The sequence below is a fragment of the Mercenaria mercenaria genome, chromosome 16 (genome assembly GCF_021730395.1).
Source record: "Mercenaria mercenaria strain notata chromosome 16, MADL_Memer_1, whole genome shotgun sequence".
NCBI lineage: Eukaryota > Metazoa > Mollusca > Bivalvia > Venerida > Veneridae > Mercenaria > Mercenaria mercenaria.
In genome coordinates, this window is record NC_069376.1 from 18,056,029 (window position 1) to 18,123,497 (window position 67,469).

The 67,469-nt window shown below is 35.9% G+C and overlaps 3 protein-coding genes across 3 annotated transcripts; 2 read left to right on the plus strand and 1 right to left on the minus strand.

Moving 5' to 3' along the window:
- Window positions 1–23,976: 23,976 nt before the first annotated feature.
- LOC128549505 (uncharacterized protein ZK673.1-like) lies at window positions 23,977–32,325 on the plus strand. The gene is made up of 5 exons (XM_053526238.1): window positions 23,977–24,241; window positions 27,726–27,851; window positions 28,537–28,584; window positions 29,575–29,688; window positions 30,705–32,325. Exons 1-5 carry the CDS (start codon window positions 24,169–24,171, stop codon window positions 30,827–30,829), a joined length of 486 nt encoding a protein of 161 aa, XP_053382213.1. The 5' UTR covers window positions 23,977–24,168; the 3' UTR covers window positions 30,830–32,325.
- Window positions 32,326–35,411: 3,086 nt separating this feature from the next.
- LOC128549506 (uncharacterized) lies at window positions 35,412–38,738 on the minus strand. Its single transcript, XM_053526240.1, has 3 exons — window positions 38,587–38,738; window positions 36,212–36,379; window positions 35,412–35,578 (listed from the first exon to the last, which is right to left on the minus strand). Exons 1-3 carry the CDS (start codon window positions 38,633–38,635, stop codon window positions 35,469–35,471), a joined length of 327 nt encoding a protein of 108 aa, XP_053382215.1. The 5' UTR covers window positions 38,636–38,738; the 3' UTR covers window positions 35,412–35,468.
- A 7,635-nt stretch (window positions 38,739–46,373) lies between these two features.
- On the plus strand, window positions 46,374–56,272 carry LOC123539619 (perlucin-like protein). Its single transcript, XM_053526235.1, has 6 exons — window positions 46,374–46,488; window positions 47,251–47,390; window positions 48,113–48,209; window positions 48,936–49,041; window positions 54,449–54,574; window positions 56,151–56,272. Exons 1-6 carry the CDS (start codon window positions 46,398–46,400, stop codon window positions 56,191–56,193), a joined length of 603 nt encoding a protein of 200 aa, XP_053382210.1. The 5' UTR covers window positions 46,374–46,397; the 3' UTR covers window positions 56,194–56,272.
- The last annotated feature ends 11,197 nt before the right edge of the window (window positions 56,273–67,469 follow it).

The following is a 67,469-nucleotide window of genomic DNA, read 5'->3' on the forward strand; positions in this document are numbered from 1 at the left end:
AACTTGACAGCATATTTAACGACAAAAAAAGATATTTTCTGGAGAAAGAATAGTTCATCGGGGGCTTTTGCCAATGTAGGTTACCTCATGCTTTGTACATGTATTTTGCTAACCACAAATAAAATGACTTGTTAAAATCCTAAGTAGTGTATGGATGATAGGTGATTGTTTCCTTTAAGGTCGAATAATTTTCATCAAGTGAATTAACACTGACTGAAATATATTTTCGAGTTGCGCAGCAACAAATGACAAACCATCACACAACCTGGTTTCATTTTCAAAGTACTGTTGATATAAGGTGTAAAAACTGTGTCTAAAAATGAAGTTTAATGAGTGTATCGTTTTTCTTCATTTTAAATCAGTTACCAAGAGCCTACGGGTTCATCCACCTCTCGGTGACCAAGTGGTTTGTAAATTTCATTTTGAATTATTGATAGAAAAGGTGCTGTTTTGAATAAAGTCGAAATATAGTATATTCTTATGATAAAAAGTGTATATTAGTCATTTTAATACAATAGTAATACTAAGCTGATAGTTTAATCTTATAAATTAAATATTCTGAATTTGTTAAGGACCAACCTTTTACAAAACAATAGCCTAAATGAAAACTCATATTCGACTGTAACATCAAAATCCTTCAAGAGTTCTACAAATTTGGAAAGTGATGTCATTGTATTCGAATGCGATTCCAGTTCGTGTATAAAATGGGATGAAGTTTCTTTGTGACAATGTGATACAGTTCATGGAAATATATTGGCGTATTACCTAGTGCTAGAAATAAGCTTTGCTAAGTATCATCCTTTCTTGGAAAGAAACATTCCGAATATTTAGCAAGATTTGTTTTATACCTGGACGATCTAACACAACTGTTCTCAGAAATGACGGGGATTAATATGTACTTGTAGCTATGGCCTGGTCGACTGTCATGAACATTGATATAATCGCATTACCCGCATAAAATACATGGACTCCTTATTAGTCAATTGCGTCATTTTCTCAGAAGCACGCAAATGATTTCTTGTATCTGAAATTTCAAATATTGTTTTTAAAAAAGAAATACTGTTCACATTTATCACGTATAGTTGTCAATGGAATAAAAGAAACGTTATGAATAATAAATCATTTTTGTCCCATTTGTCTTGTAATAATACTGCAATATCTGCATACTTGTGTCGATTATTCCGATGAAATAACCACTCCGACATTATACAATCATGTGTTGTCACATTATCTGATATGGTAGTGACTTTAAGAAGTCTTACCGATATTTATAACAATCTGCATAGCGTTCATTTATCAAACTGACAATACAGTGAAGTCTTAGTGTAATTCCTAATTGTTATACTTCCATCCGGTCAAGCAGTTATATCAAAGATTTTCATTTGTCTGTTTCTTCGGGAAGTTCTCCTTGTGTGTCGTAAATTGGTATGCTAGATTTCCACAACCAGTACTGAGACGATTCTCCAATCTGTTCCTGTATGTGTTTGTTTTCCCCCATCGTTTCCTATTTGTTTTACTTTCTTTGTGGATCCGTTATATGCAACATCGTACATGCTCCATCTGCAAGGACTTTGCTTTAGGATGCTGCATTCTTAGAGTATAGCTATCCTTCTTATATATTTGTTCCTTTTCTTATGCTACCTAAAGCATCCTGAACGTTAATAAGAATGTAGTTACAGGTCATGACATGAGCGTGAAATGAAACAGAAGGAAGGAACAATAACTGTAATTCAGATTAAATTGTAATTTTGATGAAAAACAATAAATGTACTATCATGTTATTTTGTTTTTCAGGAAAGTGTGATGCACAAATACAACTGTTCTCCTAAGCTGATGTTGAGTTGATTAGAATAATGTATTCCTATAGGTATTATTTTGTTGACAGGTAAACAAAGAGCCACGTCTATTATTCATTTCTATAATCGGCGATCCATTTTTATGAGAATATTGTTTCCTTTCAAGTACACACTACTCTTCAAGATTCCGCCGATTTTGAACACAAAACTGGTTTTGCTAATTCCATCAAATACAGGAAAATTATGTAAATTAGACAGTTACAGCTTTTTATAAAATAACAGGAAATGGTTGCGTTTATTGTCAAGAAACAGCATCTTAATGTGATCAGCACTCTATTGAACTGGGCAATAAATAATCACTAATCAGATAAATGATGTCTTTAGATGAGAAATACAGCCAATTAAGGGAAATTAAAGGGAAATAAAACAACTTGCAAATTGCCGAGTGGTTATGGTCGCTGACTTCAAATCACTAGGCCCTCGCGAGGGGCATTGAATTCTTTATGTGAGGAAGCAATCCAGCTGGCTTACGGAAGGTCGGTGGTACTACACAGGTGCCAGCCCTTGATGAAATAATGCCTCCACCATCAAAGCTGGTTGCAAAATCGCCATATAACCTATAATTGTGTCGTTGCGACGTCAAATCCAACAGAAACAAAAACAACATAATATATAGTGACCACTCTACGTGAGCTAAACCTTGCATGCTATGTGCCAAAGGCACCATGACCCATCATTTAAACATGTTACTGTTACTTTTTAACATACTGGTATCTTAACTTGAGACCAGAGCAGGTTTTTCTAGACGCCTTGTTCAGGGTAACATTCAATATTCATGACGGTAGTGTCTGCTGAATATTGAATGAATGTGCATATGGCGATGTTCTTAGGGTATTTCTTCCAAAACAATCCCTTTTAGGAATACATGTACATGTATTGAAACCATATGTGAAGACAGCTTCCCAGACCCCTACCTCAAAGGTCACTGTCACACTTAGGGGTCAAAGGTCATTTAATAACTGGTCCGTGCGATAACTTTAACAAGCATCGAACCATCTTACTTTTATTTAGCACAAATATTTGCCTCAATGTAACAGAGTGTCACGCGCAAACCCCAGGTCAGACGTAGGGGTCAAAGATCATATAAGATCTAAGGCCATAACTTTGACATGCATTGATCAATCATTTTTATTTGCCAAAACTAGCCGTTGGGAAAAACCAAGACCACTTTTCTGCAGTACAACATGAATAATACTTCAAATTTATGGTGTATTTTGACATATCTTTACCTGGTAAGGATTTTGTTGAGTAATTCAGGCACCACATTGTTGCCCTTTGGCCAACATTCTAGTTACATATAGAGGTCTTATAATACTTAAAGATATATATCATGAATAGCAATTAAGAGGAGTTTTTTTAGTATAGATGGAACACCTAAAGTGGCAAATAATGGATACTCGCATAGTGAGGTCTGGGTCTACTTTCTGGTTAAAATGAATAGATGTAATTCATAGTTGGATATTTGTGATGATTTTAAATATATTAAGATGACAGACAGGTAATAAGTAGTATATGTTTAAAATAAATGAATACTTGAAATAGGTTCCCCTGTGCCTTAAAGACAACAAATTTTAAAAACTAACCTGAGGCATGAGAGTCAGTCAGAACGAAAACTATCATCCATCCACATAGACTGAGCTCAACATGGTGATGAAACGGTTTACAATACTTCCTCACTACGCTATAGGTCAGACATTGCAGATTTCTCGCTAGTGAGTTATTCGGTTTATTTTTGTCTCAAAATCTAGAGTCCTGAAATTGATTTCTAAATGTGTTTAAGTTTTCATTCACTCTGCTTTCTACTAACATTTAACAAAAGTTATTTTTATTTATCTTTTGTCGCCCTTGTGCAAACGTATTTTAGAGAATTTTCGATTGGAACATCCTTTTCCTTCATAACCAATGCGTCGCGCAATACATTTATTTGTATTTACATTTCGGTAGCGCTTTTTGATAAATGCAGACGGAAATAGCCCACGCTCTGGTAGCAGGTGGAAGTGTCAAACCATAGATGCAAATGGTCCATGTAAGAACTACTGAGAGTAAAGGTCTCAACACTGAAGGCTACTTTTCCTCCAAAATGATGTTCAATGCGGAGTTTGTTGTCATTAACCTCGCTATATCCTGTAAAGAAAAAGCTGGATTCAAAACGACAATAAGGTTTAAGATGGGGAAATAAGCAACAAACAATGTCTAGACGTACCGAAGAAAGAACGATAGAAAACTCGCTATATGGAAATTTTGTTAAATCTAAATTGACACAAGACGATGATAAGCGTCAGGATCTGTTTTATTTTTTGTCATCTTGTGGTCTTTTATTACCTACCATCAAAGATGAGAGGAGACGTAGTGATATATCGTCATAATTGAACAAATAACCGTAAGATCTCATCAGACACATTTCGATTATGCTAGATATTCAACGCCTTTTCAAATACGTAAAAAAGAGTAATTCAGGCACCACATTGTTGCCCTTTGGCCAACATTCTAGTTACATATAGAGGTCTAATAATACTTAAAGATATATATCATGAATAGCAATTAAGAGGAGTTTTTTTAGTATAGATGGAACACTATCGTCATAATTGAACAAATAACCGTAAGATCTCATCAGACACATTTCGATTATGCTAGATATTCAACGCCTTTTCAAATACGTAAAAAAGAGTTATAGTTCTTGAACATTCATGGCCTTCTTTCAATTTGGCTTGGTTTTTAGCTCGACTATACGAAGTATGGAGAGCAACCTTACTCGACCTGTCGTCGGCGTCGGGGTCGGCATCGGCGACCTTCCGCGTCCACACCTTGATTAAAGATTTTATACACTTTCTCTTTATCTCTATCATTACTGGGTGGATTAGTTTCAAATTGAAAATAGTTGTTCCGCATCATCACCCACATCATTTGGCACAAAGGCCATAACTTTGCACCAATATATCATGAGTTATCCCCATTTTTACGTAAAATGTCAGGTTAAAGTTTTGGTGGTGCACTTTCACTCTGTCTCGGTTATTGCTAAATGGGTTAAATTCAAACTTAAAAAAGTTGTTCTACATCATAACCCACTTCATATGGCACAGGTCAATAACCCATGCAAAATTTTTGATGAATTTTGCCCCCCTTATACTTGGATTTTTAGGTTAATTTTGTTGCATTTTCACTATATCTCTGTTATTACAGAAATGATTTGATTCAAACTTAAAACAGTTGTTCCACAATATCACACACATCATATGACACAAGAGCTATAACTCTTGTATTAATATTTTATAAATTATCCCCCTTTTTCTTTTTCAGGTCAATTTTCGGTGCACTTTCACTGTAACAGTTATTACTAAATGGATTTGATTCAAACTTAAAACAGTTGTTCCGCATCGTCACCCAAATCATTTGACACAAGGGCCATGACATTTTGGGCACGGCCAGGCTTACATGTAGCGAGTCGTAATATTGCACTTCCTTATTGTGCAGAATCAGAGTGGCCACTTCATAAATTGTGTGCATGTTTTGTGCTTTTAATTAATCACAAAATCAGGACTCTCATACAAGAATACAGAAAGCTATCAAAACGAAAGTTGTACCCCATCAATTAAAAATAACACGCCCAAATCATCAATTTTGCACTGTTTGGACAGCCTGCAATGACCTCGTTGCAGGAACAATGTCCAGTGTTTTGCGTTTCTCAATTTAATAGGCCCTACTGAACTACAGGATAATAATGGAATGGGGGCCTAGTCATCTCGTTTTTTTTATTCACAAAATAACAAAAATGTACCCGAGTGTCAATCAGCAAACATGGAACTCTTCAATGATTTGAATTTCCCGCACCGAAGATGACTCATCGATTCATACAAAGCTAGCAGCAGTTAGTTTTACAACTGACATCATAATTTTACATGTATCAGCTGTTTAAATTTTCTAAAGAATTAACAATCATTATCTCTCACTGTAATTTACAAACATCCAAAATCACGAAATTCTAATTATCACAAGTATTGACGGGGGTCAAAATTCGAATTGTACCCTGCTGCCTTAAACGTAGATAAATGACTAAATAATAATTTGTTTTCGACCAAAAGCTGGATTAAAACTGCACAGAAAACGAGTTTGTTGACGTGCAAATCGGCTTTGTATGATTGAGTGTTGCTAAGATGGTATATCAATTCTGTTTCTTTGTTGTTTGGTTTAAACAGTATTTATTGATGTTACAATTTTACAAATATCAACATAGAGGATTGAGTAGGAAGCTATAAGCTTTTTTAGAGACTCTCTCCCTCTATTTTGGTCGTTTGTTTCCTCTGAAGGCGGAAACATAAAACTTATTATAGGAAACCAGCAAACAGATGACACCTGATTATTTCTTTGACATGCCGGTAATAATTTACAGTGATTTGACTATAAATCTTAGTTTTTTTACCGGACTATTTCCTTGTTCGCGTTGTATCGATTAAACACAGCATAGTTAAAGGAGAAATATGTTGATTTAAGATCAGTGTTTAGGTAGTTCTGCACGTTTGGATCGACGTTTTTTCTACAAGAGAATGTAGAATTTGATTAAACCCTGACTTTTCAAAACTTCTGAATATACTTAGAAAATATAGCAAATAAAAAAGATCGTATGCTTGATTTTTTGCTAGACTGATTTGAATAATTTCGACCTCACGCATGTTTCATAATTGGAATCTATGGGAAAATCATAGCTTTCTTAACATTTTTGCAAATAGGAATTTTTGAAGATATTAATGTTGTAAATAAACATATGGCCTATAAATTTGTGAAATAAAATGTATAGGTCCGTATACTTATTTCTGAGATATTTGACCATAATTAAAGTGAACCGCACATTTCCTGCTAATTTCAAAACATTATTTTGAATTAGTTAGCGTGTCAGATGTTATAATACTATATTTCAACTTTAGAAAGATAGTAGCAGTGCCAGTGTAATACATTTACTCACAGGTTGTCATTTATTCATAAAATGATTTTCATTTCCGTACGCCGAATCCAGGCTTTATTCTACGTTTACCGGATAAATGACGTTACGCCATCACTTCCGGTTCAAACGTGCAGAACTACCTTAATCACTTGTTTTGCAGAGATTATTTTTAAAAGTCTGACCACTTTTGAAAAAATATGAAGCAGTTTTAATCAGTTGAGGACATGGCTGCACAGAGGGTGTTTACTAGTATTATCGTTGAGCCTGCTAAATTTCTAAAATGGACTGGTCCATCTTTCAGTTTGGGCAATACCATTTATTATTCAAATGGTTGTTCACTGAAAATATACTGACTGAATAGCGAACAGTGCAGACCAATCAGGCTGATCTTGGTCCACTCTTGTCGCAAAGGCAGAATCACTTTCGGCCAGAAGGCTAAAGGTTAAAATGCCAGTGACATCACTGCAATGCTTTTTAATTATTTAATACACATTTGCAAAGTATAGCTCACTTATTAAAATCCTTCAAGTTCTGTTTCATATAAAAGCGGGAATTGAAAGTCTTATATACGTATCTTGATCTTTATTGAATAAAGTTTTTATGAATGTTCTATCAAGGTAACGATAAAAATGAAAAGAAAATAGGGGTTTGAATTTATCCTTGTGAATTGTAAGACAGTGGTGGTCTGCTACCCTAAAAATGACGCCTTTTCACTCTGCTCAGCAAAGTTAACCTCTACTTTCAGTTTGGATATGTAAAATTTGTCATCATTGGGTATAGACATAAAAATGGTCTCACTCAATGCAGAATGAATTCTATCTGTGAATAGGTTTGATTAAACCCGTTATACAAGAAAATGCGCAAAAATAAAAACTCGGATCTATTTACTTTAGACTTCTTTCGATTTTCTTATTTTTTGATCGGATTACAGACCTTATTCTAATACAGGTATACTTGGGTAAGCATTATTTTTTTTAATATGATAGCCTCTTTCGTTGTAGCGGCAATAGATATAAAATCATTAATATTGTGTTTTATAATGTAATTACTAAAATGTTGATACATGTATGGTAATATGTTGTTTTTTCAGAGCCCACATGGGTACCCCCCCCCCCCACCCACCGACCCCTACTTTCGGGGTAGCATCTGCCTGCCAGCCTTACAATGTTTATCAAACGAAATATAATTATGAAATAAATAGAATCCGTATAATACAAACATTTACAGTAGTTCACATAGTTACGACAAGCAAATTGTTAACACACAGCAGTCATAGTAATCTAAATATTTAAACATAAAGACCTTTACTATACGATCTGTAAGGTATTGAAAGCGACAAGTGCCAAGGTTGAGAAGCAGAGATAACTTTATGTTATTTTGAATCAGTATCATTACTTATTTACGCCCCTTGCCTTAACACAAAATCCGTAACTACATTGCATTTCTGAAATTCAATACCTCGTATTAAAATCTGATCTTTAAAAGCAGAACTTAAATTTCTGTTAAAAGTTTTAACAGATTGTTTTACATTATAATGTGTCATATTATATCAATATTTCCGTATAGCCCATTCTGTTACAAATATTATCTACTTATTAAAGTGAGCTTAAGAGAGTTAAGTTTTGAATAAACGGCTTGAAATTTCTGTACCAATACATTCCAAATATCTTTTGCAAAATCACATTCCCACATCAAATGTGCTAATGTTTCTCGGTATCCCACAACAAATGTGCTAATGTTTCTCGGTATCGTTTACATATAATACATTTCCCATCTGATAAATTCATTTATAAGAGTTATAGTCTATGTTCCGTGCAAAATAGCCCTAGTATGTACAAATTTTTACTGAAACTGTTTTGTCTTTCTAAGGAAACAGAACCAAACTGTTTCCCAAAGGTAAAGTGCCATTGGGTGCCTTTTCAGTTTTTGTTCCGGTTTGACTTTAAATTATTTTCTGTTCAATATCCCGAATGGACGGATCCAAAACTGTCAATCATTAATGTTTACATAAAACAGAATGTCCAACCGGGATTGACAAATACGGTTGACCTGGTTTACACAACAGACAACGTGCGTTTTGTTTTTTTATACCGCTTGTGAGCACTTGACCTTTGTATGAATAGAATAACAATAGAAGGAGGAGTTAGATGAAATTTATCGACAAAATCTGGAACTGTCTATATCTGGTTTAGTTTTAGGTTTTCAAATTTCAGGTTTTCGTGAAATATCATTTAATTGCAGTTCGTATAGGTAAATTGATAATTTATCTGCATTGAAATCCGTGGCTCATAAAATTATATGTAGGTCTCCTCTCCTGTTAGTAGCTCTGACATTGTGCGATCATTTAAATTTGAGGTCCTTTTCAGCGTTTTAGTACATTTGACACTATAGGCCTTTTGCTCCTCAGGTACCATGTGAGGCACATATCGGGCACTAATATTTCTTAAGTCCTGGACTTTCTCTTTTGCTTCGCGCGAAATCAAAGTTGTGTCCGTGTAGCTTTTTTCTCTCATTCCAACGACACTTTTAACATCAAAATGCATGTTTGCACCGATGATCAACATCTGGTATCTAACATACTGGAAGGTCCAAGTGCCCATTTAGATTTCGACTTATTGCCCTGTAAACTTATAATATAATATTCATAAGAAATATTCAGTATTTGATTTCTAATTTCGTAAAGGTATCACTTGTGTATTCAAGCGTTCAGTTAAAAGCTCCAGTCTTTCTATGGGCCGTCTTTGTGAATTATGCCTTACCCTTAGCCTGCTGGCGGCAGATGATTCTGCCTTTGCGACCAGTGCAGACCAAGATCAGCCTGCACATCCGTGCAGTCTGATCATGGTCTGCACTGTTCGCTATTCAGTCAGTAAATTTTCAGTGCAAACCCCTTTGAATAATAAATGGTATGGTCCAAATTGAAAGATGGACCAGTCCATTATAGAAATACAGCAGGGTAAGGGTTAAAAGAGGTTGTTTACCAATAAGACAAATTCCTCCATATTTACAAGATTACAAAAATTTATAAACGGCCATGATTTTGAGAGCGTTATACTCATGAGGCCGTAGTTTTCTTTCTCATTTGCTTAGCGACGATTCAAAGGTGTCTCCTTCTTGCTTGCCCTATTCTCTTTCCACCGACACTTTTTACATTAATATGCACATTTGCATTCGAAGTCCATGACATGTTAAAAAAAGCGAATTTTGGCCCGGGTACGTTTCCTGAATGGAAAAGATTGGTGTTTATGTATGTATTTGTATTCAATTGCTTAATTATTGTATTGATAGAAATGAGCCCTGCCATGAGAAAACCAACATAGTGGGTTTGCGACCAGCATAGATCCAGACCAGCCTGCGCATCCGCGCAGTCTGGTCAGGATCCATGCTGTTCGCTAACAGTTTCTCTAATTGCAATAGGATCTGAAAGCGAACAGCATGGATCCTGACCAGACTGCGCGGATGCGCAGGCTGGTCTGGATCCATGCTGGTCGCAAACCCACTATGTTGGTTTTCTCATGGCACGGCTCAAAAAAGGATTTCTACGAATGAGTTACTGTTGTGTCACATAAATAAATGCTTGAATTGATTTCTCGAGCTCCTTAAAGTCGGAACGTTGAAAAATAATTCTCGGAATGCAGTCGGAAAGGAAACATTCATCCATTCATCTAGATTAAGCTCATGTAACCGGTAATGAGACACTTTTCTTAGCACTTTTGTTTTCCTTGATGTCAATGTCTCATGCTATCTTATTATTCATACGTTAAAGCTCAGTTCATTCTGGTCAGTGTCGATGGGTGTGCAATATGGGCCATTTTTACTTCAAAATTTAGGATCCTGAAACCGATACTTTACTCGATTTTATCTAACCAATTAATTGAAATTAACATACGTTCAAAATATAAGTGTATGTGTTACATCAGCTGATATTTTTCAAATTTTGATTTATTTTATAATTTTCCTCACAATAGTGTCAACGCACTTTGTGTAATTTTCAAATTTTCAATACTTTGACTTCATGGTATTTAATATAAGTTGCCAAAAGTCTCGTTCTTGCATTTTCAACTTCTATAAATAATTCTGACCTCTCTGTTGTATGTATGTGAAATAGGCCTTATAATAATTTGTAATCCTCAAGGTCAAAATCCAATCTGTCTGTGGACCGTCTTTGTGAATTATGCCTTATAAGAGTTCATTTGCTTAGTTACAATTCAAAGATGATTGCAGCTCTGTAGTTGCACATTCAGTTATTTTTATATATACAGTCTAGTGCTAAAAGTATTGGGTAAAATGGCAACCATCTTGTATTTGAAAATCAGTTAGATGGGTTTACTACATGTAATTCATTTGCTTACAAACAAATATTGACCTTGTCCTCACTGATGTAAATAGGTAAAAGCATTTCCTAGAATATGACATCATCAATAGCATTGAATAAAATTTATCATTTGTTGCCTAACATGGGTAAAAAAGGAGAGGAACTTAAACCTGATAAGAAAAATGTTATTGTAGATCTATATGAAAAGAGATTTAAACCAAGTAAGATTTGTAAAACATTGGATATACCATACAGCACTGTGTTAAATGTTTTGAAAAAGTTTAAAGCAACTGGTTCTGTAGAAAACAAATCCAGAATTGGCAGGCTTAAAATTGTGACAGACAAAGCTTACGGGCTGTTAGAGCGGATTGTGAAAAAGAACAGAAGGGACCGTTTGAGTGATGTAACATCTAAATTTAACGAAGACATGGAAAGAAATGTATCTAAACGTAATGTGAAGTATCATTTGAGCAAGCATGGTTTCAAAAGGAGAATCAACAGGAAAAAGGTTGTGATCAAGGTGGAGAACCGAAAGAAAAGACTTTCTTGGTGTTTACAAAAGAGAAGTCTTTAAGATGGGCTGTATTTGGAAAGTGGGATAATATTATATTTTCTGATGAGAGTCAGGTTGTAATTGGTAAGAATAACAGAGTGTATATTTGGAGAAAGAAGGAAGAAGGCTATAGACCAGACTTGATTCCATCAATGGCAAACAGAAAGTTCTATGTTATGGTGTCGGGGTGCATTTGCTGGTCTGGTGTTGGGACTCTGACAAAAGTCAATGGAAATATCAATTCTGAAAAGTACATTAACATTCTTGAAGACAGTATATGGCCAGTAGTTGCAAGACATTTCCCAAACTGTTCCTATTTATTTCAAGATGACAATGCCCCAATCCACCATTCAAGGGTTGCCCAACATTATATAGCAAGAAACAATATAAAAGCTATGTCCTGGCCAGCACAGTCACCCAATCTTAACATGATTGAAAATGTGTGGCGATATATCAAACAAAAAATATGTGAAGACAATGTTCATTCTAATGAAGAGTTGTACAACAATATACAATATTTTTGCCATTTGGTCAGCCATTCCGGTTCATTCAGAATCGCTATGACAGCATTCCAAGACGAATTTTGAATGTTATCAAGTTATAGGGGGGGCATTTAACAAAGTATTGAGGTAAGATTTTGACTAATATTAATTTGTTTTGTGTTTTATATAGCACAGAAACATGAAATGTTTACCCTATGCAAACTACAAAAGATCCAAGATGGCCGCCATTTTAACCATACTTTTTACACTAGACTATATTTAGCCAAGTTAAATACATTTGATGAAGATTTATCTACATTTTGGAGTTAATATTAAATGATAACATGTTTCAGTGAAAATGCATATGACATACCTTTAAGTTGATGAAAGTTATGGTAAGGAATGAACTTGCAATTTTAATTCACACTTCCTTTCTAAACTCGGACATATGAAGACGTGCCTGTTTAGCAAACATAAGGAGCTAACATAAATAGTTCTAACCTATACATATTAAGTTCCACAGACATCTGTACGACATTTCTCTAATATAATTTGCATTCTTTAGTTTGCAATGGCATTATTCCCTGTTTTGAAAGTTTAGCAACTAATGCCATGGCATCTTTATCCAATATTTTGTGTGATTTTAACAGAAGTAAGTGCCACAGTTCACGCAGTAATGAATTACCTCGTTGTTCCTTCCATCCTAAACACAAGATGTACAGGAAAGTTCAAGAATTATGTCTGAAGAGCCAACTAAAGACCTTGACATTTCCACATCAGTCGCCATATTTTACGCAGTTATATAAGAAACCGAAACAGGAAGTATATTACAATGTACTAGATCAGGTTCACATTTACCGTAATAATATATGCATGTAATTTTTCAATATAACTTTTTTTACCACATTGGAACTTAGATGTTATTATTTGTTTAAATGAAATAACTTAGTTGTAATAGTTTATTGCAATGAAATAAACTTTAAACTCCCAGTCATAGTCGTATTTTTCTTTTGTTGAGGGCAACTCTCTGACAATTTTCATTTGAATAGTTTGCTAATTTGTATTTGCGTCTACACATATGTGATTGCATCTATACATTTGTGATTGGCTTTCTGAGATCCCTAAAACAATATTTTTCTGCAAGCCCGCTGTGTTATGTCGCGAAATAGTAGACAAGCGATAAAATTCATTGCAGATGTACATATAATATTTTAAGAATCATGGAATAGAACGCATTTGTGGTAGTTCTGACGTCATTAGGATCTGGGATCATTTTTACGTAACGCACAAAACTTCAATGTTTTTCATGACAAAAAGGTTCTTGGAGGGGCTTTCAGACTCACTTCCAATGATCATTATTATGAAGATAACGAATGTTGGGTAATCTTCCGAACAGAACACAAAAATGCTCACGTTTAAAAAATCTTAATGCAAAATTGAGCCGTGCCATGGGAAAACCAACATAGTGGGTTTGCGACAAGCATGGATCCAGACCAGCCTGCGCATCCGCGCATTCTGGGCAAGATCCATGATGTTCGCAGTTTCTCTAATTGCCAAAGGCTTTGAAAGCGAACAGCATGGATCCTGACCAGTTTTCGCGGACGCGCAAACCCACTATGTTGGTTTTCTCATGGCGCGGCTCAATTGTTTTTTTCCCCGCAATATGGTTAACAGTTATTTCGGCTTACAAATGCGAAAAGGGTCCGTTTATTCTTCCGTCGAGATTTTTGCAAACAGTGCACTAGTACTGATTGCTTCACGTGTCCTCCTTTCGCACATTTTTCTAAGCAATGCACACAAATGGCTAATTCTAAGCGTGTCGTTTAAAAAGAAATATTTCACTGCATTAAGATTCATAATCTATTCTACGTTTATGAAGAAATAAGGGTATGCACCAAATATCTTTGAAATTTGGTCAAAACTATTTCTCTGTTTAAGCAAAACAATGCTGGTGGAAGGTCTGCGTGTAAATATGCTTTCTCATAAACGAATATGTCCAATACTTTCAAATTACATCTTATAAGATTAGCTCACATGGTAGGTTTCTCTATATTTGTTTTCAGAAAATATCCTGAGACTATCTTTTCTGTCATTTTGTGGTTGATGTGTACAAATCCGACGTATTTTTGGTACTACACTACCGCATTGCATTGTGTCTAACGCAATTTGTGAATAAGTAGGCGTTGCTATCCTTTTGAGGCGACACAACACAATTTGTTTATAACTACCAAAATGCCAAAATGCGCTGCTACCATTCTGAGGTATAATAACGCCAAATGTGTACCCTTTTACACGCGCGATCGGTGCAGTTAGATTGGTTATTAAAATCTATTCCCATTAATCAGATTTTATGTGAAGTTTATTTATAGTAAATAGAATAATAAACAAAATAGTTCTGTCGTTATTAAGCTATAACAAGTGCAGATGTTGTACAAGATTGAATGTATTTCCGACCGTCTAAAAGTATTATGTCCTTATTTTCGTATGGTAACATACATCCACGTAACATCCACGAGACCTACGAACGGCGGACTATTTTAACAAATGTTTGAACAAATTTACTTCTTTTAAAAACAAGATTCATTTGTTTATGCCAGAAACGGTCGGGTAATGCAATGCAGTAAAGAACAGCAACGCAATTAAGGCTGTTATATAATAGTGAACTGAACGCCACTGATAATTGCTAATTGTGTGCAATTCAAGAAAGCGTCTGTCCTTAAAGGGGAAAAGATGTTGCTACACGCACAATCTTTTGGTAAAAAATATCTTGTTTCTAATAAGGCGCTTTACATAGTACAAAGGATGCTACTCGGGGCACCAATTCATCCTCTGCCAGCACACATAGTGATCTGACCAGAAGGACAGAGCAAGAGAAAGCCCTCAGGACAAAGAGAAAAAAGTCTATAGATACAGGCATTACCGGCCAACTAAACTTTACTTTCTGCTAAAAGACAGTTTAGCTATTTAGCGTGCCAGGTGTATAGCACCGATACGCGCGAAGCAGAACACGTACTTGGTTCTGACCTCTTAGTTAGATGGGATCTCAAAAATTTCCAGTACTTGGAGCGGGATTCGAACCCCAGACCTCCTTATTGAGAGTCAACCGTGTTACACTAGACCACCTGGCCACCTTATAAAATACCGTTCTGACTTATTTTAAATCAGACAACAGGGGTATATACAATCCGGTTCCCTATATGTATAGACACGTCGTAGCTGAGGATGTTCATCAAACAAACAGACGCACAATCATGTTCTCCGTGAGGATTTTATTGAGTCTGAAATCATTCGTCCTCAACCTCTGATTCAGTTGGGGAAGTTGGCAGTTACTTGCGGAGAACAGGTTTGTACTGGTACAGAATCCAGGAACACTGGTTAGGTTAACTGCCCGCCGTTACATAACTGAAATACTGTTGAAAATGGCGTTAAACCCAAAACAAACAAACAAAACAATAAAGCACACACATTCCGTTGATTTTAATTAACGCCAGTTCACATTTCAGAAACTTGCCTCTGTATTGAGGGGTGATTTTCGGACTACGTAACAAGAGTACATTTGTATAAAATTAGTTGCGTATTTATATTTATCGTCGCAAAATATTTTTTGTGCACTGTGTTACCCTTTTCACATTTTTTTGTAGTTATTTTATAATAAAAATCTAAATTAAGATATTCTTGGTTAATTTTAGAAACAAGATACTTTTTCCTCCTTAATAAACAATCTTGAACTGGTCTTAGAGCCTACATTTTTAACTCTCTTTTTGAAACGTCGCAGTAGGTCAAAAGATAGCTCCTTTGTAAACAGCTAATTACCATTATTAGTTTTATAATCGCAGTCAGAAAATTTGACCTTGTATAACCTAGACTGATAAACGTATTATAAATTAGGACATTTTCAAACATTATTTAACAGAAGTCTCTGAAGATTTTATAAAGTTGAGAATAATCATGGTTCCCGTCAACAAAATTTTTATGAAACTGTTTAAAACTGATATTAAGGGGGTACTTTATTATAATTTAACCAGGAAAACGAACAAGGATATTGTTTGTTAAAGAAAAGTTGCAATCTTTTAAAGAGCGAATAAGAAAATTAAAAGACAATAAGTCAAAATGTTGATTATTTATGTAAATAATTAAATACTAATAAATTTAACTTAACATTTAAATAAATGATAAATATTGTTTTAATTGTTTTTATTCAGAACATCGCATTAAACATGGTTAGTCGGAATACTGGGCATAAAAAAGAAACATTTTTGTTTAGGTACAAAACATAACACTTCCCTCTTTAATCTAGTACCCTTGAAGTTTAAACAAGTGCATCTACTGCCATGTGCAACACATCACTATGTTCGTCGCGAAAATTGTTTCGTTTAAACATGAAAATCTAACCTTAATTATACATAAAATATAGGCAACTTTTAAGGATCAAAACCATTACTTTTGTACCAAAATTTCCTAGGCTGCTCTCCCTAAATATGCTGGAGGTAAACACTTAAAACATGTCTAAATTTAAACTTACTTCATATATATGTTTATAAATGGGAGAGCGTACGTTATTGTATACATGCTAATAAATGAGAGAGCAAATTTCATTACTTATATGCTAATAAATAAACAAAAAGTACTTTATTTTACATATACATGTATGTTGATAAATTCAAAAAAAATACTTTATTACATATGTGTTAATAAATGGGAAAATGTACTTTAATATTAAAACAATATTGTCTTCGTAAAATAAGCAAAGAACATTCTAATGCTGATGGTAAATTGGAGTTAAACTTATACAATGTAGTTGTAAACTGTATTTTTTAAAAGTGACATGCGAGACAATTGTCCCGACAGGAGCTTCTGAATTCTGATTTCCTTAAGGTGAAAATATTTCGAATGAGGGTACCTCAACCTAAGACACTTTTGAAAGTATATATGAGCCGTGCCATGAGAAAACCAACATAGTGGGTTTGCGACCAGCATGGATCCAGACCAGCCTGCGCATCCGCGCAATCTGGTCAGGATCCATGCTGTTCGCTTTTAAATCCTATTGGAATTGGAGAAACTGTTAGCGAACAGCATGGATCCTGACCAGACTGCGCGGATGCGCAGGCTGGTCTGGATCCATGCTGGTCGCAAACCCACTATGTTGGTTTTCTCATGGCACGGCTCATATTATCAAATTAACATTTTTGACTTTGTATTGAAATGAAATTTAATTATTCAAAAAATCTATGACTTAATGTGCTGGTTTTTTTTAATGGGATGCGGTCGTAAAATGTATAAAATCATAAGATTGCTAAAATTAATATTACTGAAATTTCTGAGAATGTATGATAAACTAACCTAAACGTTTGGCAAATTTGATAAACGTTCTTTAGCTAATGTTAAAGATATTGGTAAATACCTAAGTATTGCGTTATATGTACATGGACAAAGGCTAAAGAAGACAATACAAAAAAAAAACGTAAAAGGGTACCGCACTGGAATTCTTAATAACAAAGACACAACCGGGACTTCAAACCGGTTAATTGTGCACAATTCCTCTGTCTTAGTTCCGGCCACAATAAAAATGTTACATTACAGTTTTAAATGTACACACAATACTCGAACATAAACTTTTTGAAGCTCGCAAGTTCTGAACTGCTTTTATATTTGACAACCGGCCTGTTTCACTTTCGTTTTGAGAAAAAAAAATTGTTTACGCCTTTGACATGTCCCATCAGACAGAAAAGCTCATGTCCAACTACAAACAAAGGACTGGATACTAAACACGCGGTGTGTCTCAAAGTCGTCTAATCATAACTTCCATTTTGTAGTATACAATGTCGCTAAATGACCTGATAAGATAAAATGAGAATACTGATTTGTCTGGGCATTGTTCTTTTAGAGCAATGACACCAAATGTTAGATCCCATAGGTTTTATTATTGTATGTCTTCAAAAACCTATCTGATACATACATAGCATGGTCAATGAACTGCCGGTTATTCATCTATTTCAGCTGACAGTTATGAATGTTATTGTATCAAGTTACTTATAGAATCCAGGAAAACTGCTGAATTTTATAGGCTACCGTAACCTAAGTATATGTTTATTGTATAGGGGGTGGTTAGCGCCATATCGACACAAACACTATTTTATGTCTTATGGCGACTTTCAAACTTTTGATGGTGGAGGAAGACCCCCGCTGCCCGTCCGTACATTATTTCATCACGGTCAGGCACCTGGGTATAGCCGCCAACCTTCCGTAACCCAGTTGGATGATTTCCTCACATGAAAGAAGCTAGGTTTCGAACTCACAGCTGCGAGGGGCAAGTGATTCGAAGTCAGCGACCTTAATCACTCGGCCACGGAGGCCCTTACGTAATTTTGAAAAGTAACGTTAACCCCAAGTAAACTAAAGAAACAATATAAAAAAAAGAACATGTTATGTTGTTATTGTTATTCTACTGAAATACAGACTTAATACCGTTGTGCAAGTATTGTGTATGTAATAAATATTTAGATGTATGTCCGAAGGACACAGGTTCCCCTACTTCCTGTCTCTGTGCATGGTTTGGTGAATTTAGGTGAAACATTTTCTAAGATATATTCAACACAAACATTCACGCACTTGTGTATTTTTCGCTAAGTCAACGACCATAACTCTGGTCTAGCGGAATGAAATCTCAAAGAACACCTTGTGGTCATCTTCGCATGCTATACAACAATTCTCTTATGCTTTATGACTCTAGGTCAGTACATTTTGAAATACATGTACATGGAAAACAAACTTTATTCACTCATGCATTTTTGACTTAGTCAAGGGCAAGAACTCTTGTCTTACAGAGTGAAATAAAACAAAATCTCAGGGGCACAAAGTCACATGCTTGATAATATTCCTGTATGGTTTCATGACTAGGTGAAATATTTTTCAGATAAATGCAACAGCACACACTTTTATGCATTTTATGTGTACCGTATTTTTCACTAATCTAACTAACTTCTCAAATGTTCTATATGGTTCTACGTCATTTGCGACATAAACTTGTACGTAAGTTGCGCACATTTTTTATTTAACCAAAGGCCATAACTCTGGTCTGACAGACAGAAACCCCAAACAGAACACCAGGCACACTGCTTCACATGCTGAATAATATTCCTGTTATGTTTAATGACCCCAGATCAAAAACGTTGTAAATAATTTGCGACACAAATTTTAGGTCCTTTTATGCATATTTTTGACTGAGTCAAGGGTCATAGCTTTGGTCTGGCTAAACAAAATCGCAAACAAAGGCCCAGGTGCACAACTTTACATGTTAAATAGCATTCCGGTAATGTTTCATAATCCTAGGTCAAATACTTTTGAGATGCATGCGACTCAAATTTTAGGCTCCCTTTATGCATATTTTGACTAAGTCAAGGGCCATAACGCTGCTCTGGCTTGGCTGTGTGAGATCCCAATTAAACACCAGGCGCGAACCTCCACATGCTAAATAACAAACATGTAAGGTTCGATGACTCTGGGTCAAATGCTTTTTGACATACGAACGACACAAATTCAGACGGGCGGGCAGACGGACAATGGCAATCCTAAGTGCCCCCCCCCCCCCCCCCCCCCCCCCCCCCCCCACCGAAAATATTTGGGAGCACAAAAATGTATAGGGGCAGGGCGTTGAGATTTGAAATAAGCTTAAATTTTCCTACTCCAAATGCTGTTACTTGGATTATTATACGTTAAGAAATGCAAAAAAAAAGTGAATAAATGTTGTTTAAACCTAAAACAAAGATTGGATTTCGACTTTGGCGTTTATTCCTTTCATGATAAGGAAAGCAAGTCATATTTCGTATCATTTGACTAAAACTGGAACGATGTCAATAGAAGCATTTTAGCATATGAGCCGCGCCATGACAAAACCAACATAGTGGGTTTGCGACCAGCATGGATCCAGACCAGCCTGCGCATCCGCGCAGTCTGGTCAGGATCCATGCTGTTCGCTTTCAAAGTCTATTGCAATTAGAGAAACTGGTAGCGAACAGCATGGATCCATCGAACTGCGCGGATGCGCAGGCTGGTCTGGATCCTTGCTGGTCGCAAAGCCACTATGTTGATTTTCTCATGGCACGGCTCATATAATGTATGATTATGCTGACGTAAACACTATGTTTACCAACAAAGAGATGTAGCTTTCATAATGAACAAAGTAGTACAAATAGTCATTTCTAAGGCACATGTTACTCAATAAAGTTTGAATCCTCTCATCTCAAACACATGCTATTGACAGAAGAAAACGGTATAAAACATTGTAAAAGTTAACATTCTGTACTATGGGAGTTGTACCAATTTTAGTTAATACGTTTAAGACACTCGTGATGTTTGAAAGCCTCGTGTTTTCGCTATCTAAATATGTCGGTGAACTATTTTATACAGCAGGGTTGATTGCTATCTTAAGTCCTAAACTAACATATAGGTTGACCATAAGAGTGTATCAATCATTGTATGTCCTCCAACGCAAATTTTTGTCAGTTTTTTGCTAATCATGATTTTGTCTTTAAGAATATTCATAATGCTGTATTGGATATTTTCTATACATTTCTTTTCAAAAGAACATAGTCTGATCATTTTAATATTTATTATGTATTTTTAGGTATCATTGTTTCACACAACCATGTTTAATGCTTGAATCTCAAGGGATTATTGCTGCTCAGCCAACAACAGATATTAAAGCATTATAGAATCATTGCCTTTTCTATACTTTAGATAGAATATACTAGTGTAATACATGGAGTATTCAAAACTGTTTTTACTAAAATAGACATTCATTTTGCCGAAACATGGTTTTATTTAAACATGGTACATAGTTAGTACATATTCTTGATTTATGCTCTTTAAAGCTTCTCGCCTACAGTTGGATCGAAAGTTTTCAGCATGTTCATTTTCATCAATTCTGGCTGTACATGTACAACTGAAAATGATGAAGTGAGTGATGATGACCGTTAAATATTGGTAAAAACTCTGAAAAGAAGTTATTTCAAAAGCGTTGCAATGGTTTACTCACTCGGCACAATATTTTGTGTGTTTTTTATTAGGATGCCTTGCCAAAGTATAATGTCATTAAGTGTGTTCAAATGGTCATTTACACAGTACTCAAATGTAATGGATTTTTGAGAGAGAGAAATTAAGTGTTCATCTAACATATTTGTCATCGAGTTGCTTTAATTCTATCTGAATTACATGCAACAGTTCCGTTATTCTATCCGACTTACATGCAACAGTTCAGTTATTCTATCCGAATTGCATGCAACAGTTCCGTTATGACTTTTCCTCAAAAGCAAACGGTGGTTATCAAACAAAATCCGGTGCGTTTTATATCTAAATTTCTGTATTAAATATGTAACTTTACTATTAAACAACAGAATTGCTATTGGTTTCTGTGAAACATTCCTTGTTTTTTTCAAGTCATAAAGGGTGTAATTGTTCATAAAATCGGTAAACTTTCTTTCAACTGCGAGAAATTGAGATCTTAACAAAACGTTTTTGCATAGTTAATGAAAAAGATCTAAATAGTCGGTCAAATGCTAGAATAAATTGTAAAATTTAAAGTGTGTATGCTACATTCCACAATGTGTTTGTTCTTCGTGACGATTCGGTGAAAGAATTATGCCTGAAACCTCTGATTCATGTGGGGAAGTTGGCAGTTACTTTATACTGGTAGAGAATCCAGGAACACTGATTACGTTAACTGCCCGCCGTTAGATAACTGAAATTCTGTTAAACCCAAAATAAACAAACAAATTCCACTGTATAGAGGGAATAATAAGAATTACTGATTTAAATCACGTGTTCATGATTTTTGTTTAAAATTTTGTTCGAATCAGATATCTTTTTTCTGTATTGTTTTGAATGTACAAATTATATTATAAAAAGTACACATGAAGTGTTTACGAACTTTTTCTAATACTTAATTAGACATGCAGCGCACAGTCCTAGGTCACTTGCGACGAGTTCGCCCCTTTGATCACAACTTCTTTTCTTTTCTTTTTGTTCATGTTATAATATTTCTCCTTTTCGTGTTTTTCATTTTCATATCACCATCGTATGTTTGTTTTTTCAATATAATACTGAAGCTGTAATGATACCATTTTTAACTTAGTTATTAACAGAATTTATGCGACCCGCACATTTTCAACAATGATAATCTCCTGCTTCAACCGTTTGACTCATACATCAATAGTGGCTCGAAGACTTTAATCCCTATGAACCACATAACTGTCAATTGAGAAAGAAATACACAATAAATTTACGATAATTTTATCTTGGATTTGATTCATATAACATTACTGTCATTCATGTGCAATCTTTAATCACCAAGCTATAGTTACAGTTTTAGTATATAGAATATATATTTTTTCTATATTTGAATCATTATTATTATTATTATTATTATTACTACTACTACTATTATTATCATTTGATTTGATTTTTCACGAAATTTTGCATGGTGTTTATTTATATAATCAGGATTTAAAAGAAACTACATCCACTAAATTATTAAGAATTTCGATAATTAAATGTGATTGTCAGACATTTATTGTTAATGAATAAGAGTCCGGTCATTTTTCTTTAACTGTTTCTGAGGAGAAGTATGGTATAATTAGTCAGTCAATATCAAAAACTTGAGTACGATATGGTATTATTACACTGTTGCATGCTATCAATACATTGAGTACGGTATGGTGTTAATACATTGCAGCATGCTATCGGTATGGTATTATTACACTGCTGCAAACTATCAACAAATTGAGTACGGTATGGTATTAATACATTGCAGCATGCTATCGGTATGGTATTATTACACTGCTGCAAGCTATCAATAAATTGAGTACGGGACGGAAACGGGTCAAGTCTGCAAGTATGAAATAGAATTTGTAGTTCTGCAAGTTTGATTAACCGGAAGAGCAAGCGTAATGTAGCCGTTATAGGGGTAGCACAAACTTTGCCAGGAATCTATAATATCCTGTGCATTTCAAAAGTGTTAAACAGGCAAAGCTACTATCTTTCTTAATGTTAACTTTGGCAATAGATAGGTTTTAATGTACATTATATAATACCAGATTTTTATAGCGCCTTTTTCATGATCAACACGTTCAAAGGCGCTTTACATAATGATGTAAAATAATTCAAAATGATAACATAAAATAAACCGTAATCGAAGGACTCCAATTGATATTTGGCGAAGTTTGAAACATTATGCACATGGACATTTTATTTGGTCATATGATTGAAAATATGTTAATCTCTAACTATGAAAAATTCACATTAAATTCTACTTTGTGGAACATATTGTATAGTATTACGCGAAATTGTCATCAAAACTGCGTTATTCCCATAGAATAATTGACCGGCGGTTTTTTTTTTTTTTTTTTTTTTTTTTGCTGATTATAAATATCTTTGGAAAAATATGATTTTAATGAAATTATATTGTAGAAAATATTTGTTTCAAACGTGCAGAACAGCATTAACCGCTTTATCGCGTCTTCAGATTTTTTTGTTTTGTTTTTTTCACTTCCTCTTCTTAATAAATATATTAATTTGTTCGAATAAATCCGGTATAAACCGAGCCTGTATTAAAACTAGATCCCCTGTTACTCAATAAAGGATACACCCACACCAAGTGCCCCTCGAGAAACCACAAAATTGCACGTATACTTATCTTTGACACATCAAATGATAGCTAAACTTGACCGCAGTAGCTATCAACCATTAAATTCCAGCAGACGACCGCATTCCCGCCTACCAAGGAATTCGAATTATTCCGCGCCGGGTTAGTAAACACCGTCTTCAACGGCATTAAGCGACAGTGAACGTAAATACAGTGTTAACAAATTAGGGACAAAGTTCATCCAAGCAAATAGTATATAAATTCAACTGATACCCGTTTATCACATTCAGAGTTAAACTTTCGCACGGAAGTACTTTGCGTGTTTTTCTGAGGAAGAACTGCTGCGGTTTTATTTCCATTCGGACTTTAGTAAACACAACGAACAACGATGAGGACAATGTTGGCTGCAATCGCTGTTGTCTGCACATGTGCATTAGCTGAGGGTATTTCAGTGCCAGGAGGTAATTATACATGCATTTTAACTTGTATCACTTTAAAACGTTTTAGGATTAAAGTACATCATATTTTGAGTGATAAGAAAAATATCATCAAGTAATACCGTACAGAATGATATAAAACAATTTAAAAAAAAAAAAAATAATCAAAATACGATTACATTTACAAGTCATTAATTTGCGGATACGAAAGTATGTCTTAATATATTTGTTTTCTCTGATAAACAAGGACAGTAAGAAAATTTATTTTATGCTAACTAATGAAATACTGTATTCTATCAGTTAAATATTTTTATATCTCATCACTCACACTGTGAAAATATGAAATCTATATTTTCACACTGTGAGAGATATAACTCGTACATAGAGATCATACTTGTACATTGTGTATGAATTTTAAAGTATTTGCTTAAAACAAGATGAAAATTGTAGACGCACTTTGTTCATTATAGTATATTTCTCGATTCAAATTATTTTACTTAATGAGAATTTCATAACGTTATGCAGCAAAAAATAAAATAAAATGGAACTTTATGTTGTGTGCGTCTTTCAAACGTCACAACACGTCTGACGTCATGTCTGTTCACGCGCATCTGTTTCCGGCGCTGAGATTAAAGTTTGTTGCAAAACGACATCTCAACGTAATTAAGCATAAAATAAAAAGAAAATTTGTTTGTTTTTCGTGAATATGGAATATATATCACCTCGAAGTGAGAAAATGTTCACATTTTCACTCGCGCTACGCGCTCGTGAAAATATTTGAAATTTTCCCACTTCTCAGTGAAATATATTCCATATTCACTCAAAACAAACAAATATCTTCTATATATATCATACGTTTCATACAGATCAGCTCACGCGAAAAAATAACATTCTACTCGATCCTCGGAGGATGGCCAAAACGAGTACAGAGGCTCCGACTCGAGGTTTCTTCGTGTCAGCCAGTTTCTGTCAAGGAATGTCGCTGTCTGACTCCGAAGATTTATGCGAAGTCACTCGAAGGGAATCCTCGGAGTGACTCAAAATGAAATCCAATTAGCGGAATACACACCTGTATTGGTTTCTTTTGTTCACAAGTCACTTGACGGAGTTCCTTCGAGTGACTCGGAGACGAATAAATAATTACCTATACAAATTTAATTGGGTCTTCGAGTACCTTAGAGGACAGATTTCAGATTACATGGAGCAAGAAAAGTATATTTTACGTACTGATAGGCGAAAAAACAATGTAATTTATGAATAATTATAATAATATCTTTCTATTTTACATTAAAATAAACCAGATTGTTCTGTTTACTTGAAACATTTTATGACTTTTTAAGTGGATACGGCAGCAATTATTTTCCCTTTTTATATATCCTTTCAAATGAGTAAATGGATGGCCATTTTTCATAATGAAAATTAATCATTTCTCCTATAATTTTCAATAAAGTATCACTATTCTTTCACGGCCTTTAAGTTTTTCTAGTTTTATGTAGTTCTTAATTTAGTTCAATTGACATAAATATGTTTCTGAATTTGATTTGCACTGTCAGAAACTATTTCAATGTGATATTTAACAAATCACTATTCTTTAATGCCAGTTATTTGAAAGTTTGTTTAGTTTTATATAATTCTTAAATTTAGTCCATTTTACATAATTTATTTCTTATCTAAATAGCATAGTCAGAGAGTGTTTCAATATCATACTTAACAATTAACTTTCAGCCGGTGTTATTTTAAAGTTTATCTAGTTACAAATTATGCTTAATTTAGTGCATTTTGCATACCTTTATTTCTAAATTTAGTTCACAAAGTCAGAAATTATTTCAGTATCAAAATTTAACAAATCATTTTTCTTTAACCGTTTAACGGCGGTAATTTGAAAAGTTATTTAATTAATATGATTAATAATTTAATCCATTTTACATTAGTATGCTGTTTAATCGAATTCGTATGGTTAGAATCTATTTCAATATCAAAATTCACAACTTTTAAACAGTTAAAAGAACAAGCTAATTATATAAAAAAATCCATCAAGGTAAGGGAATACTGCCTTGGAGTTTCGTGGAATCATCTCGCGTCACTAGCTGTTTATTACAGACTCGGGAGTCGCGCGGTGTGGCCATAAAATAACGGAAATCATTAGAGTGTTACCTGTATAATTTCGACTCGGAATTCCGTCAAGTAATTTCTCGGAGTGACACGACGAAATTCCGCTAAAGTAATAAAACTATAACAATCGGTACTCCGAGTCAGAATAAGGCAGTACTCGGAGGAATTCCTCACTATGCAAGACTTAACGGAAAGTAGGTTTTCCGCGTGAGCTGATCTGTATGAAAATCATTTTGCCTCAACAAGCATGTTAATAATAATGCATGATAACAATTAACCATTCAACATTTATAGTTATAAGACAATCAATTTGCTTTCAAATGCAGTTTTACAACATTTTTTTCAAAGCATGTAGATCTAACTGGTTATACTCCGCTGGTTATACGCCGCGTTTAATTATTCTGCATGCGTATAAACTCATTGTTTTGTTTCGATGTGTTCTGCAAAATATTATTTTTAAATCAAGTATTAAAAGTTTAATAAAAAAATCATTGCCGTCATAAAATTTAAAGCTTGGCGTTCGAAATGCCTCATCATAAAGTTAACTTGAACGAGTGATGCAGTATATAGATATTTCATATTTATAAATTTTAATGTGAAAAAAGAAACTGTGCTGTTTTCAACCCGGTTGAATACGGCGGGTCAAAAAAAGAAACATGTACGTATTGCATTGGATTTACAGGTAGCTACCAGACTGTGTGTATTTACAGGTAGCTACCAGACTGTGTGCATTTACAGGTAGCTACCAGACTGTGTGCATTTACAGGTAGCTACCAGTCTGTGACAGGTATGCCGAAGAAATTTGTTAATAATAAATGTACAGTTAGATGCCGGCCCGGATAATATCGAGTGTAGCAGATATTCTCCAGAATGCTTTTTCATTTTCGTATTGTATTTACTATTTACAGGTTGTTGCCAGGATGATGTCGCATGTGAAATTGATTCTCCGGAAATTAGTTTATAGTATATTTACAGGAAGCTGCCGGGAAAATGTCCTTGTTAATGATATTCTCCGGAAATTATTCATTTAACAAGTAAATGTCGCTTGAAAAAAATATATTCTCCTGAACTTGTTTCATGTTATATTTACAGGTTGTCCTTGTAAAAGATATTCACCAGATTTGTTCATATTGTATTTACAGGAAACTGCCGAGATAACATCGTTTGTGATAGATATTCTCCAGACATGCATTCACAGGATGCTTCCAGGAAAGTGTCACTTATGAAAGATATTCTCCGGAAATTATTCTTATTGTATTTACAGGTATCTGTCGGGATAAAGTCCTTGTAAAAGATATTCTCCGGAAATTATTCCTATTGTATTTACAGGTAAATGCCGGGATAATATCGTTTGTTGAAAATATTTTCCAGAAAGGTTCTCATATTATATTTACAGGGAGCTGTCAGGATAATGTCGCTTGTGACAGATATTCCCCTGAAATTTGTTCAGATTCTCAATATTTTGCCTGGACACATGAAAATTGCCCCGCCTACTGCGGAATATGCTCACAACCAACACAAGGTAAATTTTCTCTTTACTAAAGAGTTTTACAAACGCAACTGAATTATACGATTACCATATCTAATTTTGCGATTTGGTTTATCGTTTGGCTTTTGATCATTATTTACAATTGGAACAGTTTGGAGAAATAGATAGAACATTAAAATTAAATAGTTTAATGATTGAATAAACATATGATAAATTCTTATTAAAATGAATCATTTTTATTTTCGAAAAATGGTAGCTATGCTATTTTTGTAGCGGAAACGTTGTGCGACTTAAGGAGTGCAAAATTATTCCGCGAAAGAATGAAGCTTATATTTTTTTATTACATAGGCATATACACTTAAGTTTACTGTACAAATGATGTGTTTGGTCTGCACTTTAATCGGAATGAAATATTCTTTCTAAATGGACTTTATAACGCGACGGCACATATGAAAATGACGCCATAGATGACGTAACACACCCGATATGAAGTTTACACGGCAATGTGAAGAAAATATTGGCGTTTGAGATTGCATTGTATCATAGAGGAATTATAAAAATGAGGATGCAAGAATACAGGCATACGGTGACGACATCAATGTGTACTTGTAATTCACTCTGGCTATTCCCGCATAAATCATTTTACAAACCTCTTCATCGTATTCGAATTAATTAAAACACACTTCAGTTTAATTTCTTTCTTGAATATTCATTACAGGGTCACATGTTGGTTTTGGAAAACTTATGGATTCAGATGGCGGTGACCGTAAGTAAAATTGTAACAATATTTGCAATAAAGGACATTAAAAAAAATAAGTTCATGCTGCAATGAAGGCAAATCAGGCATAATTTGGGCAGATAATATTAGGTAAGTGTTGCAATGAAGGCTCCTGACATAATTTCGGCCGATATTACTAGATCTATGTTCCAACAAAGGCATGTCAGACATAATTTCGGCAGATATTACTACATCTATGTTCCAACAAAGGCATGTCAGACATAATTTCGGCCGATATTACTACATCTATGTTCCAACAAAGGCATGTCAGACATAATTTCGGCCGGTATTACTAGATCTATGGTGCAACAAAGGCATGTCAGACATAATTTCGGCCGATATTACTACATCTATGTTCCAACAAAGGCATGTCAGACATAATTTCGGCAGATAATATTAGGTTAGTGTTGCAATGAAGGCTCCTGACATAATTTCGGCCGACATTACTAGATCTATGTTCCAACAAAGGCATGTCAGACATAATTTCGGCCATAATTTCGGCCGATATTACTGGATCTGTGTTCCAACAAAGGCATGTCTGACATAATTTCGGCCGATATCTCTAGATCTATGTTCCAACTAAGGCATGTCAGACATAATTTCGGCAAAAATAATTAGGTTAATGTCGCAATAATACACTTCAGACGTAATTTAAGCGGATACTATTATGTTCATGTTGCAATGAAGACATTTCTGACATAATTTTCGGCAGACAATATTAGGTTTATGCTGCAATGAAGGCTTTATGACATAGTTTCGGCAAACATCATTATGTCTCTGTTGCAGTGAATAAACTTCTGATATAATTCCGGCATAAATTCTGTTTAAGTTAATTCAAATGTTTATACGAATGAAAATTTGACGTCGTTGATGCAGTTCAAAAAACAATTACACACTAACCAATTTGTTTATGTCTTTTTTTCAAATCTCCTTTAAAAGTAAATAACAAACATGACAATCAATTTTCCCTGATTGCAGCAACCTGCAAGGATGCTATATCAAACTGCGCCGAGTATGGGACAGTGCTTTGTGACGATGTGAAGTTTTACAACTGGGCAAATGAGAACTGTCGTAAACATTGCAACAGATGCAGTAAGGATAAATATTATTTTTTCTCCCTTTACTAGCTCATGTGTAACAAAATTAAAGTTCTCTGTTACGCCTCTTATATCTATATTAGCTCTAAATAAATGTTACACTTTTTTCGTCTTTTGGCCAGCGAAATGAAACTTTTACAGTCTTACCAGGAAAGAAATGTTTTATGTATTCAATTATGAAAACGGTACCAGTTTTGCTACAGGCGAATGTATCAAATAGTGTAACATAATTGAGCCGTGCCATGAGAAAATCAAAAAAGGGGGTTTGCGACCAGCATGGATCCAGACCAGCCTGCGCATCCGCGCAGTCTGGTCAGGATCCATGTTGTTCGCTAACAGGTTCTCTAATTGCAATAGGCTTTGAAAGCGAACAGCATGGTCTGGATCCATTCTGGTCGCAAACCCACTATGTTGATTTTATCATGGCACGGCTCATATGTTTCATTTCGTTTTACATTGACATTGATTGTAGCATACACGGGACGCATCTAATGGAACAACAATCACAGAAAGTGCCAGTAACATTTATTTGAATACTTTAAACATTGATCTTGTAACAGTATGGCAATGGAACTGAACCTGCGTATCCGTGCCATTGATTGTAACATGTGCGGAACGCATGTCACTGATGCCGTTCGCAAAAGTGTAACATTCATTAGCTGCCGTGTAACAGCATTCCATTTTTCCTGAAAATCCATAAAGTGTAAGGCACACGTAATTATAGCTGTTAAAAGGAATACATCGCTAAAATATATCAGTGTAAAGAGATGTTAGAAACAGTAAACGAACTGCATATTCAAAGGGATACAAACCAAACTGTTGGCTGACTGGCAAATAATTAAAAGAATTATCTAAAAATGGCAAGCCATGTCGCCTAGCATCAAACGTTATATTCATCAATAAGCAGATACACCTAATTGTTACAATTTATGTGCTTGTTGAACAGGTCTTATAACATTTATATTATATCAAAAATGCAAATCCTAATAAAATAGAAATTTATATTTTTAGGTGTAGAATGTAAAGATAAACTTCCAAACTGCGCGGATTACGGAACCTCTATTTGCACGGACCTGTCGTATTACAACTGGGTCGAGATGAACTGTAGAAAATTCTGTGCAAGATGCACGCCGTGAGAATAGCACAACTATAAATAGACATTTTCTTAAAAATGATATCACAGTTTGTGAATTCTTTTGAATGAATCTCCAGATTACAGGCGACACCGTCACATTTGATTGTCGATGGACAGAAATACTGTACATAGCAAGTGTTTACATGATTCTCCCCCCCCCCCCCACCCCCACCACAAATATTTTACATAATTCTGCACCCAAAATGTTTATATGACTTTGTGTCCATATGTTACATGTATACTTAACAACTTCTCCTACTTTGCATTCTGTATTTTGTTATTGTCCCTGTAAAATATTGATACATTTCGTCGAAAAATTTTCATGACAATTTCATGTTGCTGGCACCCATGTGGCAGTGTTATCCAATGCATGAAACAATTTGGAGGCAAACCTCACACCAACCAAACGCTAGAAGAGGCCTTTATCAAAACATGGGATACAATCTACTTTTCGAATTCAGGCACTGGACCCGTCATGATATTCGGCATTTCCGTTCTTTCACGTATTCTCAGTAGGTCACAATACTATAAATAGTTTTCCCTATATATTCTATATAAAACTGACAATTTTTAAAAAGTTACCAAACATAGCTAGACCCATTTCAGAGAACAAATCCTTACCTCATTTTAAAGAGTTATGATAAAACTAATATAAAATGAAGAGAAAAGTAGGGGTCATGTATCTTCTAAGAGAGATTTCTCTGGTCTCATTTACTTACTGTAAAATCACACCAAAAGCACATTGCTGTGGCCTGGAAGTACTAATCATACTAAAATTGAGTTTCACTTCACCAAATACATCCTCCTCTCCCATTTTCCCTACCAAAATCTCAAAAATACATCCACAATGACATTTAAACAGAAACTAGGTTAAATTTAGACATCTGTTGCCATGCCAAGTGAAAAAAATAGTGTTCAAAAGCCTGGCAGCCATTACGCGAATAGACCTGATGGTTCCCTCTGGTTCCTTTATATTAGGTAGGCTAATATGCGATTACGGCATTCTCCGGTTGTTATGGAAAATAATTTCCTTTTTGGCCGAAGGGTTCCGAAATGATATATATGGAAGATACGTAATAGCATGGACATTGTCGATTGTCATAACGGGTCTACTACCTGTCCACGCGTTGAACGTGTTTTATGGTTATTTGGGCCATCTATCCATAGGGCAGTACACACTGATATTTTAGGGTTAAGTGTAAATATTAGTTATAGCTTTACTGTAATTTGACAACAAATGGTCAGTGCACGTTTTGATCAATTTTCACTAAAATAAATATATTAGTATTTGAAAAAGATAATAACAAAAATCCAGTGTGTGGTTAGAGATGTTGTTAAGGATATATATTTGTGTATCCATGAGCTATTATATTATTTTATGTTCCATTTTATATTTATATTCGGCTTTGCTTTCTTAAGATGAAGTTTACATTTACAAAATGTTAATTTGAGCGAAATATATATGCAAAAGAAAAGATAAAATTGTATGCTTTTCAATGATTGTTTGTCCTCGACGGAAGGCCCATTTAAAACAACTTTGAAGATAGGGTCATTTTTGTTGTGATTTTACATAAAATGATAAACAATGTCCACATCTGCGGTGATAACAAAGCAGTTTGTATACCCGCAACTAGGACGTTTTACATATTATCGTTAATTTCTTTAATTAGAAAAAATAATGGACACAATGTTCTTATACGACAAAACTTATCAAGTTGCTGCAAATATAAATTTATCTAAAAACTTATAAATACAAGTAATAGATATAATACAGAACATACCATGCAAACAAATTAGTTCCGATCTGCTACACGGACGGATAAGTACATACTGTGAACTTTTTCTGTTAATTTCTGAATTAAACTGAAGTAAGCTGAAACAATTTACTAAACAAAAAATAGAAATAAAATAGAACAAACAAAAAACGATTAATTGTAATTTTGAATGTCTGTAAGTGCGACGTTTTCTTTGCGTTTCACCACGAACCGCAGCTTTTCCTCGTATTCGCGGTGGAAGCCAGCTAACCAACTAAATCTTTAACCCGAATGAGAGGATATTTTATTATTATTCACGTAAAACATTGTAATTTAGATCTACCACCACAAGGCTTAAGTAGATATGCAGTGAACATTAGTTAAAAGTGGTAAACTATATAAATTCGGATCCAAGAGAATACCCGGACATGCAGCCCTGTCATGTTAACCTCACCATCAACCTGATTCAAAATATTCTAAAATGCCTGGTATCGCAACTTTCGATTTAGAATGAAAACAAGAACAGTCCTCTATACTTATTATAGTATTATGAAATTTACATAGAAGCATGTACTGCTACTCCGGCGTGCCGATAAAAATATGTTTGGACAAAAACCATTAGGTCAAATTATAGAAAACCCTTATTCATACTTCCATAAGGCCACAGTCGTTTTTGCCGATACACATGAAATGATTCTTGCCTAGAATTCGCACGTACGACGCCCCCCCCCCCCCCCCCCCCCCCCCCCCCCCCCCCCCCCCCCCCCCTCGCCCGAATAACTTTTAGGCATTACATTTCTATTAACAGTAAATAACAAAGACTGTGACTAACAACAAATCTGGTGCGCCTGTGATAAAGTTATTACAAACCCCGGTATAAACCGGGTTGAAGCGATTTGAATGACTGGTATTTGAAATGTATATATTTTGTAACCATAGTGATCCTAACCCTATTCTTTAGACACTATATTATACATATTATAAACTATATGCATGCAGACATGCAAACATTTGCGTATTTTTGCCGTGCGCTCAGATCTGTAATGACAAAGAGATAGATACACCAGCACGTTCGTACGTATTTTTAATAACATTCATCAAATTTATAAAAGAAATAGTAGATACTGTTAACCCTTATCATGCTAAAACACAACTGATTCTGCCTTTGCGACCAGTGTAGATCATGATCAGTCTGCATAGCTGCGCAGTCTGATCATGATCTACATTGTTCGCCATTTAGTCAGTATTTTATCACTTGGCATGGCAACAGAGGTCTAAATTTATCAGTTAATGGTACTGTCCAAATTAAAAGATGGACAAGTTCATTATAGAAAAGTTTAGCAGGGTAAGGGTTAACAACTGGACATAAAAAAGTGTGACTGTATGCTTTTTAGGGTCTTTTTAGGGTCTAATACCAGCTAACAAGAACATTTCAAATACGATGGCCATATTCCTGAGATTCCTTACCATACATGTATCACCTTGTTCCCCGCAAGTAACTGACAATTTCCACAGATGATCTGAGGTAATGGACAGATAACTTCATACACAGTGGCGGTAGTCAGTTACAACATACGGTATGACTGGAAGTATGTAAAGTCCAAAGCATGCTAAATATCTTTGAAAACGGGTCTAGGTTTAACGAAAGCTCCGAGGTGACAAGTGTGCGTTTTCAACCCGTAGCCACGATATACTATCCCCACCCCATGATATCCTATATCTTAGCCACCTGTTAATGCTATCCCGTTCCAACGAGTTAGTACCTAATGGCCAGGAGATAAAAAAAACCATCAAAAATGTCAGCTCGGAGCTACCTTAAGTAGAGAAATAGAATGCACTTTCAATGGTTGTCAAAATGGACCATGTACGAATAAGTCTCCACCTTCAGAATTTCTTAGATAGGGGACTCCTACAGTGTGAGGTCTCTAAAAGATTGTTATTGCACTGGCTTTACAGAGTAACGAAAATTGTGTTTCATGTACTTCAGTGAACTTAAATAAATCACAAACTCGATGGTTTCTTAATTGCTTTGTAATAAGTCCACTCTACAAGGCTGTGTTGCATTTCTTTAAGTGAAGTAACATTCTTTTTTGTGCTATACTGAGTGTTAAAATTTCGTATTCATAGTTTCCTTACTAGGCCCCCATTTCGAATAAAACTTCGAACTAATATCTAGAACATTCGTGTTAATAAATAACACACCTCTGAAGAATGCCCTTCCCTGGAAATGTTTCTATATAAATGTTTTTAAGATTTGTAAAATGTCATCAATTTTCTATATATGGGGCTATATATGTGTTTCCTTTATCTGGTAAAATGCCTAGGTTGCTTAAAATACTGTAACGTTATGCTATGATTTTCACATGTATTCCAAAGCAATTACTAGGTAAGGGGTTTGACGCTGGGAATTTCAGGTTAGCAAAATTATATGACCACGGTTTTTCGGGGGTGAAAGTGGGGGCTAGGGGTATTTTCAAAATTATTTTAAATTGTATAACGGCGGGCAGTTAACCTTGCCAGTGTTACTGTTCTTGGCATGTAACTGCCAACTTCTCAACACGAATCAGAAGTGGATGACAAATGGTTTCTGACAAATATTCCGTTATCAATCGTCACGGAGACCATTTGCCTTGCCTGGGAATCGAATTCATAACCCTGCGATCCGCAAATATGCGCTCTACATGTATGGCGACAGTAAGAAATAATCAACATGTATGTTTTCTGTCAATAAATCGTCAACAGTCAAATGCAAGTAGAAATGTTACCCGAATCTTCACAATCAGGCAACAGAAAAATTTAAAAGACAAAACAGAGACAAAATATCAAGAGTCAAATTTCTACATCTGTTCTTTATTCTTTTTATACATATCACACTGTATGTAACTATCAACCAATAGGGAACCTTGAACATATGCAGTTGTTATCAAAGCAATGTCTGGTATCGTTGTCACAGTTCAGGCCTGCTATATCATAACAGTCCGACGCGTAAGTACACGCTGTAACAAAAGAAAAACAAAGTTAAATTGAATGAGAAAATATATGAAATAAAATTAACAGGAAAAAATGTTACGAAATCTCTACGAACTGCGGTAGCAAAGTTATTGATAGAATATTTTACAGATTGCATAGGCACTAGAAATGAGATATAATTAAAAGTGTTAAAGGTCTGGCTCGGTGTATCTTTGGGTCATAATAGCACACCTAGCAGCATAATTACACGAGGGCTATATCCCAAGTGCCATTATGGAACTGGTGAGCAGTTACGGCCGGGAGTTAATCCAGCCTTAGATTGACCCATTTATTATATACTTACGATTAATGTTCATATATGCATTTTTTGTATGTATTTTCAGCATACTGATACTTTTGAATATCATTGCTGTTTTTCATTTTCATGCCTTCCATTTCTGAAAAATCTACCAGTACCGTCTCCCCGGAAATTGAGGTTGCTATATCATGTCGATGTTAGAAAGCGTGAATATTCCGGTTACCTGAGACCATTATAAATGTGACATATGGCACACTGTGCCAAAAGCGGTCAAGCAATCATGACCTTAATTACCATTTTCAAGGGTTTTTTGCGACTTATTGTAGTAAGATACATTGTATAATTATAGAGAATTACATACATCCACTTGGTGTGCTGACACTGCACGTGCACAACCCACCGCCGGCAACTATTTCAGCACCATCAGGATGTTGGCAGATAGGGTAACTGTTATCACCGTTACAGTTTGTCGTACTGTTACATTCACCATTCACTGTACAGGAAACACACGACACTGGATCGACCCAAGCTGAAAACGAAGACAATGTTGCAGAATAAAAAACACAAAAGGCGAAAAATAGGTTTTGGTGTCGTGATGTTGAACTTGTTATTTACGGAATTACAAATACTTGACAATGGAAACTCCCAAAATCTGGTAAAAACATTATATTTATTCTCGCGTAAAATGTAGTATTTCTGATTTCGCTATTCGCGAATCACTCAATACTGGCCCAATCCATATCTGGAAAAAACACAAACGGTTTTAACCTTTAGCCTGCTGGCAGCAAGTCATCAGCCTGCATGTCTGTGCAGGCTGATCATTGTCTGCACTGTTCGCTATTGTCAGTAAATTTTCAGTGAACACCCCTTTGAGTAATAAGTGGCACTGCTCAAATTGAACGATGGACCAGTTCATTTTAGAAATTACTTCAGCACTGCTGAATTCCACATTCACATTATTTAAATAAGTTAGCACCGAAACAACTTCAGCTGAGAAAATCAACAATAACCTAACTTGTAAATAAACAGTAATTTGACAGTAATTTTTCAGTTGTTTATTTCTGCTAGTCATGGTAGAAGTACTCCTCATAAAATAAACAAACGTGTTTGTAATCATGGACGGTTCCAAACTGAAGGGGGTCCATGCTAAAAATAATGACAAAATACAATACATATCGCATATCCGTAGCCCTGACCAACCTATAAACCGGGCCAGTCTATTTTATAAGTACAACAACACTGCTGACCCATTTAAACGAGGAGCAGTGTTTAACGCTTCGCTAATACCGACTATCCCATGATCCGTACAAAAATATATGGTGGGTATGTTTGGCGTAGGAGCGATCTCAATGTTGGGGGTGGGGAGGGGGGATGCAATGTGGGACCGGCCAGCTAAACCTATCCATATTTTTCCTGAAATTTTTGACAACCAAATGAAAAAAAAAAACCTTAATAACAATACATATCACACCAAATTCTTATCAGTACTAAATGCTGAAATGTTGTCTCAAACTGGCTTTTTTCCTTTATCTACTGTTATTTCTGATAAAATATAATGAATCAAGGCAACCTAAATACATTACTACAAGTTGATGTTTTCGAATGTGTCGGTGGGAAGGTAACCTAACCATTGTTCCTCTATTCTGCACCAGTGCTAAACCGTTCTCTACAAGTAACTGTCAACTTCTCCTCATGGATCAGAAATGGAAGACGGTAAAAGCGACTTTTTCTCTTTTTAACCAGATTTTGATCTACGACATTTAACAATCACTATGCTTCCCTTTTGTAATTCCTAAGTATACACAGTTGAACCTGCCACAGTGGACACCTGTATAAAGCGGCCATAAAACTAACTCCCCAAACTAACATTTTGTATTACTTTTCACCTGTCTAAGCAGCAGCTACCTGCCTTAAGCAGTCAGACTGTGTTGCTCCTTTGACTGGCTGCTTAATACAGGTTTGACTGTATGCAGTAAGTTTTTATTAGGCCTATAGCCAAACTCGTTTATTGATATACTGAACGAAAAAGAATGAGAAATATCGTTCTTAAATATCATTATTATACAGAAATAAATTCAAAGCGATTTTCAAAAGTAACATGATCAGAAGGAAGCAAAGTTGTTCTCAACTGATATCAGTTCGCCCTGAAATCAGGAGTTAACGAGTTCTTAAGACCTCTTTTGAAAAAAAGGTCTTTCTCGGATAACATTATCCGCTTTAAGGCTATGCCAAACCTCTGGCAAATTATGATGTAAAATACTAGCATTTCAAAAGACATGTATGAAAATATCCCTAAAACCGATACTAGTATCTTTTAATTGATGGGTGAGGGTTTTTTTTTATTCCATTCTCGTCAGAGTATTTTACGGCCGCGAAACGGTTTTGTGAAAGTTCAGTACATCTGTAAAACAGATCAGTTAGACGAAAAGAATGCGACCAAACAAACTATATGTAATAGGCAGACTCGATTTAATGGCGTCGGTTCATAAGAGGTAATGAAAAAAATTAATATATACGCGAGGATTAATCTGACCTCGCGAAAAAAAAGCGAACATTAAACCTTCGCGAATATTTCTGCTTTTGTAGCAAAACATGCTATTATTAAACTATTACTTTTATGTCTACTGACATGGCACAACACCATTCGTTAACGGATAATGTGTTTCCTATCTACTGACTAAAAAAAAGACAACTTCTCCTCATCACTACTTTATTGTAAAAGTAAAATGTCCTTACCGAAATAAATAGTTAAAACAAAGGCAAAAGTCAACACTAGTTGTTTCATTGTGCACTTTCTGGCTTCCAACGTGGCTATAAGATCTTAAATGAACTGAACAATTTACGTTCTAAATTGATTACGCTATCTTATCAATTTAAAACCGAAAATATTTGAACTATATTAATCATAAATGCGTCATTTACGACAATGTACAAATGTAAAGTCGGTTTGCAAGGTTTTACTATACAAATGAATATTTTTCATAGCCTACAAAATATGACTCTCTTAGTTGTTATTCACTGGTATGCCAAAATTGTTGTCTTTCAACTTTTAAAACCAATAAAGTAGCCATTTTATGATACGGAAGTATACAGTATAAAGTTTTAGGTCATTGTGACTTTTCGTTCATTGTGACCGTTCGATCACTAACCAATTGGTCATTTCAACCAAAAACAACCCCTTTTGACTGCTTTGGTTATTTGTTCGGGTCATTGTCCCCAGAAAACAATATAAGAGCCAGTTTCTGACCATCAGCAATCACTGGAGCTCACGCTATCTGACGTAAAAACCACGTTTGGCTTGCTTTGATTAATTTTCTTTAAAATGAATACCACGCTAAATAGTGCGGTGGCCTAATAGATAAGGCACCTGCCCCGCAATTGGGAGGTCGAAGATTCGAGCCCTGTCAGAGGCGGGACTTGTTACTAAAGAGAGACCGGTTGGTGAGTCGCCAGCTAATTAAATGATGGTTACCAATCTGCCTGGTGCCTGGTAAGTGTTCAATGTATGTAAGTGTCTCATAAGCCAACTTGGCCGGCTCTTTCGTAGGAATGACACTATAATAAACAGGCAGTTAACTTTACTTCTTTAATAGACGTAAGACGGCTCATCTGTAGTTTGAATTTATTGTAATGAAAAACTATAAGGTTTTGCTAAAGCCCCTTTTTATTTCAAATTTCATAGCTATTAGATTGAATTGGAAAACCTCAACCAGTCAGACTTCGCTTCTAGTTCGTATTCTTTTCTTCATGTTACTGTAGCTTCCACAGTCAGATACAAGCTCCATGGTCAGTGTGAATCATAAACCTTTGACCTAAAACCACCCGAGACAAACATTCATCAGGGAAAAATTACATAAATCATATGAAACAAGGCAAAGTTCATCAAACGGCGGTCCCTAAAGTCCTTATATACTTCAAAACGTGTATTTTAGTGCAAGTCTTATCTCTACGAAGCCAAACAATATGATTCATTTATATCATGAAAAATTACCGATTAATGACATAACTGCGCTTTTCAAAATTTCACTTTTGAAGATATCTTGTATCTCTGATTTAATGTACTGCGTTTTACTAATAACTTCATTATAACTAACCAAAACAGAAATATCTTTTACTGTATATATGTTATCTGTATTTGTACTTTAACAACATTACACTGAATTATGCAGCAGATTTACACAACATAATGCGCCGGCGAACTACTTTTAATTAAGTAATCCTTCCTAAAATGATGGATAGAATTACCGTATAGAGAATTGCCTATTATGAAATACGAATGTTTCTATTTTCAGTTTGGTTTCTTAACCCCATAATGCCTATTTGAATTTTTGATATGCAGTTTTTCCAGTTAGTTTGGTGACTGCATCCATCATTTCAAATTGAATACTGCATGCTTTCCTCTCATTGCTTTTTGGCTCGTCCACTCAGATTTCTTTGATTTTTGTCAGGAGGTCTATGACCATTCTCCGGATTAATACCATGACTATCACGGGGCACCTTGACAGTGTCTGCTGTTATTTTGTTCTCTTGCTAAGATCTTTTCTTTGAACTTGTTTCATAGTAGGCCTTACTGATTTTTCTCCAATAAAAGACGAGACCTCTTAGACTAGATCAGTTGCTTTCAATAATCTTCCTATGTACAGTCGTCTCCTCCATGCTACATTGTATTTGGTATAGTTGTTGCTGTTGCTGCTTGCTGCTGCTACTGGTTATTTGATTTCTATACTTACATTCTGTTGCAAGTGCAAACATGCTGCTTTTATCAGATAATTTTCTTTGTCTGTATTTACTTCTCCCTCGTCTTCCTTTACAGATATGACGCTCACTACAGAGTCGATTCTTTCTGCCGAACCTACAACTGCATCCTGTTTCGGACTCGTTTCTGTAGCGTAGGGGTTTAGTAACCTTACTTGGTTTGTGGTTGCACTATTTATACCATCAATTATGGATGTCATAGCCATAGGACATTTCTGCTTAAAAGCATCTGTCGACTCTAGCGGGTAATTAGCCTCTTCGTCTAAATCATGATCTTTAGTTCTTTTCATGCAAAACTCTGTAAGTGCTTCTCTGTCTTTACCGGCACCGCGACATCGTCTACCACTACTACTTTTCTGGTGTTCCTGTTCTTTCCTTCCAGTACCATCATTTTCTTGCTTAGGAGGAGGGGGTGTTGGCTAATGCGGTCTAACTACCTGCTAATATTTCGCAACCCAGCAGTGCATCATCTGTCTACTATCTTTACTGGTCCTATGGTCAGATTGAATATAACATTACCCTACTCTTCTTATCTTGGTACTTTCTGCCCCATGCAACCCCTTAGAACCCCTTAAGAGGTTGGTCCCTCACTGTCCTGAGTTTTCTGGTACGTCTTATGTGATAAAATTGTTCCGGAAGCTACAGTATCTTCCGTGAATGTAACAGACATATTCCCTACTGACTCTTGTACATATACCCCTTCATTCAGATCTCAAGTCCCTGTCTCAAGTTCATCAACTCGTGTTACCATTATTTTGCCCTCGTCTGAAAATGTATTATCATTGAGTTGGACATCTCTTTGGGCCTAAGAGCCGGTATCATGGTGATTAAATGTTGGTTGGACGTGTTACTTTCAACTTTTGCCATTCATGTCTGCTTCAAGTCCTTGGTCCCCTTCTTCGGACACTCTCTAGTATAGTGTACGCTTTCTTCAGGGAAATTCATCATTAAACAGACGATTTTTACAAGTAATCAAAACTCAAAGAATTACACAAGGTGAAAAATGCTGAAAAACCTACTGATGGAAAGAGAACAATCTCTACTAACTACTAGTGTTTATCTGGGCAACAGTATGGGACATATATCTAGAATTAAAAAAGAACCGTACAAATAAAAAATAACTGGAGGATTGCTAGATGCATGACTGTGTTATCCTGTATTGCATAACATAGATAGAATACTTTTCCATTGCATTGATATAATATGGGTAGGAAAATGTTCACTCAGGTTACATTCTACCAATTCAATTCGTTATTTATTTCATATTAATAACAAAACATTCAGAACTCATTTTCAGCACTTTAGAGCATTTCAATGATATGAAAACCATATATGGTCATTTAGTATAACATGTCTTCTTATCAAAAATAGAAAAATATTGACATGTTATGTTGAATATAAGAAAAATAATCTGTTCTGAGAAACATCACCCTCTAAAAATGCCCCCATGAAAACAGCCGTTTAGCAGTTACGCGTAGGTAGACATTTTTCGCAAAGAATAAAACTTATTCCAAGAAATTTACAATGAAAATGGTCTAGATCTATTCTCAATACTATAAGCAATAAACATAAGCCAAAAATTTAACTGTCACCTCCTCGTGTCACTCATTATACCAGATTTCATCCATAGCATGGAACTACATTTTGGACTACTTCACATGTAACACTGAGTAGTCACTTCCGGTTTGGTGTAATCCGTCCTTAAAGAAACATTTTTCATACTCAAAATGTGTTATTTTCACTTAAGTTGTACCAGTAACCTAAATGCATGAAAAAAATACCAGTTTCAGTTTGATACAATCAATTTTCAAGGTTTTATGGCTTTTTCAGTAACGTATGCTGACGCGCCAAATTTCCTGGAAAAAAGCTATCGCGACATCATTTTTGACCACTTTTCCTTGCTTGAGCTTATTTTTGCCATATTTTATCAAGTTTTACCATAAAGTGCACTCAAATCACACACTGTTACTGTAAAATATACCCAAACTCACACCCCTGACACCTAAAACATACCAATATTTAGTCAATAAATATGCATTTTTTGAAAAAAATACACCCAAAACAGTGATTTTGAAATATTTTTAGTTTTTCTTCTTTTTCTCTGCTAAATTGCACTGAAATCGTCATCTTCTATCATAATCTGGCCAAACTAGCCTGTTTACAGCCACATCTAAACAAGTTTAATTTTTTACCCCTTCACAACTTATAGGTTACATTCTACCAATTCAATTCCTTATTTATTTCATATTAATAACAAAACATTCAGAACTCATTTTCAGCACTTTAGAGCATTTCAATGATATGAAAACCATATATGGTCATTTAGTATAACATGTCTTCTTATCAAAAATAGAAAAATATTGACATGTTATGTTGAATATAAGAAAAATAATCTGTTCTGAGAAACATCACCCTCTAAAAATGCCCCCATGAAAACAGCCGTTTAGCAGTTACGCGTAGGTAGACATTTTTCGCAAAGAATAAAACTTATTCCAAGAAATTTACAATGAAAATGGTCTAGATCTATTCTCAATACTATAAGCAATAAACATAAGCCAAAAATTTAACTGTCACCTCCTCGTGTCACTCATTATACCAGATTTTATCCATAGCATGGAACTACATTTTGGACTACTTCACATGTAACACTGAGTAGTCACTTCCGGTTTGGTGTAATCCGTCCACTCAGCAATCTCACTCTATAAACAGGCTGTTTCCCTAAAGAGGGTTTACGGTAAGTTTTTCTACATGAAGGGATTTTGAGAGAAAAAGATTCATGGTCAGCTCAATCATTTTGCTATAAGACTATAAGCGAAATGCTATAAGACTATAAGCGAAATCATAAGAACATATTACAAACACAGTAAAATTCAGAAAGAACAATGGAATAAGACAATGTATTGCCGATTTCAGGTGTTATCGTAACCTTATGCACGTAGGCCGGATTAGCAAAATCATGAAAATTGCCCACCTATGTCGTCAAAGAAATAAATGATCCGTCTTGCTTAAAAAAGTTAGTTTCTACAATCATTAATGAAATTAATTAAATTTTTCGTCCACAGTTCTCCCTCTACTTATCTCCTTAACGAACGCGTGCCGAAGTTATGATCCGAATGTTGTGCATGTACTAAAATTTCAATGTTTTTCTTTGTTTATCTGAAAGCATGGTTGTCTGAAAATATTTGTATCCAGATCGTGCCGTAATTCCCAAAACGGGAATATATAGCGCACCTTTTATTTGGCTCTGGTGTGTAGAATGTAAAGCAAATGTCTCTTGTATAAAAGGTTAATACTGGAACATAGGATAATTCGGTGCTGTCGGAAAGCAATGCATTTACGCGTATGAATGTACATGCACATGAGAATATTTACATCTCTAGATCTGTATTTTTTGTATGGAATGGAAAAAAAACTTTTATTTTCATATGAATGTAAACACTGGTATAATAATATCAAGGATGACCCTTTTTGCGAGAGTGCACGCTCAGTCTGACGTCATTTACATAACCAAGCCTGAGCAGAATGGCGCCATTAGAAAAATTCTTTCAAAATTGAACACAAAAATTAAAAACGAACATTGAAGCGTAACAGAACTAAATTTTCTTACGGTTAGGATCAAAATTGAATCGACATGACTCTATGACTTTTCACTGGATTTAGCAGTATTTTAAATGATAACCAGGAAATTTAACGGAAGAAGAATTACAATGGAACATGGGCGTATATTTTCGGCTGTTTAGATGTTGAAAAGATCGATATCCTGACATTAATTTTGATATTTTGATACACATTTATTCTTGTAACAAGCCGATGTAAAACAACTTAAGAAGTGTTTGTAAAACACGTATGTCCCCCATAATGGCATCTCCTGGTCACTGTGACCTTGACCTTCCATGTATTGACCCAAAAAACAATAGGGGTCATCTACTGACCAGAGGCAATCATCCTATGGAGTTTAATGCATGTAGGTCAAAGCGTGCTTCAATTATCAACCGGAAACCATTTTCAGTCTCAAGATCACTGTGACCTTGACCTTTGACCTAAAAGTAAAAGGGGTCATCTAATGACATCAGGCAATCATCCTATTAAGTTTGGCACCTGTAGGTCATAGCGTTCTTCATTTATCGAATGGTAACCGTTTTCAGTTTCAAGGTCACTTCGACCTTGCCCTCATACCAACTGACCCCAAAAACAATAGGATGCCTCTAATTACCACAGACAATCATCCTATAAAGTTTGACGTCTGTAGGCCTTAGTATTCTTCAGTTATCAATCGGAAACGGACAGACGAACGGTCCGGCTTCTATATGCCGCCCCGTTGAAGGGGTGGGGATAAAAATGTCAATTTCAGTTTGAATGCTTTTTTGTACGTTTATACGGGTATATTCTTGCAAATCATCAAAGAACCGCTAGCGCGAATAACAATTATTATGATCTGAAGTAATATTTTACAATATTCCACTTTGCCGGCGGAAAAAATGTGAAGCAGGGTACCCATTAAGTTAATGTAAACGCCCTGTTAATTTCTGTTACTGACCGTGTTAAGACGGTACTCAACATTTTGTTCCATTTTAATGGGTTGTGCTGTGACAGTTTTTGTGTTCTGCGTTTGTCTGGTAATGATTGTTGTTCTGTGGTGTGCGCTCCATATCAGACATCGGATCGATTGCTTGAAAAAGGAATCGATTAAGTAAATCATTATACTGCTGTTCTGTAAAAGTCGATTATTTCGTTATTAATGCAAAACTGGCTAGTGATCGATTAATCATGATTTGTATTAATTATAATTAAAGTGAACCTGTTTAATGATTACTACCTTTTGTAAAAGACATGTTGAACAAAGATCTGTGAATGAATTTTTATTATTCAACAGTACAATATGAACTGTGAATTTAAGGTTGATTTTATACGGGTAGATATGAATGTCTGCAATGTTTGAATTATGTGTTCAAAGTCCGTTCTGGTGGTACTTCATCAGAAATACATCCTCAGCGGAGTGTTTTCTAAAATGAAATAATATAGTTTATAATATGCGTATTCATTGAAAGGCAATGTAATAGGTGAATGAATACATTCTGGATAGTATTAGAGGAATTAGGGTCCATTGTTACACTGTACATTATTTGAACGCTCCTGAAATCATCATGCTATCAGGCCCACAATGTTTATTTGAAAGGTTTAACTCTTACTATACTAGAATATACCTGACAATATTAGGTAGGTGCATATGCAACAATCCTGGTCGAATTTTGCCAATATTTGTAACCTGAAATAAAGTATGTTCTAAAAGAATCATTGCATTATTGAATCTTACCAGTTCTGAACGAAATAGTCACGAGTACTTTTGCCTGTAATCAATTAAACTATGGGTTAAATATTCCATAAAATTAAATGAGCCGTGCTATGAGAAAACCAACATAGTGGGTTCGCATCCGCGCAGGCTGGTCTGGATCCATGCTTGTCGCAAACCCACTATGTTGGTTTTCTCATGGCGTGGCTCAAATATTCATAATCTGGAAACTCCATGATCAATGAGACATTAATCGAATATCAATTATTATGATTATTTTTAATGATTAACCAATACATGTTACATGTTTGTTGTGATAACGGTTGGTTGACCTGCTTGGAAAGTTCCAACTTATTGTACGTAGCATTTCATAAGAATCTCTATTCATCATGGACAGTCATTGTTAGTGTGACTGTAATGTTGTTTTTAAATTTTATTTATGAAAACGTGCTTTCTTATCATGTAAATTTGGAAATGATGATTATCACCAAATTAGGAAACAATGAATGAACTTTTATCAATGTATGTCACTCACTTTAGTTCCCCATACATATATACAAACATGAAGGAAGGATTGGGGGCATTGTCTATATGTAAGTAAACCTATATCTAACTAATAAAGCACAATACATATTGTATACCGTATGTATTGCCGTATACCATGACCCGCATATAGCGGTTAAGGCATCCATCTAAGGAACAAGAAGGCGAAAGCTCGAACGTTTCGACATACGAGTTTGCTTGGCCACCAGCTGATTAAAGGATTGCTACCAATTGCTTGTCTGCCTGATACCTGTCGTTATAGGATAGACAATGGGAATTTAAATATGTGAAAAGGAAACATGTCTCATAAGTTTACATGACTTACTCTTGTCACTATGACAAACACGTTACACGTTTTTAACTCAAATGCACAGAATATTAAAATGTTTTAATCTTTACAAAGGTCTGTGCATTATACTTTGTGCCGCATGTGTTTATAATCTAACCATTACATCATTCGATATTATAAATGAATATCTAGTCCACTGTTTGGCCTTCCATTTAATTTAAACAGAAATAAATTTTGAAATGAACAATATTAGAGAAGCTATTGTACTTAGTTAGAATCAACACATTTATTCCTGTATATACAGGCATATTTGTTCATGATTAAAGAATAAATTTTACAAATGATGCAAAGTAATCAGTGAATGACTTCAAATGGTACTTTAGTATCGGATAATATAGTATCCCATTTCAAGAGGTTCAAAATCATAGTATTTCTTGCAGGTTAAAACAGTTCTTTGTTTATAAGCTTATTACAATTATCAATCACCTGTCGGTGGACTTGATATGTAAAATGTTGATTTCAGTTCTGCTATTGCTGGTTGTGACTGTGGCTGGACAAGAATGTCAATGTCCCGCGTCACAGTGCCCGGATGGCTGGGTTACATTCCGAGGCTCCTGCTATTATATCAGCGACAACATTAGTGTAGACTGGACTGAAGCCATTGTAAGAATATGCTTTACAATGCAAAACATAAAATTGCATTTCTCGTAATTTCATACATTCTGATGAAGCTTACTGAATCATTATCAGGCATAACATTTTTTACAGTACTTGTTTAAAACGATCGCAATGACATCATTGTTATATATCTTATATGAAAATTACCATATTATGAAAATATCTACATGTTATCTCTGTTACTATCAAAGCTTTTGACTTGAAACTTAAAATAATTATTTACTATAAAAGTCTACACCAGGAGAAACAATCCCCATAACTCTCATTTGAATTTTGACAGAGTTATACCCCTTTTTAACTTAGAATTTTTTTATTAAAGTTTTATAAAGTTTTCACTGGAAAAATACTAATTCAGAGTGAAGCACTAAAAAAAGTCGAGCGCGCTGTCTAAAGGACAGTTTGTCATGTATAGTAATGAGACCCTAATAAAGGTATATATATATATATTCATAATAAATTTGGTTATCATATAAATAAAAAGTCAGATATGACGACATAAATTTTACCGTATAAAGAAAATGATGATGTCATATTGCAAATAGTGTCCACTGTTTCGGATATACTTATCAATCGGTTGTATTCAGTAGTGAGATATTCATGATATTTTTCACAAGTTATAATGTTTCGCTGAGCTATTTTGGAAAGATACATTTCAAACTACGGCATATTCGCCCGTAAGATTTTGTAGAATTTGACATGTCTTTCAGCATCACTGCCAACAACACGGAGCAGAATTGCTGATCATTGAAAGCAAAGACGAAGATCTTTTCGTTAGAAGTTTACTCGAAAGGATGTACAGGACTCGTACGTAGTGTTTGTTTACTTGAGATTTTTCTGATTAAAAGAGTTCTTGCAGCTGTTGACATGCTATGCATGAAAATGTTGACAACATAAAATTTCAGGGCGTTATGCATTTTTTATGCAAATCTTGATATAAAATTTCCTTGCATCAGGCTATTTATGTAAATATTTACTAAAAAAATTGCAAGGAGAGGACAACTGTAAGCTAATATAGCTTTCTGTCCAATTCCTGAAATGTTATATTGTAAATATTTCATGATTTTCTGAATAAAAATATGTTTAAACTAAACTAAAAATTGCATGTATTGTTAAGTAGACATTTAGAAGAAGATAACATAGATATGCATTCTTGTCGATTTATTCCTTTTTTTCTATGTAATTGGGAGAGGTCGAATTTCCACTGAGTGTATTTAATTCCCAGACTTATTCTATACAAAATATGATATCATTGATAAAACAGGATTATTCTATACATTCAAAATATGATATCTTTGATAAAGCGAGATTTATATTAAAACATGGACAAAAATCATCTTTCATCGAGTGAACACCAGAGCAGTAGAGTTATACTGTGATTCGGTGAAAAATGTCTTAAATTACATGTAATTCTAACAGTTTTTCAATGGATTTAAATAATCTCTGTACATTTGCTTTTTTCAATGAATCTACCATGATTTACTCTGGTGGACATGTAACCAAATGAAATGAACAATACAAACCTTGTTACAGCTTCCCAACATCCCGGTCAGGAGTTTTGGATCGGTGCCAATGATGAGATGATTGAAGGCATATGGGTGTGGTACAAAGATGACAAACCTCTTCACTTTACTGGATGGTAGGTCATTATGTCAAGTTAATTCTTTAAAAAAAATGTTCAAATGTTTTATACTAATTTATCATATTTTAACATAAAAAAAACGGTAAAAACAGATATAAAACGTTCGACATTTATACTTTAAGTATTCTAAAGATTGCTAGTGACTGATGACCTTGACAGCAGCCATAAAAGTAGAAAGGTCAAAACAGCTTTTTACCGTAACATTCGTACAATAAATTTATAATGGTTGTTTGAACGTAACTATTGATATTTTATATCACAGGCATGAGATGTATATTTACTCTGTTATGACGTATTGCTGGTATCTGAAACAACCGGGAAGCTAGGGTGACGAGTAAGGTACAGTTATAGTAAGCAGGAGTTATATATCTCATGCAGTTCAAGGTTTCAAGGATGAATGGGACAGTGCAGTTATTGCAAGCAAAAGTGGTATATGTAGTCTAATAAATGTTGATCCATTCTATGTTTCCAGGATGACCTGGAAGTGAGGCTGACGCGTATTGTACATTCAAGCAAGAGTGGTGTATCTGATAATAAATGTAGATGTATTCTGTGTTTCAAGGACAACATGGATGTTAGGCTGACGAGGACTGTGCAGTTATTGTAAGCAGTGTTGGTCTACTTAATTAACCAAACATAAATGTATTGTAGGTACCCAGGACAGCCGGGAAGTGGGGGCGACGAGGACTGTGCAGTTATTGCAAGCAGTGTTGGTCTACTTAATTCATCAAACATAAATGTATTGTAGGTATCCAGGACAGCCAGAAATTAAGCGCGACGAGGACTATGCAGTTATTGCAAGCAGTGTTGGTCTACTTAATTCATCAAACATAAATGTATTGTAGGTATCCAGGACAGCCGGAAATTGAGCGCGACGAGGACTATGCAGTTATTGCAAGCAGTGTTGGTCTACTTAATTCATCAAACATAAATGTATTGTAGGTATCCAGGACAGCCGGAAATTGAGCGCGACGAGGACTATGCAGTTATTGCAAGCAGTGTTGGTCTACTTAATTTATCAAAAATAAATGTATTGTAGGTATCCAGGACAGCCGGAAATTGAGCGCGACGAGGACTATGCAGTTATTGCAAGCAGTGTTGGTCTACTTAATTCATCAAACATAAATGTATTGTAGGTATCCAGGACAGCCGGAAATTGAGCGCGACGAGGACTGTGCAGTTATTGCAAGCAGTGTTGGTCTACTTAATTCATCAAACATAAATGTATTGTTGGTATCCCAGCACAGCCGGGAATTGAGGGCGACGAGGACTGTGCAGTTATTGCAAGCAGTGTTGGTCTACTTAATTTATCAAAAATAGATGTATTGTAGGTACCCAGCACAGCCTGGAAGTGAGGGCAACGAGGACTGTGCAGTTATTGCAAGCAGTGTTGGTCTACTTAATTTATCAAACATAAATGTATTGTAGGTACCCAGGACAGCCGGGAAGTGAGGGCGACGAGGACTGTGCAGTTATTGCAAGCAATGTTGGCCTACTTAATTTATCAAACATAAATGTATTGTAGGTACCCAGCACAGCCGGGAAGTGAGGGCGACGAGGACTGTGCAGCTATTGCAAGCAGTGTTTCCCTACTTAATTCATCAAAAATAAATGTATTGTAGGTGCCCAAGACAGCCGGAAATTGAGAGCGACGAGGACTGTGCAGTTATTGCAAGCAGTGTTGGTCAACTTAATTCATCAAACAGAAATGTATTGCAGGTATCCAGGACAGCCTGGAAGTGAAAGCGACGAGGACTGTGTAGTTATTGCAAGCAGTGTTGGTCAACTTAATTCATCAAACATAAATGTATTGTAGGTACCCAGCATAGCCGGGAATTGAGGGCGACGAGAACTTTGCAGTTATTGCAAGCAGTGTTGGTCAACTTAATTCATCAAACATAAATGTATTGTAGGTACCAAGGACAGCCGGGAAGTGAGGGCGACGAGGAGTGTGCAGTTATTGCAAGCAATGTTGGCCCACTTAATTTATCAAACATAAATGTATTGTAGGTACACAAGACAGCCGGGAAGTGAGAGCGACGAGGACTGTGCAGTTATTGCAAGCAGTGTTGGTCTAATTAATTTATCAAACATAAATGTATTGGAGGTACCAAGGACAGCCGGGAAGTGAGGGCGGCGAGAACTGTGCAGTTATTGCAAGCAGTGTTGGTCTACTTAATTCATCAAACATAAATGTATTGCAGGTATCCAGGACAGCCTGGAAGTGAGAGCGACGAGGACTGTGCAGTTATTGCAAGCAGTGTTGGTCAACTTAATTCATCAAACATAAATGTATTGCAGGTACCCAGGACAGCCTGGAAGTGAGAGCGACGAGGACTGTGAAGTTATTGCAAGCAGTGTTGGTCTACTTAATTCATCAAACATAAATGTATTGCAGGTATCCAGGACAGCCTGGAAGTGAGAGCGACGAGGACTGTGCAGTTATTGCAAGCAGTGTTGGTCTACTTAATTCATCAAACATAAATGTATTGCAGGTATCAAGGACAGCCGGGAAGTGAGAGCGACGAGGACTGTGCAGTTATTGTAAGCAGTGTTGGTCAACTTAATTCATCAAACAGAAATGTATTGCAGGTATCCAGGACAGCCTGGAAGTGAGAGCGACGAGGACTGTGCAGTTATTGCAAACAGTGTTGGCCAACTTAATTTATCAAACATAAATGTATTGTAGGTACCCAGCACAGCCGGGAATTGAGGGCGACGAGGACTGTGCAGTTATTGCAACCAGTGTTGGTCTACTTAATTCATCAAACATAAATGTATTGCAGGTATCCAGGACAGCCTGGAAGTGAGGGCGACGAGGACTGTGCAGTTATTGCAAGCAGTGTTGGTCTACTTAATTCATCAAACATAAATGTATTGCAGGTATCCAGGACAGCCTGGAAGTGAGAGCGACGAGGACTGTGCAGTTATTGCAAGCAGTGTTGGTCTACTTAATTCATCAAACATAAATGTATTGCAGGTACCCAGGACAGCCGCGAAGTGAGGGCAACGAGGACTGTGCAGTTATTGCAAGCAGTGTTGGTCTACTTAATTCATCAAACATAAATGTATTGCAGGTATCCAGGACAGCCTGGAAGTGAGGGCGACGAGGACTGTGCAGTTATTGCAAGCAGTGTTGGTCTACTTAATTCATCAAACATAAATGTATTGCAGGTATCTAGGACAGCCTGGAAGTGAGGGCGACGAGGACTGTGCAGTTATTGCAAGCAGTGTTGGTCTACTTAATTCATCAAACATAAATGTATTGCAGGTATCTAGGACAGCCTGGAAGTGAGAGCGACGAGGACTGTGCAGTTATTGCAAGCAGTGTTGGTCTACTTAATTTATCAAACATAAATGTATTGTAGGTACCAAGGTCAGCCGGGAAGTGAGGGCTACGAGGACTGTGCAGTTATTGCAAGCAGTGTTGGTCTACCTAATTTATCAAACATAAATGTATTGTAGGTACCCAGCACAGCCGGGAAGTGAGGGCGACGAGGACTGTGCAGCTATTGCAAGCAGTGTTGGTCTACTTAATTCATCAAAAATAGATGTATTGTAGGTGCCCAAGACAGCCGGAAATTGAGAGCGACGAGGACTGTGCAGTTATTGCAAGCAGTGTTGGTCAACTTAATTCATCAAACATAAATGTATTGTAGGTATCCAGGACAGCCGGGAATTGAGGGTGACGAGGACTGTGCAGTTATTGCAAGCAGTGTTGGTCTACTTAATTCATCTAACATCAATGTATTGCAGGTTTCCAGGACAGCCTGGAAGTGAGGGCGACGAGGACTGTGCAGTTATTGCAAGCAGTGTTGGTCTACTTAATTTATCAAAAATAGATGTATTGTAGGTGCCCAAGACAGCCGGAAATTGAGAGCAACGAGGACTGTGCAGTTATTGCAAGCAGTGTTGGTCTACTTAATTCGTCAAACATAAATGTATTGTAGGTACAAAAGACAGCCGGGAAGTGAGGGTGACGAGGACTGTGCAGTTATTGCAAGCAGTGGTGGTCTACTTAATTCAACAAACATATATGTATTGTAGGTATCCAGGACAGTCGAGAAGTGAGGGCGACGAGGACTGTGCAGTTATTGCAAGCAGTGTTGGCCAACTTAATTTATCAAACATAAATGTTTTGTAGGTACCCAGCACAGCCGGGAAGTGAGGGCGACGAGGACTGTGCAGTTATTGCAAGCAATGTTGGCCAACTTAATTTATCAAACATAAATGTTTTGTAGGTACCCAGCACAGCCGGCAAGTGAGGGCGACGAGGACTTTGCAGTTATTGCAAGCAGTGTTATCCAACTAATTTTTCAAACATAAATGTATTGTAGGTACCAAGGACAGTCGCGAAGTGAGGGCGACGAGGACTGTGCAGTTATTGCAAGCAGGGTCGATCTACTTAATCTATTTACAATAGATGTATTGTATGTACCCAGCACAGCCGAGAATTGAGGGCGACGAGGACTGTGCAGTTATTGCAAGCAGTGTTGGTCTACTTAATTCATCAAACATAAATGTATTGCAGGTATCCAGGACAGCCTGGAAGTGAGAGCGACGAGGACTGTGCAGTTATTGCAAGCAGTGTTGGTCTACTTAATTTATCAAACATAAATGTATTGTAGGTACCAAGGTTAGCCGGGAAGTGAGGGCTACGAGGACTGTGCAGTTATTGCAAGCAGTGTTGGTCTACCTAATTTATCAAACATAAATGTATTGTAGGTACCAAGGTCAGCCGGGAAGTGAGGGCTACGAGGACTGTGCAGTTATTGCAAGCAGTGTTGGCCTACTTAATTTATCAAAAATAGATGTATTGTAGGTGCCCAAGACAGCCGGAAATTGAGAGCGACGAGGACTGTGCAGTTATTGTAAGCAGTGTTGGTCTACTTAATTCATCAAACATAAATGTATTGTAGGTACACAAGACAGCCGGGAAGTGAGGGTGACGAGGACTGTGCAGTTATTGCAAGCAGTGGTGGTCTACTTAATTCAACAAACATATATGTATTGTAGGTATCCAAGACAGTCGAGAAGTGAGGGCGACGAGGACTGTGCAGTTATTGCAAGCAGTGTTGGCCAACTTAATTTATCAAACATAAATGTTTTGTAGGTACCCAGCACAGCCGGCAAGTGAGGGCAACGAGGACTGTGCAGTTATTGCAAGCAGTGTTGGCCTACTTAATTTATCAAACATATATGTATTGTAGGTACCAAGGACAGCCGGGAAGTGAGGGCGACGAGGACTTTGCAGTTATTGCAAGCAGTGGTGGTATACTTAATTCATCAAACATAAATGTATTGTAGGTACCCAGCACAGCCGGGAAGTGAGGGCGACGAGGACTGTGCAGTTATTGCAAGCAGTGTTGGTCTACTTAATTCATCAAACATATATGTATTGTAGGTACCCAGGACAGCCGGGAAGTGAGGGCGACGAGGACTGTGCAGTTATTGCAAGCAGGAGTGATATATTTAACGGATGGCATGATGCCCCGTGTTCTGCCTTTCATCATCCTATATGTGAGATCAGGTAAAACTGGAAACACCAGACTATATGTCAATCATAAGCGCATGATTTTCTCGCTGCTCTTGTTTGGGCATTGATGTATTATCATTCTACGTCAATTAAACCATCTACTTAGTTAAGAAAAGTTTTTAACAGGTATTATTAGCAATAACAGCAGTAGAAGGTTTATTCTTTTTTTTTTTTTTTTTTTTTTGGTTGGGTTTAACGTCGCACCGACACGTTTTAGGTCATATGGCAACTTTCCAGCTTTAATGGTGGAGGAAGACCCCCAGGTGCTCCTCCGTGCATTATTTCATCACGAGCGGGCACCTGGGTAGAACCACCGACCTTCCGTAAGGCAGCTGGATGGCTTCATCATATGAAGAATTCAACGCCCCGAGTGAGGCTCGAACCCACATCGATGAGGGGCAAGTGATTTGAAGTCAGCGACCTTAACCACTCGGCCACGGCGGCCCCTTAGAAGGTTTATTCAGTCGTAAATCTGCTTAATATATCAACTGACTTATACTGTCTAGCCATTGACTCCCCTAAATCGACTGCAGCTTAACAGAGTAAATCTATCCATGGCAATTCGAAAAAGCGTGTTGAACATTCGTGTATGCAGTTTGTGGTGCATACCACATGCTGTTGCAAAGCTGAAAAGTCCGTATACAAGTTTTCAGTTTGTCTGGTTATTGTGCGATATTATAACTTTAGATTTTCAATACGGAAATAAAACTATGTGATATTGTTTTGTATTTAATGTAAAAGAAGCGCGAGTCATTATTGATATAGAGGATATTACATGAGGGTCTTTTCATACTGAATTTATTAAACGAGTTGGATAATTTCAATGTGAAAAGTCACAACTTTTCCTGCCAAAACATAAAAAATCTACTTTCTTTTATTATTATGAGCAAGTCAGTTTGACCAACGTCTCCTATACTGTAAACGACGTCGACGTCTAAGCTTTATTACACTAGTGTATTGTCAAATTTATGTAATGGCTTTATTTCACTCCGGCGACGCCAAACATTTGTTAAATTCATGTAATACCTTCAGTGAATATGATATTATTGAGACGTTTCTTGGAGTGCGTTCGATTCGGTCAAGCGAGAGTACACTAGTGTTACACTTGCGCATGCGCAGTTTATTGTCGAATCGAACAGGCTCGAGTTCGAACAGGCTCGAGTCAGGTAGAGTTGAGCGTAAATATGATCAATCAAAAGGATTTTAATCAAAATGACGCATCTACATTAATTCGATAAATTTGCATTGTTTATCAACATCAGCTTCGATGCAAATATTAAACTTTATTTACCATCGGTACAACTTGTGCCCAGTGCTAACCTTTCGCTTTCCATTCCTATGCCGCCATTTGTATTAAGTCAATATGCACATTTGCTCGACTTCACTCTCCATTGCGGGAGGAGCATGTTCTTGACTTGTGACCTCGACACTAGCTTTGCACTACTCGCGTTCGATTGGCGGTAGTGTGAAAAATCCACTCGACTCTACCTGAATCGTATACATCCTTGGTTTCAGCATTTGGTTGTCATTTCGCATCTTTGATGATTATTTTTCTTTTTTGACATTTCAGTGAATCGCAGAGAGAGGTGGACATAATTGGACGAAGAAAATGAACTCGTCAAACTCTTCCATATTGCATATCTCTTGTATGAAAAATAATTTCTTAAAAGCTTATACATAGTTTTCCTTTTTGCACAGCTACATTTAAAACTAGAAAAAAATGGATTAGGTCTATTTATTTTTTTAAACTAATCCTTTTATGTATCGCAGGTGTTTTTAACACATATTAAAATATCCAAACCGTATCCGTCACTAAAACATTTTTTTTTCAGATACTAACTTTAAATGTAGACTAGAAATGTGTCACAGACACGGATGCCCCCTCATCATGAGGAAAGTCACAGGCATGGCACTGCTCACAAACTAAAAGAAAAAATATTGTAGGAAAACCAGAACATTTAGTATTCTGTATTAGAATTTGGTTACAAGAATCTTAGAGATTGAATGTTCTAGACTACAACTATTTAACAATAATAATAAGTAATAAGAAACCTTTCAGTCAGTGAAACTATGGGTTGTACACGTCCGGCTAAGAACTGCATGGAAGTCAAATGGACTGTTTATTGCAATGGTTTTATGTTGTATCAGCCCAGCTATGGTAGCTTATTCCGTAATAAGATAGAATTGTAATCCAGTTTGATCCTCTGCTCTGCCAACATTGTTTCTGATTTTTAAAAATGTCATTGCGACCCCAATTCATTTGTCTCTCATGAATGGACAAAGACAAGAGGTTTGTCTTTATTGGATGTGCAGCCTGTGGCTGGGATTGGATGTTTTGTTTGTACAAATTCAACCAAGGTCTGTGACCTTGACCTTTGAGTAACATGACATGTCATAAATCCATGCTGATCATTTGTGCCAAATTATTTCAAAATCTGACTATGCATGTCAAAGTTATGAACCGGACACGAAGACCACAGTATCAGTATATATGTAGTGAAAATTGGCTAAGTTCAACCAAGGACTGTGACCTTGACATCTGAGATATTGAAATGGTTTTGTGCACGACACATTGTCTATCCACGGACAGGAGTAACACCATATGCCCCCCTCATTTTATGGCGGGGGCATAAAAACTCCTCATCGATTGAACCCAACTTGATTTAATATATAAACTGCCTAGGTTTATCGAAAATAGGTTCATGCAGTGTAGCTCAAATAATTGTCGGATCTTACCTTTTAATTAGTGCAAACTTATTTAAATCTGGAAGCTATTCTCCTATCATAAAGACATACAGGCTGACGTTTAAGACCAAGATCATATAACTGGAGTAGCACTAGAGGAGAGACAAGGCCATAGAATGTGACCGGGTACTGTTCAACTATTTCAGAATTTTGATATATCTGACAGGTTTACCATTAAATAACGCTTTAACCATAACATACAGTCAAACTTGCTCTATAGAGACTATGTTTATATAGAGATCATTTGCATTGAAAGACACTTTTCCAGTTCCTTTTTGTATTTTAGAAAACGAATTATTTATGTTGCATTAAGAGACCATTTGTGTTAAGACCAGGTTTTGTCCTTTACTTGGGTTGTCTCTCCATGCAAGTTGTACTGTATACACATTAAATACACGTATATATGTACATATTCTTGCTTGCCTGACAGGAATTTCCCTTGCTTTTTTCGTTGCTGGAAACAATTCATCTTACACCCCGGGTCGTAAGACGACTCGCGTGCTGAAATTTATGAATTCATGCGTTCATTCATACGCTACTACGTCTGTTTGTATTGTTGGGTTTTACGTCGCACCGACGCTATCATATATCATATAGCGATTTTCCAGCTTTGACGGTGGAGGAAGGCTCCAGGTGCCCCTCCGTCCCTCATTATTTCATTATGGGCGGGCACCTAGGTAGAACCACCGACCTTCCGTACACCAGCTGGATGGCTTCATCACATAAAAAATTCAACACCCCGAGTGAGGCTCAAACCTACATCGGTGCGGGGTAAGGGATTCGACGTCCGCGACCTTAACCACCCGGCCACGGAGGCCCCCGCTACTATAATGGACTTGTGCGTAAAAGAAAAACATTTTGTATCATTTTATTTCATTTCTTCTATTGATTTAAGAATACGGTATGAAAGGAAAAGAATCTATCACTAGTTGAAGTGTAATGTTTATGTTTCTTTACCCAACAAGCTTTTGTAGAGTATATATGCTCAGTACATCTAGAAACGCAACATTTTTAACTCGATTCTTTTACACTTTCCTTTATAATTTCCTTGTACATGTATGTTCAAGTTATATCAAGGGTCCAAATTCACGTTTGAACAAACAAGCACACAGCTAATAACGTGTAAAATCACTAATTGCATTTACCAATGCAAAGCATCCTCGGTTAAAATAATACTGACTGTTCACCAAAGTATTGCGTTTCTAGATCTACTCCGTATACATTTATCGAGTAGTTTCAGACAAAAAGATGTTTTAAGTGAAAATGTTGACAACGGACACTTGGCCATCCGCCTTTACAAGTAGCACACCCTTAACCCCTTGTTCAGATAAGCTAATAATAGAAAGGTCGTTAAAGACCCACCACGACCCAGTGACCTACTTTTTCACCCACAAAAACTTCATGAAAATCATTATTATGATACAGGTAATACAGCTATACTTCAAGTTATCAGGTGGATAATTTAGGCCCTTCCTGAATAAATGTGTTTTCAAAACTTCATCTGCAAACTTGTTCAGTCAATCTCTTTTAAGCATACTTTTAGGAATATAGAGGAATAACTATCTTACACTGTAGAAATGTGATTGAAATTTTAACTAAATACACTGATATCTGTGCATATTGCTACATTAATTCAACAACATATTAAGACATTCAACACATTGTCTTGGCCTTATACATGTCACTGTCAATTTGTAACTAGATACTTGTTATCTCATTTTCTTCATGCAAAGCATGTATATTTACCGTCATGGAAATACAAAAGAATACAGTTTTGTGGTGCATTTTTAAAGCAGAACCTTGGTCTGCAGCGATGCATTAGGCTCGACGCATTAGGCTACTGTGGATTTTGGCAGGCGTGATCACACACGGCGCAAGTGCCCTAGAAACAAGTAAACAAGTTTCTTGGATTTGTGTTTATATCTGATCATGATGTAAAATACAACATTCAATACTGTATTCAATACTAGTATCAAGAAAAGAGTGTATTGTGTAACTGTTGTTTATTTTTTATTAATGTCATAATTTATGGAATACAACGTACATTTGTATATAAGCATGATTTAATGAACAGAATATCTAAAACAAACTAGAATGTGTCCGTAGGACACTGGGTGTGCCCCCAACTGATACATTTGTCACAAATAAGGGGCAATGATTCATATGTTTACAGTCTTAAGGGGGTAATATAGCCTTACCTAACATTTTATGAAAAGGATTCATTATTCTAGGCCATATACTTTTTGAGCTATGAGCATCACAAAAAAAAATCCACTATTTTGGCTATTTCAAGGGCTATAACTCTGTAATAAGCACTAAAATTCTCAAGAAGAATGCCAAGTGTGCAAGGTCACATCATGATAAGGTCTCAAGCAAGGTTTCATGAATTTACATCAAACATTTTTTACCTAGGCACATTATTAGGTGAAAATGTGCATTTTTGACTATTTCAGGGGCCATAACTTTAAAAATAGGGGGTGGAGCCTGCCAAACGATAAGAGGTGTTCAAGTTTATATCATGATAAACAATCATGCAAGTTTTCATCCATTTATATCATATACTTTTTGAGCTAGATGCATCACAAGGTGAAAATGTGCATTTTTGACTATTTCAGGGGCCATAACTCTGAATATAGCCAGATGAAAAATAAGATGTGCCCAAGTTCATATCATAATTAAGACTGATACAAGGTTTCATGAATCTACATCAAATACTTTTTGAGCTAGGCGTGTCACAAGGTGAAAATGTGCATTTTTTACTATTTCAGGGGCCATAACTCTGGAAATAGAGGGCGGAGCCAGACGAAAAATAGGAGGTGCGCAAGTTCATATCATGATAAAGACTCATGCAAGGTTTCATCAATTTATATCAAAACCTTTTTGAGCTAGGCGCATCACGAACTTCGGACGGAGACACGGACAAGAGAAAATCTATATGCCCCCACCCCTCATGAGGGAGGGGTGGGGGGTGCACAAAAATCCACAACAAATTAAGCAATGTAGTATATACCTTGCATTATATTAAAATCTAATCACGGTACATTACTATGCAAACATCTATTGTTATGTAACGATGTTAACATTTATCTAGCATCGTGTACAATGATTTTTTTTTCATATTCGAATATTTCAAGGCAAATTCACCCTAAAACGGTTAGATTTGAATCAGGCACATTTATCAAGATTTGACTAAAGCATTTAATGTATTAATCTTTCGTAACTACTGTCCAGAGAGAATAAGGATGATGTTAAATCGTAAGATGATAAGAGAAATTAGATGTGTGTCCACATGATACAAATGCTATCACTTCTTGTCAATGCACATGGTTTCAAAAGAACTAGTTTTAAAGATATGTGATCAACCTTTTAGCACCTCGTGTATTTTCACCAAATCAAGGACCACGACTCTGTCTGAGTGAAATCCGGAAGATAAAAACTAGGTGCACAACTTCACATTCTGTGTAACAATTTTCTAATCTTTCTACTCAAAGTCAAGTACTTTTTGAGATACATGGGACACAAGATTTTATCTACTTTATGCATATTGTTTCCTTAGTCAAGGGCAAAAACTCCTGTCTTTCAAAGTGAAATCAAAACAAAAAAGACTCAAGTGCACAAAACCACATGCTGAATAATATTCCTACATGGTTTCATGACTCTAGCCCAGGCAGCACAAACTTGTATGCAATTTATGCATATTGTTTACATGTATGACATATATGTTCTTTTTCTACCAGAATTACATCTGAGAAGGGGATCGTTTTAGCATAGAAATCAAAAGAACTTTGTCATTATCTAAGTCATCCACGCAAATGATAGCACCACTGTCGCCTTTCTTTGCCATTCCGTGAGAGGCATCTTGTTCCTCCACTTTTATGTGTGGTAAAGGACAGCTGCCGCTTATATATTTTGGTATAATTATCTTCCCTCTTCATGGTACATGCAGTTTATCATGTGCACGTTTCCATATGTATACTGGTTTTTCCTGAAAAACAAAAATATACATGTACACACATTTTATAGACAAGATGAACGTTTTAATACCATCAAGATATTCTGTTACCAAAATGATGATTTTACCACAGACTTCCAGTAAGTAAACTTGCACGAAGTCAATTGTTCAAATCAGTCTGGCAAAAATCAAATACACGACCCTATCTTTTTATGTGCCAAATTTTGTCAGCACATCTGAAAGTTCTTTTTTAAAACTCAGTGTTTAGTCAAATTCTTAGTTTCATCCCGACATGCAGAACTACCTAAATCATACCAAGAATTAAACAAGAACAGGAAACACGAAATGCTTCCTTTGATGGATTCAGTAATTGCACAAGGAACAGAAATTACTTGGTCACTGCATACAAAAGTTCTATTGTTCTGGGTCAATGTGAACTTGATCTTTGACCTATTGACCTCAAAATCAATTGGGGTCATGATTAACCTTCCAATCAACTTTCACAATCCTAGGCCAAAGCATTTCCAAGTTATTGTCAAGAAACTGTTTAACTGTTATGGGTCATTTTGACCTTGACCTCTGTTCTCAAAATCAATAGAGAACCATAGTGTGTATATTTTCCTCGTTTAAGTACAGTTTCAGAAATGTAGATTGTCTGTGCACACAGTATTTATGCAAGGAAAGTTTTAGATCGACGTCTAGAGATTGGGAGTATGACTTTTTTAGGTGAATCCTTTTAAACCACAAAACCATGGATATGTAGCCTCATCAGATATCACTCTCTCCCTCTACATTAAGTTCGTCTGTTAAAAACCCCAATGAACAAAATTAAATTATCAAAAAGACCTAAACCCTACGGAATTGAAATAAGTTTTACTCCACCGCACATCCTACCCAGACTTAGGTCCACCTCTCCCGCATAAAATGATAACAACAATTTAGAATTTTAATACCATGGCGGCTGCAAAAAGCCAAAAGGTCCAGGATATATATGACAACACCCACACATACCAATGAAACTGTAGTTACACTCTGACAGATTATTATATTTGTCCATGACACACAATGATTCCAGTCAAAACAGGATTATATAAAAGACAATAGTTCATGCTGAAAATGCATCTGAGGCCTCCTCTAGCCTTATACTTTTCAAACTTTTCTTAGGGGAGATCCCCAAACCCCCCTGTCCCTCTCCCACTATCTGTCCCTGCTCGTCACTTCCCGATTTGCAAGTGCCCTTTTGGCCATTAGCACTCTGCCCTTTTCAAATCCTGGCTGGTACACTGGGGGTCATCTGCTGGTCATGATTTTTTTTAAAACATCTCTATCAATTTTCATGATCCTAGGCCGAAGCTTTCTTGAGTTATTGTCTGGAAACTTTCAACAGTTCCAAGTCACCGTGACCTTGACCTTTGACCTACTGACCTCAAAATCAATAGGGGTCATCTGCTGATCATGAAAAACCTCCTTTTCAACTTTCATGATTCTAGGCCCCAAGAGTCCTTGAGTTATCATCCGGAAATCAGTTAACTGTTCCAGGTCACTATGACCTTGAACTTTGACCTACTGACCTCAAAATCAATAGGAGTCATCTGCTGCTCATGTCGAACCTCCCTTTTAACTTTCATGATCATAGGCCCAAGTATTCTTGAGTTATCATCCAGAAACCATTTAACTGTTCTGAGTCACTGTGACCTTGACCTTTGACCTACTAATCTCAAAATCATTTGTCGTCATCTGCTGCTCATCACTAGCCTCCCTATAAACTTTCCTGACGCTAGGCCCAAGCATTCTTGAGTTATCGTCCGGAAACCAGTTAACTGTTCTGGATCACTGTGACCTTGACCTTTGACCTACTAACCTCAAAATCAATAGGGGTCATCTGCTGGTCACGACCAACCTCCCTTTTAACTTTCATGATCCTAGGCCCAAGCATTCTTGAGTTATCATCCGGAAACCGTTAAACTGTTCTGGACCACTGTGACCTTGACCTTTGACCTACTAATCTTAAAACCAATAGGGGTCATCTGCTGGTCATGTCCATCCTCTCTTTCAACTTTCATGATCCTAGGCCCAAGCATTCTTGAGTTATCATCCGGAAACGGTTTGGTCTACAAACTGACGGACCGACCTACCGACATCTGCAAACCAATATACCTCGAAAGGGGGGGTGGGGGGGAGGGGGTTACATAAAAATTAAATGTGAACGTAACTTGTGTCAAATATAAATGTGTTGCTGTCACAAAATCGTACAGTCCAACAAATATGCTACAAATATCAAACTTGTGTAGTAGCCCAACAAATATCAAACATAAACCTTACCTGCAACAAATATCAAACGCAAACATACATGTAGCCAATATAAAAGTGTGTATTCCAACAAAAATCAAACGCAAACATTAACATGAGCGTCATGATGACTCTGGATAGCTCACATAAGTAATATGAGCTACATGTTTCAAATGTCAAACTGATGATAAAATATTAAGAAAGTCAATAGGTCACATTCACGTTCAATGAAATTCAGTTTTACGATTTGTGTGCAAAACTGTGTGTGTCATCAAAATTTCAAGGCTGCATCTTAAAAAACAAGAAAGTAGGTCAGTAGGTCAAGGTCACAGTCAAGTGACATCATATTACTTGGGGTCATCAGGTAATTACAAATATACAGTCTTGGAAAAAGGATCGGATGATTTTTAAGTATTTTTCTTATATAACTCACATAATAACTAAGTGACCCCAGAGCGGGGCCTCTTTTAACCCGAGGGGCATAATTTGAAAAAAATTGGTAGAGGAATACTAGACAATACATCATACCAAATATCAAAAGCCTAAGTCGTATGGTTTCAGAAAAGATGATGTTTAAAGCTTTTTCCTATATAAGTCTGTATAAAACTTTGGACCCCCAGGGCAGGGCCTTTTTTCACCAAAGGGGTACAATTTGAACAATTTTGGTTGAGGACCATAAGACAATGCTACAAACCAAATATCAAAGGTCTAAGTGTTGTGGTTTCAGGCAAGAAGAGTTTTACCCTTTTTCCTATATAAGTATATGTAAAACTTAGGACCCCCGGGGCGGGGCCATATTTAACCCTAGGGGGATAATGCGAATAATCTTGGTAGAGGACTACTAGATGATGCTACATACCAAATATCAAAGCCCTAGGCCATACGGTTTTGTACAAGAAGATTGTCAAAATTTCCCCTATATACATGTAGGTCTTTATAAACCATGTGACAGGGCGGGGCAATATTTGACCCTAGGGGGGTAATTTGAACAATCTTGGTAGAGGACCACTAGATGATGCTCAATTCCCCACTTGGACATGTCTGTTTTTCTTGATTTGCATTTTAAGATAGTTTAAAGCCTTAAAGTTCATGTTCTTATTTCATAATTTGACCAAACTTCAGTATTAAAAAAAGATCTTTTTAAGTCCCTTTAATATCTAGGCGATATTAATATGATTAAATAAGATGGATGTATTTAATAAGTTGTCTTTTAAGGTAATTCTGCACGTTTGCACGTTTGATCAACCAGATGACGTAACGTCATGTATCGGACAACGTATAACAAAGCCTAGATTAAGCGTACGGAAATGAAAATCATTTTATGAATAAATGGCAACCTGTGAGTAAATTTACTACAATGACAACGTTACTATCTTTCTATAGTTAAATTGTTATACTAAAACATCTAATATGTTGAATAATTTAAAATAATGTCTTAAAACCAGCTTGAAATATGCGGATTACTTTAATTATAGGCAAATACCTAAAAACAAGCCCACTGACCTATAAATCTTATTCCACAATATTTTAGGCCATATCTTGATTTACAACTATTAGAAGTTTTATTAAAATCTACATTGTAGAACAATTTCAGTTCGCGAAAATGTTATGAAAATTGATATTTTCCTATAGACTCTCATTAATAGGAGAAAGGTCCAAAATGTTTTTCACCAGTCTAGCAAAAAATAAAGCTCGTGACCCTATCTTCTTGATTTGCTGAATTTTTTATTATATTCTGAAGTTTCAGAAAATCGGGGTTTAATTTTTACATTGTAGAAAAAAAAAATTTGATCCCAACGTGCAGAACTGCCTTAAGAACATTTTGGTGTTGACTGAAAAGATATGAATGTTGCAATGCTATTTCTTCTGACTGCTTGAAGCTACATGTAATCAGAAAATATTCTCTGTATCAAAAAAAATATAATAAATTTAAGATGTTTATGTGTAACATATTTTCCAATCCTGCTGTCAGAATCTAAGTAACTTTTGACTGAGGATACTCGCTTTAGCTGATTATAAACTTTGCAAATACTCTAAGTTTCCTGATACCTAGTGTGATAATTACTGTAACATTTTTGTGTGTATACTGGTATTTAATACTGCACCAACTATCTCATCACCATGAGATGTAACCTAAAATTGGTTGTATATTAACAACACCATCAATTATTTCATCTCTACATTAGTGCATTAGTGATTTGTTTGTTTAACACTTCTTGATTTAAGCAATACCCACCCAGATCAATTGTAGAAATTGTACATTGATCATCATTCCTTTTTATCATTCCTATTTAGATAATTTTACCATTTTGAAACACTTCACATGTTTTAAAAATGTTAAATTAATCAGTGCTTGTCTGTTCATTGGTTCATTTAAAGACAACACTACTGTAAATATTTATCAATTTATCAACTTCATGTTTATTTATCAAAATGAATAGAATGTATAATGTAAGTTAAATAATAACCCTAGATTACTTTTTTATCGAAAAAGACAACAAAAATAATAAAAAGATAGGATAAAAACAGGCCATTGAAAACGTTTGAGGAAATGATGTTCAAAACATTTCTAATTCTAAACTGAAACAAGAGGACCAAATGAAGAAAACATAAACCATCTGACTTTGCTTCTTACAACATTTGGTTACAATCCTTTAAGCTGTTCATTAACACAAAAGTTGTTTTTTTCTATATTTTGCAGCAAAAACGCATAACCATCAGAAGAAGTAATTTAAAGGTATTTCTATTTAAACTCTTTTGGCCCCAAAAAGCTAAAAGGGTCCAAGTGCCCCCTTTCGAACAAGTTTGACTTAAGTCCTTATAGTGCTGTTACAGACCAAGTTTTATGAAGATCCATCAAGCGGTTCTTGAGAAGAAGCGGACTCCAACTGAACAAATTTTGGAGAGGACTTTATAATAATGCTTCGGACCAAGTTTGGTGAAAATCCATTGTGTGGTTCATGAGAAGAAGTCGTTAAAAGATTTTTTTGTTTTTAGCCCTAGCGGCCCCTAAAAGGAGCCAACTGTCCCTATCTAAATAAAATTAGGAGAGGTCCTTCTAATGATACTACAGGCCAAGTTTGATGAGCATCCATCCATTCATTGCGAAGAAGTCTTTTAAACGTATTTCTATTTTTAGCTCCAGTGGCCCCTAAAAGGGACCAAGTGCCCCAAATCGAACAAATTTGATAAAGTACCTTATAATGATCCTCTAGATCAGTTTGATGAAGATCCATCAAGAAGTCATTTAAACGTATTTCTAATTTCAGCTCTGGTAGCCGCTAAAAGGGTTTATAATTGTCCACATTTGAATAAAATTGGGAAACGACCTTATAATGAGGCTACAAACCTATTTAATGAAGATCCATCCAGCAGCTCATGAAAAGAAGTCAATTAAAGGTATTTCTAACTTTAGCTCTAGTAGCCCCAACAAAGTGCCCCATATGTAAAAAAAATGGGAGATTACCTTATAACGATTCTAACAAAGTCTGATGAAGATCCATTGAGCAGTTCCTGAGAAGAAGTCTTTTAAGTGTTTTTTTTTTTTTTTTTTTTCTATTTTTTAACTCTAGTAGCCCCTAAAAGGAACCAAATGCCCCCAGTCGAACAAATTTGACAAAATACCATATACTGATGCTCTAGATCGGGTCTGATGAAGATCCATCAAGCGTTTCATTTCTAATTTTAGCTCTGGTAGCCCCTAAAAAGACAATCGTCTCCATTTGAACAAAATTGATAGAGGACCTTATAATGATGCTACAAATCATGTTTGAGAAAAGACCTTATAATAATGCTCTAGATCGGGTTTGATGAAGATCCATCCAGCAGTTCATGAAAAGAAGTCGTTTAAAGGTATTGTATCTAGTAGCCCCTAAAAGGGGCCTGGTGCCCCAATAGTTTTAG

Excerpts from the sequence above, each read along its gene's own strand:
- LOC128549505 (XM_053526238.1), top strand. The coding sequence starts at position 24,169 with ATGAGGACAATGTTGGCTGCAATCGCTGTTGTCTGCACATGTGCATTA. Across the intron at positions 24,242-27,725 it reads GGGTATTTCAGTGCCAGGAG|GGAGCTGTCAGGATAATGTC; the intron begins GTAATTATACAT and ends TTATATTTACAG. Across the intron at positions 29,689-30,704 it reads TAAACATTGCAACAGATGCA|GTGTAGAATGTAAAGATAAA; the intron begins GTAAGGATAAAT and ends TTATATTTTTAG.
- LOC123539619 (XM_053526235.1), top strand. The coding sequence starts at position 46,398 with ATGAATGAACTTTTATCAATGTATGTCACTCACTTTAGTTCCCCATAC. Across the intron at positions 46,489-47,250 it reads ATTGGGGGCATTGTCTATAT|TTCTGCTATTGCTGGTTGTG; the intron begins GTAAGTAAACCT and ends TGTTGATTTCAG. Across the intron at positions 49,042-54,448 it reads CCTCTTCACTTTACTGGATG|GTACCCAGGACAGCCGGGAA; the intron begins GTAGGTCATTAT and ends TATGTATTGTAG.
- LOC128549506 (XM_053526240.1), bottom strand. The coding sequence starts at position 38,635 with ATGAAACAACTAGTGTTGACTTTTGCCTTTGTTTTAACTATTTATTTC. Across the intron at positions 36,380-38,586 it reads TGTTTTAACTATTTATTTCG|CTTGGGTCGATCCAGTGTCG; the intron begins GTAAGGACATTT and ends CTTCGTTTTCAG. Across the intron at positions 35,579-36,211 it reads TGTCAGCACACCAAGTGGAT|CGTGTACTTACGCGTCGGAC; the intron begins GTATGTAATTCT and ends CTTTTGTTACAG.